Source organism: Brachypodium distachyon, chromosome 1 (assembly GCF_000005505.3).
Source record: "Brachypodium distachyon strain Bd21 chromosome 1, Brachypodium_distachyon_v3.0, whole genome shotgun sequence".
NCBI classification, from domain to species: Eukaryota; Viridiplantae; Streptophyta; class Magnoliopsida; order Poales; family Poaceae; genus Brachypodium; species Brachypodium distachyon.
In genome coordinates, this window is record NC_016131.3 from 28,432,131 (window position 1) to 28,490,489 (window position 58,359).

General features: G+C 50.0%; 2 protein-coding genes and 1 long non-coding RNA gene across 3 annotated transcripts; all 3 read left to right on the plus strand.

Moving 5' to 3' along the window:
* Positions 1–29,149: 29,149 nt before the first annotated feature.
* On the plus strand, positions 29,150–31,957 carry LOC100826294 (peroxidase 3). The gene is made up of 3 exons (XM_010228897.3): positions 29,150–29,712; positions 29,817–30,177; positions 31,390–31,957. The coding sequence occupies exons 1-3, from the start codon at positions 29,482–29,484 to the stop codon at positions 31,812–31,814; spliced, it is 1,017 nt and encodes a 338-aa protein (XP_010227199.1). The 5' UTR covers positions 29,150–29,481; the 3' UTR covers positions 31,815–31,957.
* Positions 31,958–36,837: 4,880 nt separating this feature from the next.
* LOC106865752 lies at positions 36,838–37,688 on the plus strand. The gene is made up of 2 exons (XR_001405089.2): positions 36,838–37,366; positions 37,451–37,688. It is a non-coding gene; the product is annotated as an uncharacterized LOC106865752 (long non-coding RNA).
* A 2,837-nt stretch (positions 37,689–40,525) lies between these two features.
* On the plus strand, positions 40,526–41,128 carry LOC104582115 (ATP synthase subunit a). Its single transcript, XM_010231450.1, is given in 3 exon segments — positions 40,526–40,626; positions 40,628–40,847; positions 40,850–41,128. Coding segments are annotated over 3 exon segments (600 nt in total).
* The last annotated feature ends 17,231 nt before the right edge of the window (positions 41,129–58,359 follow it).

A 58,359-nucleotide genomic window follows, 5' to 3' on the forward strand; every position in this document is an offset into this window, starting at 1 on the left:
TATTTTCGTTCGTTCGACTGGGTTTCGGTTTAACCGAAAACTGATCGTTTTCATCGAAGTCAAACGGTTACACAATTTTAAAACCGAAACCGGGAAAACAGAAGGGAGACGCCAGGCGTAGCACGAAGCTTGGCCGGGCTGGCCCAGGCCCGTTAAGGCCTCGTGGGTCCACCGAAGCCCCCCTCAAAACATGGGCCAAATCAGTAAAAAAAGATAAAAATATTGGGGCCAAAACACAAAGAAATGATATGCTAAACATGAAAAACAATTGGAAATAAAACCATATAGTCGTCGCCGTCCTCCTTGAGGAAGAGGAAGCTTCAATCTCCATCGGTTCCCCCCCCTTCTCACGGACGAGGGGAACCACGGATCAACGTCTGTCATCAAGTTTTGCTACTTTTTTTTGTTAGTTTTTTGTGTGCTTCTTGGTGGCGTCTTGGCGATGGAGGCGCCGTCGTCTAGAAGATTGGTGTCCTGACTCCTTCATCGTTCTGGTATAGGCATTACAACCTATGCCATGGAGTCAGTGGTTCTCATGGCACGTCTTTTCGTGTTTTTGGTTTTTTTCCTCGTTGATTCATCGACGAAGAAGCAATTTTACGGCTTGTTTTGCAAGGGGTATGACCCCGGCCATGGTGCGTGCAATGATCCTAGGTTCTCGCCATTTGAAGTGTGCGGCTTATATGGCTTTTCAAAACCTGTAAGGTTAGTTCAGCTTGTGCAAGCATGATATTATGGAATTTTGTCAACGAATACATGGAAAAGCATCAAGATGTGAATGATGAATCAAGAGAAGCTCTACAATGAAGTTTTTAGTTTTGTTGAGTATCTTTGTTATCTGTGTTTTTTCATGGATCGATATTTCCTACTTTGTCTCTTGAATCAATAAATCCAGATTGTTGCTCTAAAAAAGAAAAAGAAAAAGAAAAAGAAAAAGAAAAAGAAAAAGAGAAACACGTGGACTGTCCCAGATTTGAGATAACCATTTTTCAAGCTGACATGCGCCAGCACTGGTGTCCTTTGGTGGTTTGATAGGGATCCGTTAGGATAGACGGTTGGCAGTTCTGTTGTAATGCCATGTTGACCTACGCCACTGCAGCAAGGGATCGCGCCCCGTTGGGATCCCATCGTCTGGGCATTTCCTCGAGCAGGTCGTCGTTGTCTTTGGACCGCTGGATCCACAGCCGCTCCAGCCACCGCCAGGTGCGCCGCGGATCAGCCTATAAAGCACACCGCGTTTTGTGCCATCTCTCACTCTCAAACTCCCTCAAACGCACCTAGAACGACGCTGGAGCTCGCCGCCGCTCGGGTTTGCCGTTGCCGTTTTGGCGCTGCGACTTGTCGTCATCGTCCAATTCTCCAGATGGCGACGGATGGATACCGAGGCACAGTCTCGTGCGCGGCGTCTAAATCGGCCCTCCAGTCACAGCCCAGTTCCAATTCTCCAACCATCCCCGCCAGCCCAGCCTGCATCCCGTTCTCTTTCCGTGCCGCGCAGCCCACCGCTCCGACCAGTAGCCACCGCGGGCCGTTTCCTTATTTTTACATATTTATTTTCCCGCACGCCCCCGGCGCCGCCGTGGGCTGATAGTCGTGCCTGCTGGAGTAAGGAGATTCTTGTTACAGTATATTCTAAAAAAAAGAGATTCTTGTTAATTCTCAAAAAAAGGAGATTGATGTTAAGGAGCTGTGTAATTCGTCGGTTGCAGTAACTCCTGCGCCAAATAAAAGCCGGCGCCAGAATATGTCGATATCTTCAACCATCACCCAGGTGCACATCATCGTTTACAACCACCATCTCTTTATTGACATCTTTGTATCTCTAGAAATGCATAATATTACCATGTTATAAATCCATTGTTTTGTATTCTCTTCATTGTTTATAACAACCACTCTTTAATTATTGACATCGTTGCGTCGCAAGAAGTGCATTTACCATATCTAGACACATGCTTGTAATCAGTTTTGAAGATATAGTGCTTCAGCTCAGACACAAATATATACCTCAACCCGTCGTCGAGCGTATTGCTGTTGTAGCCCCCGAACAATAAACCTCCACGATCGATGAGGCGACCGAGCTTTTGTTTTGCCAGCTCGTTGCCAAGATAAACTCAACTCGGCATGAGAGGCATCGGGACAAGAAAAGTCGGGACAACTAAATAATAAGATCCCATTTCACTTGCTGCTGTATGCCCAGCACAGGATCAACCACGCGCACGACTGCATACGCCAGCGTCTCGTGTCGTTGGTGCTGGATAGGGGTTTCGTGATCGTTTGCCGTTTGTAATTCTCCGCTGACCTGCGCCTGAAGCAACGGATTGGCAGCAGGGTGCAAACGAGTCGAGTTTAAGCGACCTGGACTGAGCTCGGCTCAGCTCAGCTTATAAAACGATCGAGCTCAATTTTACTTGAGTCAAAGGTCGAGCCGCACAGTTAGCTCGTACTCGGCTATTGTGTTTGTCTTGAGTCGATCTCGAGCCACTTTCGAGTTAGTTGAAAATTTGAAACATTCATGGTTCACTTCGTTCGTAACATAAATATTAAGCGACCATTTAGGCTACAAAACAATTCAACAACCACACAAAAAATCGTCGTACACTGTACTATGGGTTGTGGCTGGACGACACAGTAAACCGTAGGATAATATGTGGGTAAGTTAGGCAGTGACCGTGTGATTGCATAAATTGTGCCAGTATGTTTGCCTTTTCCGAACTTTTGTGTTTCCAGGTAAAACACTAACAAAATCTCAAGTCACGTGTAGCCTATTAAAGGCAACAAATTCATATCATTCCAAAGAAGTTGTAACATATATATTATTGTAATTTTCACACTACTGTAAAATCAACATCCCTATTATGTTACTGTAATTTGAGCTATGTAGAGTCAAATTCGAGCGAGCTAGTTTCGGTTAAGACTCGACTCGTTTACCAACCGAGCTACAAAATGAGCTCATACTAAGCTCATTTATTTTCGAACCGGTTGTCGGGGGGATGACTCCGGGTAGGGTTATGGCGACACAACTCTAGCCGAGATGACGGAGGTAAAGCCGGCATAGTTACGCATGCCGGCATCGTAAAGTTAAACTAACGCTAAGCCGGCATCCCAGGCGTATGCCGGCATGGCTATCTTGTCTTATGAATTTGCAGGATAAGGACGAGCACTTTGATATCGGCGATAGCCGAGATCCCTCAACGATCTTATCCTGACCACGTGGTGCAAAGTAAAACAACGCCATCATCATCTCAGAAAAGCAGTCAGCGCCTGCGTACCGGTGTCAGGTGGCCACACTATAGAAGCACCGAAAGAGAATATGACGGAAGCCGGCAGAGGATAGCTGTACCTGTTGCAGGCTGGCAGGGAAAAGTAAAGTTGTCTTGTCCCCTGCGGTACTGCCTGGAGGGAACCAAGCCGCGTGCCCGGCGGGGCCCAAGGAAGTTCGGTCAGTAAGACATGGGTGGCCTATAAATAGAATCTCAAGGAGCTTGCTATTCGGCTAATACAACAAAGCAGGAGTAGGAGTCTTACCTCAACAAGAGGGCTCCGAACCTAGGTAAATCTGTGTGTTCTTGTGTGAATCGTGCGTGTTTCCCTTCACGTCCTCCCTCCTCCGGTTCCTCCTTCGTCCATCGGCCCCAAGTTAAGGCATCCTATGGCATCTGTCGTGACACCACCACGACAATTGGTGCCCACCGTGGGGCTAGCAGCGGCACTGGCTGGAGTTTTCATCCGGACGGGAAGCTTCCTCGTCATCGGAGAGCGCGTGGTCTCCGGTTTGTTCCAGAGATTCGGCTCTCTGGGCTTCATCGACAACAACGCGGGCTGCTTCAACGGCGCACCGCTCCCCTGTGCAGGCCGCTTCATCAATTTCGGCATGCACGAGGTTTAAGTTGCTACTGACAGCCCTTGCAGGTTCCCAAAGCAGGTGGTGATGGCCGAAGATCCCCCCGCCATCTGCACGGTTCGCGGCCGGCACGCCTACTGCCCCGCTGACCGTGTGGAGGTTATGGTAACGGCTCATGGCGCGGATACGGGAAGGGACGTTGCAGGAAGTGGCGCGGTCCCAGCCAAGTCCGGCAGAACGGCGAAGCTCCCCTTGGAGAAGCCGGAGAACATCGCTGCTCAAGCCGGCACGTCGGCCTTGCCGCTGAAGCCAACTCAGATCCAGGCCTCCATCGAGCGGCTGACCACGCCGGTAGCGTCGAACGTTAACCCAGCCCAGCTGCAGGCAGAGTTGGAGTTGGAGAGACAGAAGCTGCTGAAGGAAACAGTTGACGTCGCCAACGCTCGACAACAGCTCGACATCTCGCTCCGTGAGTATAACAAAGCTCATGTTCTCAGTTCTACTGCGTTTACTAAGCCTAGCAGAGTTGGGGAAGTGCGTAACCGTGGCAAGAACCTGAACGCCGAGATAGCTAGAGATGGTAGAGGTGCGCCAGCAGTCTCGGCAAGTTTTGCTTCGGCACTGAAGCCGAAGTACAATATCCCTGTCAAGAATCTCAGGGCTGCCGAGGCTACGGCTGAGGAGTTGCCGAATCTTACGGGAGAGGCACTTCGGCAACAACAACTGCGTGTGAAAGAACTGTTCCAAACAGCTAACGAGCAGAATGAGGCATACATGAGAATGCACGGAAAACCCGGTGCATCGCAGGTCATTCACACGGCTGCAGATGCTGGTGGCCGGGTTGACAAGCAAGCGTCATCGCCTGGTGGTAAACGGGACAAAAGCGTTAACTCTGGCCGGGATAAGCAGCTGGAACGTTATGACCCAGCCTTGGCCGAGAAGAAAATAGTCAGGAGGGTTGATGACAGCCAAAGTGGTCTGCGTCCTGGCGGTAATCGCCGAGATCAGCAGGAGCGTTACTCGTTTGATCATGGACATCGACCTCGGGGTCCGGCATCCAATACTGCTGCAGGACAGCAGGGTGTCGGGCGCAACCCCCTGTATCAAGGTGAAGATCACCGGTATGACCGTTACGATAACGGATACTCGGCCATGGCTAAGGAGGGCTATATCAGGCGAGAGCGTGACAATCTCGGCCCGCTCGGAGGCCGAATTGGCAACAGGCAAGTATCACCCCTGGATGCTCGACATCGGCTTGACAGAATATATCTGTCCGAACTTTTGGAGGAGCAAGGCCCTCTGGGACCGCGTTGCTTTGTGCATCGGATCATGAGGGAGAGACCAGCCCCGGGTTTCCAGCTGCCCAGGGGTACGAGAACGTATGACGACAGTACTAAACCGGAAGATTGCCTGGAAGACTATGTCACAACAGTAAGTGTGGCAGGCGACAACCGTAGATGGGCGGTGCGTTACGTACCTCAGATGCTTCTAGGGCCGTCAAGGATATGGCTGAACAATTTGCCAGAGAGCAGCATCAATTGCTGGATAGATTTTGAGGAAGCTTTTGTCAGCAATTTCATCAGCACTTACAAGAGGCCGAATCTTCCTCAACAGTTGTCCATGTGCAAGCAAAGAGACAACGAGACTGACCGGGATTACCTGACAAGGTGGAACAATCTCCACAATTCCTGTGAAGGGATAGTGGAATCGCAAGCCATAGCGTGGTTTGCCCAGGGATGTCGGCACGGCAGCATGCTGTGGCAGAAGTTGCAAAGAGAGATGCCGGCCACTCTATCTGAAATGATCAGGATCGCCGACATGTACGCGCTTGGCGATCCGACTCAGCCATCGCTAATGCTGGCAAAACCACAAAGAGAGCAGCCGACATACAATCCTGCCGGGGCATTTCGGAGGAACGATCATCAAGATCATCGCAACAAGAGAAATGATGATAGGTCGGATTACTGGTACGGGCCAGCCCATGTCGCCGCAATTCAGGACCAGCCTGATACCGGCTCTAGCCAGCGTCAGAAAATAGGAAATCAACAGTGGGTCAAGAAGGGAGAACAAAAGAAGCCCCGGCAAGATAAGCCGAAGTATACTTTCGAGGTGATGTTGGATCAGTCTTGTCGTTTTCACACGACTAACCCCAACAAGCCGGCGAACCACACGACGCGGCAGTGCAGCTGGATGCAGCGGGCCGAGAAGGGCGAGGCAAGTCGGTTACCCCCCCCCCCTCCACCGCTCACAGGTGCAAATGCACAGATCCAGGGACCCCCTCAGGCAAACAATACTGTCAAACAGGTGGAAGAACAAGAAATTCCGGGGTATGCCGGATGGAATGAGTACAAGGAGCATCACCAAAGCTACATGATCTTCATCACTGAGCCGACTGATAAACAAAGTCAGCGCAGGCGAGAGATGGAGGTCAATGCTGTGATGCCGGCCGTTCCGAAGTTCCTGTATTGGTCGGAGCAGGAGATCAACTGGAACCGGGCAGACAATCCTAAGGTTATGCCTAATCCCGGTGGGTATGCTCAGATGGTTGATCTGACACTCATCGGGCCCGACATTAACGTCAAGTTCACTCGGGTCCTCATTGACAACGGGAGCTGTATAAATATCCTGTATCGGGATACAATGCTTAAGATCGGCATTACCGACAACATGCTTGAGCCAATCCAGACTACCTTTCATGGTATTGTGCCGGGAGTATCTTGTGCCCCAGTAGGCAAGATTCGAGTCGACGTCTTATTCGGCACCCGGGAGAACTGTCGTACTGAGAACCTAATGTTCGAGGTGGTGGACCTTAGTAGTCCGTACCATGCGCTGCTCGGCAGACCGGCACTCGCCAAGTTCATGTCAACTACTCACATTGGCTATCTGAAGATGAAGATGCCGGGACCAAATGGTACCATAACCATCACTGGCAACTACAAGCGTTCAATCGAATGCGCGGCGGCAGGGTCAGCTTTGGCAGAGTCACTAGTCATTGCCGGCGAGAAAAAGAAGTTACAGGAGGCTGTCGCAATGGCCCAGGCGGCACAGATTGGTTTGCCGGCTATGACAAATCCTCATGGAAGTGTGGCTTTCCAAGCAGCGAAGGAGACGAAGAAGATTCAGATTGACAGCGAGTTCCCAGACCGCACTGTTATCATTGGTGCCGGTCTGAGTGAGAAATAGGAAGGTGAGGTCACCAGCTTCCTCCGTGAGCATCGGGACATCTTCGCATGGTCGAATCAGGACCTGCCGGGTGTGCCGAGGGAGCTGGCTGAGGATTCATTACATGTCAGACCATACGCGAGACCGGTGAAGCAGCCCCTTCGATGCTTCGCCGACGACAGAAGGAAAGTCATCTCGGAGGAAATATCCTGGCTTCTAGCTGCCGGCTTCATCATGAAAGTGTTGCATCCCGACTGGCTGGCAAACCCGGTCATGGTCGAGAAGAAGAAAGGCGACCCAACTGCTGCCAAAGTATGGCGCATGTGTATCGACTACACCAACCTCAACAAGGCATGTCACAAAGATCCTTTTCCGTTACCTCAGATCGATCAAGTGATCGACTCCACTGCCGGGTGTGAGTTGTTGTCTTTTGTGGATGCGTACTCTGGTTTTCATCAGATACCACTGAACCCTAATGATCACATAAAAACATCATTTATCACCCCGTTCGTGGCTTATTGCTATCGCACTATGCTGTTTGGTTTGAGAAATGCAGGGGCTACCTATCAAAGGTGCATGCAGAAGTGCTTATACGATCAACTCGGCAAAAATGTGCAGGTATATGTCGACGATGTCGTCATAAAAACCAAGGAAAGCGCTATGCTCCTGGATGATATCCGTGAAACATTCGCGAATCTAAGGAGATTCCGGATGAAACTAAACCCGGCCAAATGCACATTCGGTGTGCCAGCAGGAAAATTGCTTGGGTTCCTAGTGTCAAGCTGAGGTATAGAAACGAACCATGTGAAGATTGCCGCCATAGAAAAAATGAATTTGCCGAAATGCCTCAAAGATGTGCAAAAATTCACTGGATGCCTAGCATCGCTAAGTCGTTTCGTTAGTCGGCTAGGTGAAAAGGCTATGCCCTTGTACCAGTTGATGAAGAAAACCGACAAATTTGTGTGGACGCCACAAGCAGACCTAGCTTTTCAAGAGTTGAAGAAGATGATTTCTACGGCACCGATACCTGCCTTGCCAATGGAGAAGGAGCCAATGCTATTATACATAGCAGCAACCAACCGAGTTGTTAGTGTTGTCATTGTGGTGGAAAGAGACGAAGATGGCAAATCGGTGCAAAGGCCGGTACATTACTTGAGCGAGGTGTTGTCGTCGTCCAAGCAGAATTATCCCCACTATCAGAAAATGGCGTACAACGTTTATATGGCGGCAAAGAAGCTGAAGCATTACTTTGATGCGCATCAGATCCGGGTTATATGTGAGGCGCCCGTCTCGGAAATCATGAATAACAAAGACGCGAGTGGCCAGGTAGCAAAATGGGCTGTTGAGCTAGCACCCTATACACTGCAGTACGACAGACGAGATGCCGTAAAATCCCAAGCTCTGGCGGATTTTTTGATGGATTGGGCCGAGATGGAATATGAACCACCACCCCCGGAAACTAACTACTGGAAGATGCATTTTGATGGCTCTAAGATGAAAAGTGGGTTGGGCGCCGGCATAGTTCTGACCTCGCCAAAGCGCGATCAGCTTAAGTACGTATTGCAAATTCACTTTGCAGCATCCATCAATGTTGCCGAGTATGAAGCGCTGGTGCACGGACTGAAAATGGCAAAGGAAATTGGAATTCGCCGGATCAAATGCTTTGGTGATTCCGATCTGGTCGTCCAGCAAGCTTCCGGTAACTGGGATGCATTGGACGCCAACATGGCGCTATATCGGTTTCATGTTCAGAAGATCAGTGGCCATTTCGAAGGGTGTGAATTTCACCATGTACCTCGGACGGAAAATGAGGCAGTCAACACATTGTCGAAACTCGGCTCAACTCGATAGGCCATTCCAGCCGGGGTGGCATTAGAGCATTTACGAAGCCGTCCATCAAACCCTCGCCAGAATCGGAGTCAATATTTATCCTGGCGAGCTCAGAAGCCGACATCACCCCCATGGACATTGATAGCGGCAACGGTTCCAGTAACCCGGGGACTGAGCGCCTTAACCCGGCAGAAGCAATGGCGGTTGAACCAATGGAGATAGACGAACCATATGAGCCGATCTTCACTACTCGTCCTGTGCCGGCTTGGGTGCAACCAATAATGTCTTACCTCAAAGATGGGAATCTCCCGGAAGATGAAGTGTCGGCAAGGCAAGTTCAGAGAAGGGCGTAGGCGTACATCATCATTAATGGTGAGCTTTACAAGAGGAGCGTCACTAACGTCCTACAGCGATGCGTCGAGCCGGAAGAAGCGCAAGAAATACTCCGAGATATTCATCAGGGAGAGTGTGGCCATCACGCGTCTTCAAGAACGCTAGTGGGCAAAGCTTTGCGACATGGTTTCTACTGGCCGAGTGCACTACAGGAAGCAGAAGACATAGTCAGGAAGTGCAACGGTTGCCAGAGATATGCCAGCAAGATTCATATGCCGACATCTGAACTCAAAACTATTCCAATTACTTGGCCGTTTGCTGTTTGGTGTTTGGATATGGTACGACCGTTCAAGCGGGCACGAGGAGGGATGACGCATATCCTGGTCATGGTCGACAAGTTCACCAAATGGATTGAGGTCAAGCCGATAAAGAAGTGTGACGGCAAAACCGCAGTGTCATTTCTGAAGGATATCATCTTGAGATATGGGTAGCCGCACAGTATCATCACGGATAATGGAACGAACTTCGTGGAGGGACCTTTTGCGCGATTCTGTGCTGAAAAGAAAATCCGGCTGGATGTCGCTTCCGTAGCACACCCTCAATCCAATGGGCAAGTGGAAAGAGCAAACGGCATGGTTTTAGTTGGGATAAAACCTCGGCTAATTGAACCATTGGAGCGTACTCTGGGATGCTAGCTGGATGAAGTCCCGGCTGTGCTATGGAGTCTCAGGATAACTCCCAATCGCTCTACAGGCTACACGCCATTCTTCCTCGTGTACGGGGCGGAAGCTGTCCTACCAGCCGACATTGAACATGACTCTCCACGAGTAACCATGTATACGGAGGCCGAGGTAAAAGAGGCCTGAGAAAATGATGTCGACCTGCTCGAGGAAGCACGAGAATTGGCTCTATCTCGGTCGGCCATCTATCAACAGCACCTAAGGTGTTATCACAACCGAAAGGTCAGCCCGCGAGTATTCCGGGAAGGAGATCTTGTCCTCCGACTTGTGCAGCACACAGCCGGCATGCACAAACTATCACCTCCGTGGGAAGGACCCTTCATTGTGAGCAAAGCGCTCCACAATGATTCCTACTGTCTTATAGACGCACAAGATCCCAAGGCGAACATGATGGACCGGTCAGGCGAGAAGACCAAGATGCCATGGAACGTAGCTTTGCTCCGTCCGTTCTATACTTGAGAGCTGAGTATTTGTATCGTTTTTTCCTTATGTCGAATGTCTTTTAAGACATTGAAATTATCCACCGGGTTCTTAAAAGAAACTCGGGGACTTCCATATCATTTAAGTGCTATGTTGCAATTCTCTTTTGTATGTCGGCATAACTTAGTTGTGTAATCTTATGTTGATCTAGTAGTGTGTCGGTATTGATAAAACCCCTCTATGACTTCGCTGCTATCTGCAACCCGGCTTCATCGCAAACTAGAGATGGGTATAAAATAACTGAGCACATGAAAAATGACTGAGGAAACAAGCAAGGAGGCGATCCGAGATACACGTTATTTTAACTCGGCATTTCATTTTAACTCGGTTATTGCCGAGCGAATTCTTCGAGTTACTTTTTTCGAAAGAGTGGTTTTATTGCTTTGCGATTCATACGTCCAACGCCGGCAAGGTAGACAAAAGAACCGAAATCATAAAATTTCACTAAGAGAAAAATGAACTCGGGGACTCGGTCAGGAATTCGATAAGCATAAAACTTAATTGAATTAAAAACAAGTTATCTTACAAGCAAAAGTATTCCGGATTACATATGCACCCGGCATTCCGGGGATTTGATATCTCTAAAGTTTTTGGTGACTAAGCTAAGAAGAGACGGATGGGTTGGCGCCGGAACTCGGTGTCGGGACCCCGCGAATTTAATTTGTACATGATAAAATTAACCACATTGGGGCAGGTCAAGGCAGCAGCTCATGCCCATAACTTTGGATGTTATGAGTCAAATGACGCCCGGGTGATCAATCTTATCCATGCACAAATAAAATTTCCAGCGCCCGCATACACATCCGACCACCCCAGGATCACATACACGCAGATTATACATGGTGGAAGGATGTGTATGGAAAACAACATTGGATATCACAACACAAGCTTTCTACAAGATAGAGAAAATAAAGGTACATATTACATCTGTCATGCATAGAGCAAACAGTAGGTTACAACCCAAAAGACCTAAAAGTCTCAAGTAGTAACTTAGTACATAAAAGTTCAGTAGCAGAAGGTAGATAAGAAACCAGGATGGCAGCCACAAGCCATCTCACAAAAGCCCACAAAATAACCCACAAGATTCAGCCAACTGCAATAAGCCACTAAACGTCGTTATCATAAAAGTCTGCAATGCTTGGGTCACCTGCAAATCTAGGAAAAATCCTAGGTGAGTACAATTGTACTCGTAAGACTTAATCGTGCTTGATTGAGAACAGAGCATGTAATAAAATTCTGAAGCATAAACATTGTATCAAGGTGGCAGCAATACTATTGACCATGAGTATTGAAAATATGCAGATAATTAATGATACCTCGACCAATTTTTCTAACAAATGACCTCAGGTCCAGCATGACAACATTACTAAGAACATTTACAAGCAATCAAGTTAACAATTTACAATTTTCACAAAGAAGGAGCCGGTCGTTTACAAGCACCAGCGGGTGTTCCGGAGGTTTTTCCCAAATGAGGGTAGCAAGTTCTCAAGAGGGAAAAACTGATCCGGAGGCACTCCTAGTGTGCTCACGACAGGTCCCTAGGGTTATTGGTAGCATCTCGGTGATCAACCCGGTGGCCTCCAAAAATGTTAGATACTCGACGTATGGTTCGAGGCACCAAGTTAGATACCTGACGTATGGCTCGAGGAACCAGCAACTTGCCACCGTTTGTCACGACATGCTACCACGCCACTCTTACTTGTCAAATTTAAGTTGATTAGAGCATCCATTTAATGCCAGCTACTGCTAGTCCAGAATCGAACAACTCCTAACATACTAGTTACCAAACTCTGTACAGAAAAATACACACAACAGCTTCTAAGAGCAAAAGTAATTAATTGCTTGAATAGAATTGGTAAATGAATGCAACAAGCTCTGCTTGCCTTTTTCAGTAAACTCCTGCTCCTGTTGAAGATCAAAAGAAGCGGTCCCTTCCTCTCCGAAATCTACCAAAATCATCGAATAACACCGGAAAAGAAAGGAATAAGGAAAAAATAAATACCAGCAAATGTGCATGATGAAAGATGTATGAAATGCAACATAGATGATGATAAGATGGAATGTAATATTACTGCAGTTTGTTTCACCAAGTTTTGATTTGTAGAACAAAAGATGTACTGCCTGGAATAGAACATTAAATCAAATAGGGGTTGATCTGGTACCCTTTGTTAAAATTAACTTTCTGGTAATAATGTAGTGCATGAAAATGCTAATAACAGGTTCTGCACTAACTCTGAACATTTGCATATTGATTTTATATTACTTGGTGCCAGGATACAAACGGGTTATGCACTAACTCAGAAAATTCACAAGTTTAAGCAAGTTAACTTGAGTTTCTTTCAAAATTCCTGATTTATTTCGAAAATAGCAACAGGCATATATATATATTTTTGTAAAGAGAGAGAGATAGAGAACCTAAGTACAACATGTGTGCCCAAAATGTAGGGATCTTTACATGTTAACCATTTTTCTGAAGACCAATTAGATAGTTGCATGCACACACATTAAATCAGTTTTACTGTCAAGCATTGATAGACCTGGGCATGATTTTTAGTTTAACAGCAAACAAAACTATTATACAAGGGTACAATCAGATTTTTCCATAGGAGAAACATTCAAAAGGATAAAGAAAAGAGAGCAGGAAAAGAAATACACACTGAAACATGCACACACACTACAGATCTAAGCTAGAAAGGAGCAGCACTATACATGCATGTGTGTGTACATGCATGCAGCAATGTTGGCAACTTTCCCCATCATCAGCTCGATGCATGCATACATGCTTACTAACAGCTTGCAGAGAGAAAATGGTGGGGGCTGGAGATAAACATTCAGAGGTACTGGACAGAACCAAAGCAGGGAGAGATTTGATTGTTTCAGTGTCTCACCTAGCTTATAAGGAGAAAGCCAGCAGAGCTGCAGGTAAGGAAACAAGTCGGGAGAGAAATTGCAGCTTGTGGTTCCTGAACTTGGAGAAATGGAGCTCGATCTACTCAGTTACTGCTCAGAACTCTGCTGCCGATCCGTACGGCAAGCGACGATGCAGCCGCTGCACTGCCTGAAAGCTTCGTCTCCCGGAGGACCTAGTCGACAGCCAGCAGGGAAAAACATCCATGGGAACAGGTTCAAGGAGAGAGATCGAAAGAAAACTTGAAATCAATCCCTTACCAAGGGGAAGAAGCTAGGCTTTCTCTGCCCCTTTGCTTCCAGGACGAGGAGGGCACAGAGGTGGCTCTTCTGCTGCCTTGGTTGTGAAGGGGACTGGCGGCCAGACTGAGAGAGCTATTGGGGGAAGATGCGGGTGTGAAGGTTCTTGTATTGGCCAGCTTGGGTGGCGGGTGCACCTCACACAGCCGGGACTCCGCTTCATGCAGGCGCCTCGCCAGATCCGAGATCTCCGTCGGAACTTCTTCGCCGGGCCATAGCGCGCGAAAGGTCTGAAGGCCGGCATCCAACATGTCGACGCCGAATGACTTGAGTGGCTTGACCCGGCTCGCAATGCTCACCAGGTAGTCCACCAGGTCGTACTCCCACGGCTCCCCCGCTGCTGCTGCCGGATCCCTCTTCTAGCAGGCATCCCTCACGGTCTCTTGAGCATGCTCAAGGGATGAGGGGAAGAACTCTGGCAGAGACAGAGGAATAGTAGTGAGTCTCGGCACATTAGTGTTACTACTCAAACAAGTGATTGAATGAAGAAATTTGAGACAAGACAACTTACTCGTCAGCATGGTGTCAATCTTGATGACTTCACGCCGGACGACCTTAAACAGTGCGGTCTTCTTGGCATCCTCCAACTCGACGGAAGTAGCGCGAGTCTCGAGTTGGGCAACGAGGTCCTTGCACTTCTTCACCTCGTCTTCCAGGCGGATTTTCTCATCGGCCTGGGAAGAGAGGGCCGAGGTGAGTTGGTTCACCTCGGTTTGGTGCGCCTCGGCCTGCGCCGCAATCTGCGCCTACAGCCGGGTAATTTCTTCCCGGTGCTGCTCGGCCAGCTGAGTCTTCTCATCTGTTTAAACAAACATATATTACAGAGGCTGACATCTAATATGAATGGAACCCTGACTAAGGGTGAAGTGTTACCTTGAACCTCGGCGACGCGCTTCAGCAGCTCCGATACTTGAGCGTTGTCCCCAGCTGTGAACAAGAACAAGTGTTAGTTTGTGCAGAATATTGATACTCGGACAAAGATCTTATCTCGGTAGAATATACTTACTCTGGTTCTCGTGCTCAGCCTTCGGAGCCTTGTGCGTCGCCGCCAACTTGTTGTACTTGCCCAGCAGCCCCTGGAAGGTTGCGGTGCATTTGTTCATGCAGAGTTGCAAAATAGTGGTTCACAAATAAGTTCACTACAACAAGAAATCAACGAGGAATAAGAGTTTGAAGTTTCTAAGCTTCAGGCCGACTATTCTAATCTCGACCTGAATCTCGGGGAATAAGAGTTTGAAGTTTCTAAGCTTCAGGCCGACTATTCTAAAACCCGACCTAAATCTCGGAGAATAAGAGTTTGAAGTTTCTAAGCTTCAGGCCGACTATTCTAAAACCCGACCTGAATCTTAGGGAATAAGTGTTTGAAGTTCTATGAGATAAGCTTCAGGTCGACTAATTCTTACTCGCCCTAAACCTCGGGGACTAGGAGTATGGATACTATACTGGAATTAGAAGTTAAAGTTTTTTAGGGAATTCTTCGTACCTCGGTAGCTCGGCTGGTCTCGAACAAAGCCACCCGGGCTTGGTACATCCGAGCCGACACCGACTCTGGAGTTGCAGCTGGTGGAGGTCCCACCAAGGGGCTCTGCCGCGCCGACTGCAAGGTGCTGGAAGTCACCTCGTAGTGGTCGGCATTGTTCCAGTCCATGACAAACTGGCCCAACGACCCCCAGCGGTGCCCGCTGGTCGTCCGGAGGGGAACCTCCTGCTGCCGGCCGGAAGGACGCAGGCCCGCGGAACCCGGGGCTGCCGACCATGCTGCAGCAGCGGGGCTTTTAGCCTTCTTGGCCCGTGCGGCAGCAACTTGGGCGTCCTCCGGCCACGACGGAGACGGAGTTGGCTGCGGCTCTTGGGGTTCCTGAGGACCCATCGCTGGCTGTTGCGGCATCTCTGAGGCTGGCGGCTCCGTCGACGTCTCGACCGCGGCCGAGGAAGGGGCGGCCTCGGTGGCAGCTTCGGTTGCCGAGGCTCCGGCCGCGGGAGTCTCGGTCTGGCCGACAACCGTGGCATCGGCACTTGGGCCGACATCTCGGGTGGGGGATGTCAGATCCGCAGCAGTCTCAGTCTCGCCCATGGCCGGGTTTGAAGCCTCGGCACGGGAGGAGGGAGCCGCCGGGATCTCAGACGTGATACACGTCTGAGATTGCGTGGCCGTCAAAGCCTCCCTGCAGAAGTAAAACTTAATTGTTTGCTTGACAACAAAAGAAGAAGACAGACATTAGCGGTTGAGGTGAAATTGGCCTTACTCGATGACCAAGGGTTTAGGCTTGGGGCCACGAGCTGCAGCCCTCTTCCGCTTCACGTTCTACAAAAGATCCTTCTTGGCGGCGCGCTTCTTCGAGACGGCGCGTCTCTCCCGGGTCGGCACGGCAGCGGCAGCTGCGTCCGATGCCTCAGCGGCAGGCTCGCCCGAGTCAGCTGCTTCCGGGTTAAAGTAAGTGTGAGTACTTTGTTAACAGATATTGAAAAGATTACCGAAGAATGTCAGAGATCCTTACATTCGGTACGGCGAGGGCCGGCATGGGGGATCGGCATGAAATCTTCCGAATCTGGGTCCTCTGCGTCAGCGGACCTGCGCGGGGCCGTGAAGCGCTTGTCGGGAGAACCCCCGTCTTCCCTTCGCTGAAGAGAGAACTTCTGCACAAAGAAGTCGGTTTGAGCCGAGATAAGCATACATTGGACAAGTACCAGCATAACTATATGTCGGATATAAACATGAGATAAGTAAGAGTTAAGGATTAACGGAGGAGCGCGACGATCCCAGGCGTATGCCGGCATATCCCAGTCCATTTTTCCGACATGCTTGTCTTGGTGATCGCCTTGACCCGGCGCCGAACATCAGCTTGAGAAAGCTTGACGGTCGACACCCTATCCGAGTCAAATTGGCCGCCGTAGAAACACATCTTGTGGATCCGGCGCTGGAGCGGGCACAGGCGCCGGTAGACGAAGGTGGCCAGCAGATCATCAGCAGACATCCCCTTCTCCTTGAGCTCGAGGATCCTGGCGTGGATCTCGGTAACCTCCGGGAAGGCATCCTTCGGGTTGTAGGACCAGTTTCTCTTCTCTTCCGGGGGGCCGACTTTGAATCTCGGCAGATTGATGTAGTCGGCCTCAGCGGAGTTTTTGATATAGAAAAAGGTCTTGAGCCATTTTTTACATGACTCAAGACCCTGAATCCTGGGGAAAGCCGAGTTGCGGCGAGGAACGATGGTGGCTGCGCCGCATTGAGTCATCGGTTTTGCGGCGCCGGGATTGTCCTTGTCCGGAAGAACCTGTGGCCGGAACATGTAGTACCGGGACCACAGGTCGATGGAGGGCCAAAGGCCGAGGTAGCCCTCGCAATAGGTGACGAATGCCGAAAGGGTGAGGATGGCATTCGTCGGAAGGTGGTGCGGCTGGAGGCCAAAGAAATCTAAGAGAGTCCTAAAGAAATCACTGGCAGGAAGAGCAAACCCGCGTTCAAAGTGCGAGAGGAAGACAACACGCTCACCAGCTTCTGGGGTTGGCACGATTTCTCCGCCGGGAACCCGGCACTCGACCTCCTCCGGGATCCGCCGGGAGCGGCGGAGCCACTGGATGTCCTCCGCAGTCACATCAGAGCCCTCCCAGGCGGCGCGCTCGGAGCTGGTCCTGTCCTCCGTCTGAGCAGCAGGGTCGACGATGGGGTTGCGGGAGGAAGACGCCATGGAGGAGAACTAGATCTAGGGTTTGGAGATTGCTATGAGGGAGTGCTTGCGCGAAGGCCCGAGCTCGCAGGCGAATACGTCGGAGGCCCAGTCGGGTGCGAGCAAGTCGGCGGTGGCGAGCTTGGAGGCGAGAAACCACGGCGGCGGGCGAGCTTGGTGCTAGAAGTGGCGGCAAAGTGCGCGAGGAGCGAGAAAGCAGAGGAGAACGAAGAGGCGAAGACTGCGAGGAGTGCGAAGGGTTTTCTGCCCACGCCCTCCTCCTCTTTTTATACCCGTGGCGCAATAATGGGGTGCGGGTTCCCCGTGCCCACCACCTTAGTGGCTAACGGGAAGATCGCGCACGATTTGGGCAGTTATTCTCATCAAAGCACACGCTCGGTTACTGCGCGGCATGCCGCCGAGAATTCCGCGAGATCCGAAGGATAAGTGTCTGCGTGGGAACCAAAATTCCATCCTTAATGGCTCTGTCGGCTTTACTGTCCGACGGGACGGCATGCTCGCCTCAAAAAGCGCAACGGCAGTAACTCAAGCCTTATCTTCCCATTGGTTTAAAGAAGTGCAGAGTCCAAATCACAGGTGGCGTTTATGTCGACAGAAGTGAGTTTTCAACTGTCAGTCATGGAGAAGAAAAAATCTCGACTAAGGGCTGGATAAGCGCGCCAACCCGGAGTCTCGGAATGAATTGATCTCGGCTAGGAGAACCTGGAGTTGTCTCGTCATCCTGCTCGGCTGAACCTATGGGAAACTGTCGCGGCCTGACATTCTTCTCTGCCGGACCACCACAGCTTCGGGAACTAGTGTCGGGGGGATGACTCCGGGTAGGGTCATGGCGACACAACTCTAACCGAGATGACGGAGGCAAAGCTGACATAGTTACGCATGCCGGCATCATAAAGTTAAACTAACGCTAAGCCGGCATCCCAGGCGTATGCCGGCATGGTTATCTTGTCTTATGAGTTTGCAGGATAAGGACGAGCACTTTGATATCAGTGATAGCCGAGATCCCTCAACGGTCTTATCCTGACCACACGGTGCAAAGTAAAGCAGCGTCATCATCATCTCAGAAAAGCAGTCAGCGCTTGCGTACCGGTGTCAGGTGGTCACGCTAGAGAAGCACCGAAAGAGAATTTATGACGGAAGCCGGCAGAGGATAGCTGTACCCGTTGCAGGCTAGCAGGAAAAAGTAAAGTTGTCTTGTCCCCTACGGTACTGCCTAGAGAGAACCAAACCGCGTGTCCGGCAGGGCCCAAGGAAGGTGACGACAGACTCGGCCCACATGTCAGTAAGACATGGGTGGCCTATAAATAGAATATTACCCCTCTGTAGAGAGGGACGGAGCACTTCAGGCATCTAGGGTTTCCCTTCTTCTTCTTTTTTCTTCCTCAAAAATACAGTTCAAGGAGCACCATTGTAGAGCTTGCCTATTCGGCTAATCAACAAAACAGGAGTAGGAGTCTTAACTCAACAAGAGAGCTCCGAATCTGGATAAATCCGTGTGTTCTTGTGTGAATCGTGCGTGTTTCCCTTCACATCCTCCCTCTTCCGGTTTCTCGTTCGTTCATCGGCCAGGTCGCAGAAAACGGCGTCCAACACCTCCGCTCATCAGCGTCCAGAGCGCGCGCCGGCATGCCCAGGCAGGCGCAGCCCAGCTCCGACTTCCCATGCCAGCCCAGCTCGCATCCAGTTTCCTTTCGGTGCCGCGCAGCGCAGCCCACCGCTGGGCCCAGTAGCCACCGTGGGCCTTTTCCTTTTGTGCATATTTCTTTCTTTTCACACACGCCCGACGGCCCGAGGCCCTCGCCGTGCCTGCAGCCTGCTGGATTTAGGGGCTGTTTGCTTGGCGTCCTGACGCGAAGTCGCCTGGCCGGAGCCATGCCAGGGTTGCATGCGAATCTTGTTTTGCTGCCTGTGAAGTCTTCCTGCTAGCCTGGCCTGGAAATCCATTACGTAATTAGCCAGAGCTCAGGTCTCCAAAATCGATGGCCTCACTCAGGCTAAGCAAACAAGCACAGCAATAAATCAAAACTGCTGCAGATTAGTCACCACGGTAGCTTTTTTATGCACTTTAAGGCTCAGGCTCCAACCAAACAAGATTATCTAGGCAAGCCTGGCCAGGCATATAACTCTAGATTTTTGGGTTCCACTCAGGCAAGTAATTTTCTCAGGCATATGTCCCAGGTCACCAACCAAACAGCCCCGTAAGGCGATTCTTGTAAAGGAGCTGAGTAATGCGTCGGGGTTGCAATAACTCGTGCGCCAAATGAACGAAAGGCCGGCGCCAGAACATCAATATGTCGATTTCTTCAAGTCTTCAACCATCACCGAACTGAGATCCCCTAAAAAAGATAAAAAAAATCACCGAACTGAGAGGAATTAAGACCGCGTTCAGTGCTCTCCCAGACTTAATTTCGTCCGTCGCATTCAGTGAATATTGTTGCGTGGAACAGCAACTGATGCCACGGGTTTATTGGATCTGCAATACACATGGCACTTTTCCCTGCTCCCTTCTCCGGTTCTCCCTTCTCTCTATGCTTGCCATGAGCCCGTGATGGTGTTCTGAACCTGAAGAATTGAAACGTCTTGTGGAGACGGGTTGTCTGAAGTCTGAACCTGGTGAATCTCTGGAGAACAAGAAGTGCGCATCGGGCATCTTGCCTATTCTGATGCAGATTGAAGAGCTAAGCAAGGTTTTCTTGTCCTTTGATATTGTGTTCGTGACGAAGAGGGATGTTAATATGGGCTCACCTGCTGGTTAACCATGCATCTCCTTCTTATGAATGATGAAGAACACGAGGAGGAACGAAGGGAATATGGACGAGCTTATGAAGAGCACGATTCACATTTGAATGTTGCTGATCATTTTGCTCTCATACATTGTCTGAATTTCTATCAAGGATAATTCTTCATGCCAGTGTATCATTGCGAGTTCGTTGCCTAGATCTCCTCGATTTGGCATGAGAGAAGCATAGGGACAAGCAACGTGCTTCTTCGTGCTATCAAGGATATATAATTCTTCTATGCGAGTGTATCATTGCCCAGTACAGGATCAACCATGCACACGATGGCATGAGCCAATGTCTTTCTTATGTTTATTTAGGGGTAAAGATCGACGCTTTATTGATTAAAAACAAGTTCCTATCTCACCAAGAATCGCTTGGATAAAATCCTAAAGCCTATAGGGGATTTGTTAGGGTTGATTGTTGGTAGTTTGATTAGTGTTTTGTAGACTGCTAGCTAAGCAACATTTTTCTCTACTCCATGCCATGTTGTTGACTTTACCCCCTCGTGCTCTAATTAATTCAACCCGATTATTTGGTACGCTCTTCACTGTTTACAACCATCACCTCTTTATTGAAATCTTTGCACCGCCACAAGAAGTGCGTAGTACTATACCGTGTGTTATAAATTCAAGTTCAAGGATACTACCCGTAGACACATGCTTGTAATCAGTTAACAGATATAGTGTTTCATCTTGGACATAAATATATACCTGAACTATACTCAACCCATCGAGCGTATTTTCACAGTAAAGCCGTGAACAATAAACCTCCACGATGAGATGACCGAGCTTTTGAATTTTTGCGAGCTCGTTGCACTGATCTTCTCAACTCGGCATGAGAAGCATCGGGACAAGCAAAATTGCTTCGTAATGTTGTTTGGGCTAACTAAATGATACTTCCTCCGATCCTAAATTGTTATCGTTGTTTTAGTTTAAATTTGTACTAAAACATCGATAAGAATTTAGAATCGGAGAGAGTATCTCATTTCGGCCATTGGTCTTTGTTCGGTGTATTGTTGCCCATCTTGGGATCAACCATGCATGTGGGTCTTGCGTCTTTAGTGTTGGATGGGGATTCGTTAGGGATTTAAGGTGGATGGCTTCAGTTTTGTTGTAATTCCTCGTTAACGTGCGCCCCGCGACAATGGATTGGCCGCTCCCGCCCGCACGAGATCTTCCCGCCACGTCCATCACCTCGGGCAGGCCGACTTCGGACCGCCGGATCCACGGTGCTTCTGGCCACCGCCGGGCCACACCCGAAGCGCCACGCACCGGCCTACAGAAGACACCCATTTTTGTGTTTTATCCCTTTGTGAAACTCTCTCAACGATTATCGAACACCTTTGTGTCCAGTCGCAGCCAGCTAGCCCAGCTCCAATCAGCCCCGCCAGCCCACCGGTCGGCCCAGTTTTCACGCGCCCGCTGCGCTGCGGGTCGGTCCACGAGGCAGTCGCCGTGCGTGCTGGATTTTTTCCAATTTCCCCGCACCCTGACAGGACGGCCCCTCATCCTTGTTTTGGAGACCATGTATAGACGCTGAAACGAGATTTTGTAAAGACGCTGAAGTGCTGAACAATGCGTCGGTTAAAGTAACTCGTCCGCCGGACAAAGGCCGGCGCCAGGACATGTCGATATCTTCAAGACTTCAACCACCAACCATCACACAACTGAGAAGAATTAAGTTCCTTAAAACAAAAAACTGAGAAGAATTAAGACCGTGTCCAGCGTTCTCCCCGACTTTTCTGACCATCGCATTCAGTGAACATCGTTGCATGGAACAGTGCCTTGCCCCACGAAAGCGATGAACACAACCGACTGAAACCTCTAAAAAATTTCATGTCTCATCAGAGGCTACATCACGGAAGAGACTGTCTTGTTTTACTTAGACGTATATATGCAGTACAGGCAAATACCTGCTCCAAGGTCTTACGTGATAACGTGAACGTCACTTGGACGACCGATGCACTTAGAATGGAACCTTTTCTCGATTACGAAAGTAATACATGCCCATGTAACTCACTCCCGGCTGTGTTTATCGCTCGACGGAGAGGTCTGATGTTTTTCCCCTTTCCCAAAAATAATACTCCCTGATCTGTCGCACAATTTTTGTCTCGAATTTGCCCAAAAATTAATGGATGTATTTATTCATAAAAGCGTTTAGATACATGTAATATTTTGACAAAAATCATGGGACAGATGGAGTACTCTGTAATTTACCCATTTCTCTGTATTTTTCTTTTAGATGGGATGCTGGATACTACAGTTGGCTGTACTGCTAGAGTTCAGAATCATCATCATGGCCTAACAGTTACCAGGAAACGGCTTTCCTTTTTGCACTCATGTTGTAGTGTTGGATGGGCGCGCGAGGTCTCTTCAAGAAATCACTTCAACATTTCTTCAAATTCCAAGGATCTGTTCATAATATTTTTTTTGAGAGATCTCTGTTCATAATATGAAATGTCCTACTACTGATCTTTGCAGGAACAGCCACTCTGAACAAGCTGTGACCGACCTTGATTTTTCTTCATCTCTTCCTCTTTGCCTTTACATCATTCATGCAAATGTGACTAATTCCTCACGGGCACTATATGCCGGGTAACAACTAACAACATATGTCAATTACAAGTCGCAAGAGAACAAGAGATCCACAGGCTTCGTGCCATCAGTTAACTAGAGTTTTTCCTATAGGCTTCATTTTGAGTGTTTAGTTCCTTAAAAGTTGTTTAGTACTACATTGCTTAGTGTTTAGTGGTTTTCTAACTATCTAAAGCAATATTTCTCTCTACTTCACGCCATGTTGTGGTCTTTGCTTCCTCTGCTCTAATTAATTCAACCGGATTATTTTGTATTCCCTTCATTGTTTACAGCCACCACCTCTTTATTGACATCTTTGCATTGCCAGAAGTGAATTTACCATGTTATAAATTCAAGTTGAAGGATGCTACCCGTGGATACATCCTTGTAATCTGTTTTTTTTTCTTGCGAGAAGACACATGCATCCTTGTAATCAGTTGCTAGGATATGGTGTTTCAGTTCATACACAAATATATACCTCAACGACTCAACCCGTTGAGCATGTACTGTTGTAGTAACCTCTGAACAATATATAAACCTCCATGATGAGGCAATCAAGCTTTTGTTTCGCGAGCTGGCCTGGTTGGCCAGGTCTCCTCAACTCGGCATAAGAAGCATCGGGACAAGCAATGGTGCAGATTTGTATCGCAAGGAATGATTCTTCTATAGTTCTACGCCAGTGTATCATTGCATAGTACAAGATCAACCATGCATATGACGATGGCATGCACCAATGCCTTGCGCGCTTTGATTTATTTAGGGCCGAGGGGATGCTTTATTGATTAACAACAAGTTTCTATATAACCACTCGCTCGTATAAAATCCTAAACCCTAAGGGCTAATTTGGTTGCAAGGGATAAAAAATCCAGTGAAACTGCACACGGGAGCCCCCTCCCACCGTGGGAGAATTTCCCCTATTTGCAAGGAGCAATTTGGCAGCAAGGCGATGAATTCTTCAAAGGAGAGAAAGGAAAATTCCATGGAAATCGGGACGCAAAAATTGAGAAGGAACAACGGGAGAGAAAGAGGGTCAAGCAGCAGCAGGAGAAGCTTACCTAGGCCGCCTTGGACTTAGTGGAGCTCAAGGGAGGATAGCAAAGGCGGATCTCAGGGCGGGACGCGCAGAAGGTTGTGGAAGAAAAGACCTTGCCATGGCAAGGGGCGACGAGGAGAGGAACGGCCGCTGTTTCGCGGGGAGGGAGGTGGCGGCGCCAGAGGGAAGGGAGGCGCAGATGCAGGCGGAAGGAGGCGGCGCCACAGGGAAGGGAGGGAGATGATGGAGGCGGCGTGGAATCACGAGCAAGGCGGAGGCTTAGGCTTCGCCAACGAGACGTGGAATTCTTCCCGACGTCGTGAGGCGTGGAACTTATCCCAGAGAAACGACGAGGATTGGGCCGGGAAAGCCCCGTGGATTGAGACATCCAAATGGCCAAGAGACCGGGCCGGGGGAGCTTTCCCGCGTGGGCTTTTTACCCAGGGAAAAGGCCAGGATCCTGGTGGGAATCGAGACAACCAAACGAGCCCTAAGGGATTCCTAGGGTTGATGGTCGGTAATTTTGTTTAGTGTTTAATGGATTGCTAGTTGGTTAAAACAGCATTTCTCTCAGCTCCACGTTATGTTATCGTCTTTGTCTTTGCCTTCGTGCTCTAATCGATTTAACTTGATTATTTGGTACTCTTTTTATTTGTTTACAACCCCCATCTTTTGATTGACATCTTTGCATCACCAGAAGTGCATATATACTACCGTGTTATGAATTCAAGTTGAAGGATGCAATCTTTAGATGCATGCTAGCTTGTAACCAATTGCTAGGTTTTGCGAGTTCGTTGTTACCCAGATCTCCTCAACTCGGCATGAGAGGCATCGGGACAAGCAAAGTCGGGATAACTAAATGAGAGGCCGGGGGCATTCCTCCTTTTCGAAAAAAAAAATGAGATCTCATTTCCCCTGTTGTTCTATGCCCAGTGGTATTATTGTCATGTTGTGTCGTTGGTGCTGGATATGATTTCGCTAGGGTAGATGGTTTGCCGTTTTACATGTTGGGCCTCCAGTCGCAGCCCAGCTAGCTCCAACAACCCAAGCCAGCCATGATCACATCCCGTTTCCTTTATGCGCCGGGCAGCCCAGCCCACCGCTCGGCCCAGTCTCCATCGCGGGCCTTTTCCTTTTTTTTTACATATTCTCTTTCCCACAGGACCGAGGCCATCGCCGTGCCTGCCGAGGCGATTCTTGTGAAGGAGCTGAGTAATGCATCAGGTTGCAATAACTGGTGCGCCAAATAGATTGATATCATGGAGAAGATGTCTTTAAGAGATCTCATTGTAATTCTTAGTTATTTAGGGTTTATGATCCAAAGCATTGTACCTTTAACGATTATAAAGTTACATGTTATTTAAAAAAAAAACCGAAAGGCTGGCGCCAGAATATGTCGATTTCTTCAAATCTTCAACCAGCACCGAACTGAGAGGAATTAAGACCGCGTTTAGTGTTCTCCCGGACTTCAATTTTCCTCCGTCGCATTCAGTGAATATTGTTGCATGGAACGGCAACAGCTGCTCGGTTTTATTGGATCTGCAATACACATGGCACTCCCTGCTCCGCGAAAGCGACGGGCGGAAGGGAAGCCGGAAGCCTATGCTTGCCGTGAGCCCGTGATGGTGTTCCGAACCTGAAGAATTGAAAGTTTGAAACGCTGATAATGGTTCTGTGGAAACGGGTTGTCTGAACCTGGTGAATCTCTGGAGAACAAGAAGTGAACATCGGGCATATATCTTCTTCCCTATTCTGATGCAAATTGAAGAGCTAAGCAAGGTTTTCTTGTCCTTTGATATTGTGTTCGTGAAGAGGGATGCTAATATGGCAGCTCACCTGCTGGCTAAGCATGCATCTCCTTCTAACCCCTGTTTCTAATGGGTCAAATGTTGTCCCAAATTTTCTGACATCATGCATTCAGCATGATTGTAACTCTGTCTCTTAAAGAATGAGAAAGCTCTTTGATCTAAGAAAAAAAGTCTATGGAAGGGCGGCAACGTCGCAACCGGCCGAAAGCTGTAAAAAAATCAGGTGCCATCACCCTCTACATGATTCACACAACTGTCTTGTTTTGCTTCGATGTATGTACGTATCACAGGCAAATAACTGCTCCATGGTCTTATTTATGTATATGAACGTCACTTAGACAACCGATACACTTAGAATGGTACTATCTTTTCTCGATCAGGAAAGTAATGCATGCGCAAATAGATCACTTCTTGTGTTTATCAATTGACCCAGAGGCCTGATGTCTCTCTTCTCTACTTTCCGATTTTTTTTACCCATTTTCTATGTATTTTTCTTTTAGATGGGATGCTGGACACGACAGCTGTATGTCTTAATAGAGTTCAGTTCAGAATGACCATCATGGGCTAAAAGTTGCCACGAAAACGGCTTTCCTTTTTGCACTCATGTTGTAGTTGCATGGGCCAGGAGGGAGGTCTCTTCAGCAATCACTTCAACATTTCTTCCTTTCCGAAGTGCATTATTTTTTTCTTTTTCTTTTTGAGGTCACAAGCATGCTCGATGCATCCAAATTCTACGTTGTCTTGAAGCTAAAACCCCAAAGAATCATTGGATTAACTAGTCGACCCCAGCTACGTACTGATCAATCCATGCATGCTTAGCACAATTCTGGTAGTGGAGCATGACTATCTCTGTTAGTACGGAGATCTATCTTTAGCCATTAGGTGCGTCCCTAAACCTGAAAGTGGGAGGTGCAATAATTAAGTGGCAGCGTACCTCTGAAAGGGACGTAAAGTTTTCGAAAAGCCTCATCTCATTCTACTGCACGAAGGTAAATTCCAAGGATTTGTCCATAATGTGACATGTTATGACCAGGATCTTTGCAGTAACAGCCACTCTGAACAGGCTTATCGCTCTACTTATAATAAGTACTGTATCAGAAAGGGATAAGCCTCTTTATGAAGTGTCAAATCTAGTTGTCAAAACACTGCATTCATGTGTGTGTAACTTTGCTTCTATTAACGAAACGAGCAGCTCGCCTGCCGGCCTTAAAAAAATATAGTTGTCAACAGTTTTTTATTCATAAAACATCACAGTACTACCATTTACTCACTGCAAAGTACACATATTATTGGTCCATGGCCCTGCCCATTGGCATGGTATCCCTGATGAACAGATAGAGAAAAAGAAAGTCTAATTAGTGCACATTCCTTAGGTATGAGTCTATACAAATCATTTAGCCTCTTAATTATGCCTTCCTTGACAGCCCAGCTGCATATATGGTGACATGGTTGCATCAGTCATTAGCAAAAAACTATTCCACTAATGTGGGTGATGGGCCTGCACGTTGCTTCTTCGTGGTCCAAATGGACTATCAGTACTAATTACTAATTGCACTGATCTGATGCCATGGTTGTAACAGTCCTTAGTTAAGCTTTCTGTTTTCTTCTGTACAGGAAGAAACTAAAGGGGATAGAATATCTAGACTAGAATGGCCCTGAACTGGATCAGAGTAAAGATGAGAGCAAACTGTAACCTGTAGGATGTTCATCAGGTTAAGAAGAGAAATAACAAAATATGCAGTAGCTCATTGGTAGGCATTGCGTGTAATCCATGGCAATGTCACACTGTCATAATTGATTTTTTTTCCCTGGTCACAAGTTATTCCAAAAGCTCTCTTCTGAATTGAAGTTCATTAAGGTAGTGTTTGGATGTGAGAGTGAGATGGAATGTAATGGAATGGGTTCAATAATTTAGATGATTCTTATGTTTGGTTCATAAAATATTGAAAACTGGAATGGAACCACTTGGTTCCTCAAAAGGAAATATTCTTGTAATATGCATAACCATCTCATTCATCAAAAAAGTAGGAATCACTTGGTTCCAAATGGAACCAGTGGTTGTAGGTGTTTGGTTTCTAGAATATATGGAAATAGAACCATTTCATTACATTCCATTCATGTTGGAATAGAACCATTCCATTACGTTCTACCTCGTTCTCCAACCAAACACACCCTAAAGAAACATCTGACTTCCTCTCGAAGTTTTCATGGGGTTCGGTTCAGCCCACCGTTCTCTTTTCCCTCTCTAAAGCCTTCCGTACGCACCTTCTCATCCCTCACAGAGCTTGATCAGCTCGTGAAAACGGTAAATGTGGCATCAAATAAGACGAGAATTTTACGGTTTACCTAACCAACGGAACAGATCGGCCTCTTGAAAAAGCAACGGAGGCGCTCGATCAGCTGGCCTAGTGGCCTAGGGTGTCGGTGAGTGAGACGACGAGAGGCAACAACCAAAGGCCAAGGACACAGCGATGTGGTGAGCAATGACATGGCCTAACGACCCTTTCCATGAGTTCAGCCAGTGGATGCTGACACTGTGCTAAGTGGCAACAGGAACTGATTAAAAGAGAAGGGAATTTAGCTCCATGCATGATGAACATGCAGAACAGGGAGCGGCGTCACCTTCACCTAGAGCTGGATAGCCGGAGGTTTCATGATCAGACCCCAATGCAACTAATTAGAGAAACTCAACTACTACAACTAGGCCTTCCATAGTTCCATGGGCCGGCTACCATCGTGGTACACAACTACACACAATGTGAGTCGTGCATCCAATAAATTTCGTTCTCTTTTTCCTTAGTCCAGGCTCATTTTAAATGGTCACATGTAGTGTAATTAAGCACAACTCTACCAAAAATATGTGTTGTTGTGCATCTTGCTAGGCTGCTAGCTAGCCGTTCCTTCATTTGTGCAGATTTACATGTAAAATCCGTGCAGTGCAAGTACAGTGTGAGGGGGTTCTCGACGGAGAACAGAGGAAGGGAAAGTGCAGCCAGGCATGGGGATGTTTCCCTGCGAGTACTCGCTCCGTCCCATAAGATAGACATGCACACATCCCTAAATTCTCAACTTGATTAATTAAATATATATGTTTCTTAACAAAAAAAATACATCATTAGATACGTTATCGAAAGAACTTTCTAATGATATAATTATTTAATTATTTAGTTAGCTAAATTAACAATCTAAAGATGCGTGCATGCCTTGTATTATGGGACGGAGAGAGTAATACTTTGGGCTGCAGTTTAATGCTCGCGCTTGTACTGGTCTGGATTGATGGGAAACTGTGGCCATCATCCATGCTGACAAAGGAAAGAAGGAGCTAGAAAAGCGTAAAGAGCATTGGCTGGTAGCCGTGTGATGTGCGTAGTACATGACCGCGTGCTTGAGTTTTTGAAAAGTTGAACAGTAGAATGATTTTTCAAAATGCTACTTTGATCATCATTTGCCACGTCTAGCAAAAAAAGAAGTACGGCCACAGCATTTTTCGAGCTACGCGGAGTAAAACGTCTAGCAAGTGTAGCCAACCTTTTATGCTGAGGAAATCTTATAGAGAGTTATCAGAGTGAGTAGTATTTTATCAAGGTTTCATCAAAGAAGGAAAACTCAAAATATAGAGTCTGCCGTGGGCCGTGGCAGCAAGCGAAGAAGATCCAAATGGAGCAACGCACGGTCGTTAGTCGTAACCGTACGTAGGCCAGTCACCCGGTCTTGGCAATTGGCACTTGGATCGCTGATTTGCACCTTAATTTGATCCAGCTCGTACGCATAGCTAGTGCTGACTAACCAACGAGTTTAATTAGCTGAATGAACACTTTCGGATGACGCAAATGCGTGCCCATTCTACACATCCCCCATTTGATTAACTGGCCCGTCCCCTTCCATCGAACATCTACACTCCGTCCTTCCGTCCGTGTGTATAAAAAGCCCCCGGTCGATCAGAAACCAGAAAAACCTCGTGGAGTGTGTGTGCCACTCAACAGAGCCCGAGCTAGCCGAAGACTAGAAATGGCGGCACGATCTGCGATGCTGACGCTCCTGTTATCCGCAATTTTGGCCGTCGGCGGCGCTGCAGCGGCGAAGGCGGAGAGTTCAGGCAAGCTGCGGCAGGGGTTCTACTCCCACAGCTGCCCGCGGGCCGAGCAGCTCGTGGCGCGCTACGCCCGCCGCCACGTCCCCCGCTCCCCTTCCCTCGCTGCCACCCTCCTCCGCACCCACTTCCACGACTGCTTCGTTAGGGTAAGCAAAGAAAGCAAACATCTTCCATGGCTCCGGCCATGACGATCGCCATGAATTCCCACAATGCAATGCTAAACCCGGCTCTGTTTACTCTGTTTTTTCAGGGGTGCGACGCGTCGGTGCTGCTGAACGGGAGGAAGAAGAATAATGGGGAAGCGGAGAAGGAGGCGGCGCCGAACCTGACGCTGCGCGGGTTCGCGTTCCTGGACGGGGCCAAGGCGCTGGTGGAGGAGGAGTGCCCGGGGGTCGTGTCCTGCGCCGACGTGCTGGCACTCGCCGCGCGCGACGCCGTGGCCGCCATCGGTGGGCCGTTCTGGAAGGTGCCGACGGGGAGGAGGGACGGGAGGGTGTCGCGGAAGCAGGAGGCGCTCGACCAGATCCCGGCCCCCACCATGAACTTCACCGCGCTCCTCGCGTCGTTCCGGAGCAAAGGGCTCGAGCTCCCCGACCTCGTCTGGCTGTCAGGTGACACAACAAAATTAACAGTTTTTCACAACGCAAGAGTAGTGATTAGTACCAAATACCGATGCGAAGAGTAAGTTGATTAGTTAGTTAGTGTACGTGGCAGAAATGCAGCCTCAAATCGTTGTTTTTTCCTTGTCGAGTTCATTGGCACCGACACTCAGTTGAGTGAGTGAGACCACTAGATGACTAGATAGCTCTCGTGAGCTGCTCCTTTTTTTTTTCTGTCGAGCTAGCGGCAACTAAGCCGGCAGCTACCACGCGATCCTACTACTACCCACTCCACTCAGAGTCACATGACTATATACTCTGTATTGCTCTGTTGCTGAAATGATGGCTCCGAGATAAAAAGAGGTATGACAGAGAAGAAAAGGGAGCTTAAAGCTTGCCATGCGTGTGTCAAACAAAGGTCTCGGTAGAATTCTAGAACTGAATGCACGCGGACGTTCTCCCTCCACTCTCTAGAAATCCAGAACAGTTACTCCAACCAACAAGGAGGCTTTTTAATTGGACAATCATGAGTCTGTTCAGTGTTCACTTCAATGCCATCGTAGCACAGAGGCACCGCTGCACAGATTTTATGTTCTGCTCTTTGGAAAAAATAGTATCACCGCATAGATGTAGATACAGACACGCTAACCAGTGTCTTTAACTTGTCGAATAACCGCAACAAAATGGGTCCAAAAAGAGCAGGGAGTTAACGACAGACAAACTAATTAAGGGCGGAAGTACAGAGTATATATGAACTGTCAAGGACTTCTTGAACTGCTTGTCAAGTTCTCGATCCTACCAGCTTAGGTCACGAGAGATTCACATGTTTTAATATGAGTACAGGGCAATCAGTTGTGATGTAGACCTGCATGCTACTGCTGTCTGCTAACCACACTGGTCTATTAATTCCTACCTGTTTAGATTGATGGTACCAGAAAAAAAGACACAAATGTCATGCATACTCTGAAGCAGGATAATGTTAGTATGTTGCTCCACAATCTAAGCCTCCTTGCTAATGGGGCAATTCTACACGTACACCATTGCATAGTAGTATTACTGAACTTACTGCATTTACATGGTTCAGATTTCAGCAACCAACCGCTGACTCGCACAATCGCAGATCAGAAGCGCTGAAAATACATTTGAACTACTGAACTGGAATGTTTTACTGAACTTTCTGAATTTTGCATCTGTGACCTGGCAACCTGATCATCAACTCACCAGGCGCGCACACGATCGGCATCGCGCACTGCGACTCCTTCGGCGAGCGGCTCTACAACTTCACGGGCCGCGGCGGCGCCGGCGACGCGGACCCGTCGCTGGACACCGCCTACGCCGCGACCCTCCGCCGCACAAAGTGCGCGACGCCGACGGACAACACGACGATCGTGGAGATGGACCCGGGAAGCTTCCTGACCTTCGACCTGGGCTACTACCGGGGCCTCCTCAAGCGCCGGGGCCTGTTCCAGTCGGACGCGGCCCTGATCACGGACGCCGCGGCAAGGGCCGACGTCGAGAGCGTGGCCAAAGGGCCCCCCGAGGTGTTCTTCCAGGTGTTCGCGAGGTCCATGGTGAGGCTGGGCATGGTGGGCGTCAAGACCGGCGCCCAGGGGGAGATCCGGCGCCACTGCGCCGTCGTCAACGGCTAGTCTGTAAACTCTGTATATATATGTATGTATGGCCACGATGATCCGTGGGTTTTTGTGGGTGGTTTTATGTTTCTATTGGTCCAACTGTAACTAGGAAAATGGTGCAATAAACTTCAGTGGGAAAAGGCTTGGCAGAGCTACTACTTGCCGTGCGTGTGTCCCAACTGAACAAACAAACAAAGATCTCGGTAGAAATCTAGTAGAACTGAGTGCACGCGCACGTTCTCCCCTTCTCTCTGGAAATCAAGAACAGTTAATGATCAAACCAAGGAGGAGGCTTTTTAATTGGACAATCATTAGTTTGTTCAGTGCAATACATCATAGCACAGATATGATACAAACACGCTAACCAGTGTCTTTGGCTTGGAAATCTGTCAAATAACCGGTACTAGTTAGGGGAAATTTGCATCACGGGAGACAAGGATGACCATTGGACTGACCACCCTAGGTATGGGAGCTATGGCTGAAGAGGAATAGGCGGATTTTCCACAACAAAGATCTCCCCCAGGACCGTTGCGTTGAGAAGATTTTTGATTCTATGACTCTGTCCAGCTTTGGGGAATGGCTTATTTTTAGAAAAGCTTTGGGGAATGGTTTTTTTTTTGAGCACTTTGGTGAATGGCTAGGCGAAGCATTCTGATGCCGCGAGAGTAGGTTTTGGGTGCTGGGCCCTGGGCCGCTGGCGTTTTTTTTTTTTGTTGCTGTTTCCCGTATTTCTCTTTCTTTTCTTTTTTCTCCTCTCTTGTAAGAGTGTTGTGCTCTTACTTTGTAAAATAGTTCCGCACGTGTACAGTTTCCCAACAGTTTTTCTGAAGTGTGCAATCTACTTAATTTTTGCATCATGTACTCAGGACGATAGATAGATTCAGATACTCAGCATGATCCGTTTGAAGGCAATCTACGGAGAACGAGCTCGATTTCAGAGTATGATTGTTTATTACCGGTTCCCATGCATGCTCGAAGTTTCGAGTGCACTTAGTTCTGCCGAAGCACGTAATGAGCAACTCACACACCTTCCACGAAACCCCAACCTATAATCACTTTTTGGCAGGAATATTAAAAGTATGCTTAAAAGTAAAGATGAATACAAGTGTGCACTTTTCCAACACATACACACGGCACTAGCAATCTCATAAATATAAAGCTCCGTCTTACGGAAACTGATTACATGACTTTATCTCTCTCTTTTTGGTCGAGTGTTCCCTGCACAAGTCTTTTTGGCTGCGGCAAAGGAGCATCTCAATCTGAAGTTGCCGCGACTTCATTTGAGATCCTGGGATTTGGACATTGATCTTTGTGAATCATTTTTCGATGGAGGGGATAGAGAGTTGATAATCTCCATCATGGCGTCCATTTGGCAATCTTGGAATGAATGGAGTCATGGAGATCAAGGCTACGATCCGGCGAAAGCGATAGAGTTTGTCTTTGAATCTCTTTGTGCGCTAAACACTCTGAAGAAGAAGAAGGCCAAGGTTTCTCGCCCACCTTGTATGTGGCATGGTACGGATCCTAGAGTAACCAAGCTTATTGTTGATGGTGCAATTCGGGCGGAGGAAGGTTCTGCATCTACCGGTGGAGTTGCAAGTGACTCCGTGGGCTCTCGTGGGGCGTGGTGTTGCTTGTATCAAGGCATCATGGATCCTCTCATCATTGAAATGCTGGCCATGCTGGATGCAGTTCTTTTCGCGAGGGACCAACACTTCGACAATCGGACTGCTCGGTGCTGGTTATCTTTGGCAGGAGAGAAGGAATCATAGAGACGTGGTGGCTCCTATCTTTAGGTGAAGTTAGTGAGCTTAGTGTTTTGTTTTCTAGTTTTTCTATTTCGTTTGCTCGGCGTTTAGCTAATGAAGTCGCTCACGAATGCGCGTGTTTCACGTGGGCTGAATGAGGATTGGACTGTATGGATGGACGCGAGTCCTCTGTTTCTGATTCACAGCCTTCAGGCTGATTGTACTCTTTCTGGTGTGACTCAATAAAGCTCACGTGTTCCCCAAAAAAAACTCTTCGAAGCATTGCATTTCCTACACTTCTCCGACTAATCTTGTCATCTTGTGTTCCTTTGCATTTCTTCCAAAACCAACAGTGCTAACCTCACCGTGCACCCAACCTGCCAACCATATCTTCCATAGCCTTCACCTGGTCCTATAAAACCCCGAGTAGATCGATCATCGCTAGCATCGATCCCATCCGTTACCACATACATTTACAAGCAATCCACAGACATGGCTAATAAGTTGGTCGTCTTCGAGGTGGTCGTCGCGGCCCTGGTGGCCGCGATGTCCACCGCCCAAGACGTGCAGTGCCAGCGTGAGCTCAGAGAGAGGCCGCCGCTCGAGGCGTGCCTGGAGGTCGTGGGCAGCTTGCTGGCAGGCGGGATGCCGGACTTCTCCCAGCGGCCGTTGATGCAGTGGATCTCAGAGGCGCCACAGCTGGAGAATGAAGAGGAGTCACACTTTTCACCGGGGGACCTGGAAGGGCAGCCTGGGCAGTAAAAGGCTGACACATCGTTCAATACGAGCACGCAAAATTTCATTTGCAGAACACATGGATATGCATGGAAAAGATAAATTATTATAAAGCACCATCCAGTTACAACATAATTTAAATAGACCACATCCATGGGCGCGTCGTCCATTAGCGAATACTGTTTTCTGATACTAGTACCTAAGCTGTAGCTAGGAGATAAAAGGTAACCATTTAGAAATTGGAGCCAGAAGCTAAGCAGCTCAGAGTGAAACAAATAGTTTGGAGCTAGGAGCCAAAAGTGAAGCAATATGGAGCTAGGCCTAGGACTGAAAAGCTAAGCATTATAGCGGACTGACATTGCATGAGAATTAATCAGGTGATAAGAATGCACCCCTGAAATATAAATATTCAGCTGAAGTACGTTGGGGGTGTTGAATAAGTAAGTGGCTGTCTAGTTTGGTCACTTTGGCACCATTCCTAGCTCGCCATGGGATCCATTCATAGCTGAAGTTGGGGGTGTTGGATAAGTAAGTGGCTGTCTAGTTTGGCACAATTCCTAGTTCGCCATGTGATCCATTCGTAGCACCTAGGGTCGTCTCATTGATCACAGCTTGTCCGAGCTCCTTTTTCTCATCAGCTCGAAACCTTCCAATGACCACCTGAACATCGGTGCAACAAAGTATAAACCATTAAGAGAAAGCACAAGGTTTTCCGTATACTAATACATGTCTATTTCGTCAAGCGATGCAAACTTCCCAAATAAGATAAGCATGGCATAATGTCCACGTGGAAAACTAAAACTACCGACACCGGAACTTATCTCTAATTTTACACCGGTACAATAATCCACATGTAGTATGTGTAATTTCATGTGGTAAAACACTCTTTTTCTTGGCTTTCTTATTACTCTGATAAGGAAAGCAAGATCTGGAAATATGGAAGTTATCAACATTTCTGATAGACAAAGTATATTTTTCGTCACTCAACTTGTCAAAAAGTACACAAATGGTCACTTAATTTTTTACGTATACTTTTCATCCCTCGATTTTTGAAACCGGACAACAATGGTCCCTACCCTCATGTAATGTGGTATTAGTGCTGATTTATCATTAATTTGGCCTCGAAATACCACACTGGCTTAGTTTTTTTTGGCGAAAACAAATTGACTCGAGGGATAAAACAAAACGTGATGCCAATATGGTAGGCTAACAATTCAATGCCAGGGCCAAAACCATGATACGATGGCTTTAATACCGCTTTGTAATGGGCAAGGGACAATATGGTGTCCGGTTTAGGGGATGAAACATATATGAAAAAAGTTGAGGGATGGAAAATATACTTTTATCTATTGATATAATTAAAGATCTTAGCTGGACTAGAAGCATGATCATCAAGTAAAAGAGGGTAACCTGGACTGGTGAAGCTGCAGTGAGAGGTCCTGCGACTCCACCGCCTAAAACACGGCCATCCGGACAAGCAAGCAAAATACTGAGTCCTCTTGTATGAGTGCTCAGTCCATCTCTTTCTATTGGCAGATATGAGCCAGACAAAGAAAGAATGTCAAAAAAAACCCTGTACATCGAATGGAAATAATTAGGACATATCACTACTACAAAACAGTGCATATGTGACAACAATCATCAGTGACGGGCGCACAACATCCGTCACTGATGACCCCCTCATCATCAGTGGCGGGCGCACAACACCCGTCACTAATAATTCATCATCATTGGCGGGACTGATGAACCCTCATTAGTGACGGGCACGGAAAGCCCGCCACTAATGGCCAAATATGAAAATCACAAAAATCACAAAAACACACATCAGTGGCGGGCTTTACATCTATGCCCGCCACTGATTACCCCTGAAGACCTTTGAAGATTGAAAAAATCATAACTAATTCATAGAAAATCAGAAAAATGTGATTCTTTTTGATAAAGTCTTATTTTTTCTTTCTTAACATAGTGTAATAATAATATCATATGGTAATATTTGAAAAATGACATATGTAGTACAATCTTGATATTTTCCATAGTTGAACTTTAGGTTTTAAACCAAATGACAAAAGTTTTGTCCATTTCTATGCCACATTTCATGATAATATGGTTCCAAATTTCATTTATCCAATTTTCACACAAATGACCAAAGTTACGCCCATTTATATGTCATAGTTCATGATAATCGATCCTTTTTTGCACATGGCCGGGTGCATCTTCTAACTTTGGGTTTTAACATCATAGTTTGATACATCAAACAAAGTTTTGTATGAATTTCGCCACTATTTAAGTTTGCTTTTTATTAGCCCTTCTTTAAAATTCATAATGAGTGATGTAAATTGTACAAGACAAGAACCAAATTGAGTAAAAGATAAAAATAAGATGGAAATAATATATGTGTCAGCCACTAGTGTCGGTCTTCTATTCTTGCCCGTCACTGATGGCATGAAAACACTATTCGTGTCCTAGGCTCTGACTGGTGGAAGTGTGGAGGTGTGGATTGATGAGGTGGCGTCTTCCGAACTGGTGGATCTTCTCTTTATCCACCGACGGATCCCTCCCATGATCCCACCTACCCATTGATCTCTCCCTCCCTCTTCTCTCTATCCACCGTGACTGCAGCGCCCATCGGTCTCTCCTTCTTCTGCTTCATCCTCTTTCTCTCCCACCCTCTCTTCTCCCACTGCAGCCGCCTACAACCTCGTTCTCCACCGCGCTTCCGGTCCCGGCCGCCGCCGCCGCGCAGGAGGGCGCCGACTCCTTCTCTCCCGCCAACCCCGCCCCCCTTCTCTCCCTCCTCTCCTCTCTCTCCGCCGGCCACGGCCTGCTGCTCCCCATCGGCTTCCGTGCGCCGGCCTGCTGCTCCCCGCCGACCGACCTCCTCCGACGACGCCGCTCCTCCGAAGATGGTCCCTGACGCCACCGACCACCCGACCACGCGCAGATCCGCCCCCCATCGGCCTCCCCGCCGGTGGATCCACAATCCCCGAGCACGTCCACCACCGGATCCACGTCCAAAACCCCGCGCGGCGCTGGATCCGCCGCCCCCGAGCACACCTGCCGCCAGATCCGCCTCCGTCGATCTTGGTAAGTACTCTTTATCTCTCTTGCTCCTTTCCCTCTCTCTTCCTCTTTCGGTTTTTGATAAAGCTCTCTCTCTCTCTCTCTCAGATTTCTCTGTGGCCGGCTCTCGAGAAGCAATTTTGGCAAGCGTGGCGAGCAGATTTAATTCGGTGATTTGTTTGGGTATAAATTTGTATATAGGATCTGTATGCATCTCTACTGCTGGATTTACTGATTGTTGTGGTGTCCAAAATACGCTTATATACATATTTGCTTTGATTTGTGATTTGGTGAACCGATGAACTCGCGGGCCGTGTGGCGTGCCTTTTTTTAAAAAATGTAAAAAACGATATCAGTGTCGGTCCCTACAGTGCCCGCCACTGATGGGTATCATCAGTACCACGAAGTTAGTAACGGCGGCCCCGACCGTTACTGATGTTGTTTTTCGACCGTTACTGATAAGCTTTTCTGTAGTAGTGTATATTCAGAATAGGAAGCAAATCTTGAGGCGAAACTGCAACAATTTATTTGAAGAACTACAAAAAAAATATGTGTTTTCTTATAATGCCATGCTCTAATTGCTGCTCGCATTTCATTTTTCTTGCTAATTATGCATGTTCGATTGGAGTTGAGGTGAAATTTGAAAAGCATATCAGAATTTTTTTTGAGGCGGAAGAGAAGCTCATATATAATGCCATGCTGTAATTACTGCTCGCATTTCATTTCAAGTGTATATATTTCAATCTGAAACAATCGAGCGAACCTCATATGTAATTGTTTGAGGCGAAAGAGAAGCTGATCCCCGAACTGTCACATTGGATACGGCACCTATGGCAGACATGATACAAACTGCCCATCCATTCCCAGAAAAGGACATGATTTTCTGTGCTACATCCTGAAATCAGGGGTGCCTAGCTGTTAGCATTTTGAGACACAAAGTCTGGTTGAACATAGAACTTATTTTAGATAGCTAGGGTGAGAAGCATGGAAAGCCAATCAACAAGAGGTTTTAAATAGAAGTTAACCATAACCATGAATATATAGTACTCAGGGAATAAAGTGAAAGAAAAAAGAATTATCTGTTGCAGAGAGACAGGCAACAAAGCAACAGGATCATACTAGAATAAAAACAGAAATGTGGCCAGACCAAGATTAACTTAGTTTAAAAGTTTATAAAAATTCAAATAAAGAGATCATGGCAAAAATATAAGTAAATACCTGCTCACATGTGACACTTATGGACATATTTGCTCATCAAACAAAATGAAGGAACACTTATCATGCATGTACACATAAAAGGAGGGTACGTTAATTCTCAATAGGATATTCCATATCGATCAGAATTCTATAACTCTTAAAGAGTGAATACTATTTTTTACCCCTAGTTTGATATTTTTGACACAAATTACCCCATTTAGCAGGAATTCTCTGATTTTACCCCATTTAGTGAAACATGTGCCTATTTTTACCTCATTTAATTTTTTGGTTAACTATTGACTGACTGGGTGGTCGTCCTCGTCCGCTCGGATAGTTGTTTATCGCGCAGCAGCTTCCCGGCTAGGCGGACAATGATATCACATCAGCTGTTAATTAATTCCGTCTGTGCGCGCACATCGCAGCAACATTAGCGGAGCACATTTGCCTTTGCTACGACCTCGCCATGCGCAACGGCCGAGAGGCCTCCATGCCACTGGAGGAGGGCCAGTATAGCGCAGCAGGAAAATATGTATGCCGTCTTGAACGGTGAAAAAAATCTAAGTGGGGTAAAAAATGGCGCAAGTTTCACTTGTATCAGGTCTTAGTAAGGCAGATTCGGCACGTCTTCTCTATGACGTTAGGGTAAGGCTACCTCGCCAGCAATGGTTAGTGCGGTAAGGATAATCGGATGTGAACTCTAGCTTGCTCTGCTTGCGAAGAAAAACCAACCAAGAGGCGATGGAACCCTCGGAAAACTTCTAATATTGCCCCGGGCAGTACTGGCCATAGACTTGAGCGCAAAGGACAAGAAGGCAGGAGCTGGTAGACAATTCTGCACAAATGCTAGGTGCACGAATGGTAGCTATCGAGTACAGTGGGAAGGTAATCACGCTAAACCGACAGTGACGCTGGCTCCATACCTGATATAATTTGTATGGTAATATGACTGCGGTCCACTGGAGATGAAATATTATTCAGTGGTTATGAATCCATTCCTTTCTAAGGAAGGTCTATAAGAACAGTTTCTTTCCGAGGTTTCCCCGAGGAAGGCTGAACCAAACTGGGCTAACTTGAATCTGTTTACTTTACTTCTATTTGAAACTACTCCTCTCCTCGGTGCATATTATCATGTGGAAAGAAACGTTGCGATTCCATTGCATCTTAGACATTCATTGATGTGGGGCGGGGAATCGAGTCTATTCAAGAGGGCATTTCCCTAGCGGACGAGGGCACTGACTGATTGATGCACGATCTTGTCAAATTGTTTAGCTGGCGATGAAAATGAATGAAAAAGAGCACGAAATGCAATTTGAAAATGCATATGAAAAGTTCCATAGTTGATGTGATGGATATGCCTGGTATGATCAAACTCAAAATCAAAGTTTTCTCTCTCGAAATGACGTAGGTTATAGACTCCGTCCTTCTTCCCATCTGCAATTGAGAAATCGTCTGGCCAAAAAAGATGGCAATCAAAGTCTAGCTGTGTCAAATCAAGATTATGTCGGCGTGAAGTTGAAGATAGGAATAAGTCAAGGCTGTTTCTTTCTCTTTAGTTGTATGCAGGTTCACCTATTTATTTCCGTTGTTGCTCTTCAGAAAACGCGTAGAATAGTATCATTGGCCCTCGTCGATGGGACCTCCAGTGGATGAAACTAGTATTTTGTCATGGAAGTTCGTGAAAGAATGTGTTTGTTTTTCGTTCGAAAAACCAACGCCAAAAACACAAAAGTCTTTCTTTCGTTTTTTGGGAGCAGAGCTTAAAAGGATGGACAGTATCATGTATATTCCAAAGAGGTTATTTGCCGACCCCGAAGTCGACTACAGAGTCCAAGTCTGGGTTAGGATAAGAATGTATTTAAATGATATTCTAAGAGCTCCAGAGTCCGAGGACGCTCTTAAGGAGTTCCGACTTCCGAGCCCAGTTAATAAGAAATCAGTTCGACAATGGCGAAACCTGGGTCAGCCTGTACCAAGAGGTTATGCTAAATGGTCTGGGAGGCAGATTGGCTCTCTATCCACGAGCAGCTCGCTTTGATTGGGGGAGCGGGTGAAAACCCACTGGATGAATTTTGCATTCCTCTGGATATATAGGCAACTTTTTTTCCCATTCACAAATCCATCCTTGTCTATGCTGCTCACTCTCGGTTTCGTCCTACTTGTGTTTTTTGTTGTTACGAAAAAGGGAGGTGGAAAGTCAGTTCCAAATGCATGGCAATCCTTGGTAGAACTAATTTATGATTTTGTGTTGAACCTTGTAAACGAACAAATAGGTGGTCTTTCCGGAAATGTGAAACAAAAGTTTTTCCCTCGCAACTCTCGGTCACTTTTACTTTTTCGTTATTTCGTAATCCCCAGGGTATGATACCCTTTAGCTTCACATTGACAAGCCATTTTCTCATTACCGCTTGGCTCTTTCGATCCTTTTCCATTTTTATAGGCATTGCGATCGTTGGATTTCAAAGACATGGGCTTCATTTTCTTAGCTTCTTATTACCTGCGGGAGTCCCATGGCCACTGCCGTTAGCACCTTTTTTAGACATGGGCTTCATTTTCTTAGCTTCTAATCTCAATTTGCATTTACTTGAATGATGCTATAAATCTCCATTAAAATGAGTCATTTCATAATTGAATAAAAACGAGGAACCAAATGCTCCTACTTTTCCAGCAGCGAGGAAACAACGTATGCATTTTTTTGTTTTGTCTACTTCCATCTCTGATGGTAGGTGTAGGGGAGACTGGTAACGTGAGCCACCTAATCTTATACTGCTTCAATAGCACATGCAAGTTCCTAGGGGTCTATATCGCTAGTCAAGGGGAAAGGGCGAAGCCCATCATCGAACAATTAGCAAATCATCAGTGGGAACCTTAACTTGCTATAGCGGGGAAGAGATTCACAAGATCAGCAAACTAGCAATCTAATGAATAAGGAACAGTACGATCGATTACAGATGGACTGGATCTGCTGATACCCAGTAAATAACCTTGCTCAGGTAGACAGTTGTCGTAGCCCGGGGCTTAGACATCGGGGATGCTAGGCACCCCCTTTTAGATTCGGCAGTGGGTGTTGGGGATCGCTCCGGCAATCGCCGGCGAGGCCAATGACGGGCGTTGCAACGCACAAGTCGGTTTACCCAGGTTCGGACCACCCGGAGGTGTAAAACCCTACGTCCTGCTTCTGAGTGTTTATTAGCCAATGAACAAGTGTTTAGAAATTGCCGGGGGAGTACTCGAGCGCTCTCTTCCCTTTCTGCTAAGTGGCTACTTGCTACTTCTGGACTAAATCTCTTGGATTGCAATCTACGCTCCAGCCTAACCTTAGGAAATCGGAACCGAACCCCTTGACCGGTGGCAGTGGTCCTCCTTTTATACTCAAAGGGATACCACAGGGGCCACGGTCTGCATGGAGGACGCGCTTTGGACACGCGCCGAACGAGGACCCAAGGCAGCTTGCCTTTGCTGTGCTGGCGTGCATGCACGGTAGGACGCACTGTAGCTAGGACCATACGTGCGCTATGTCCACTATGGGCTACTCACTGTATGCTGACTAGACAGGAAACCACCTCCCTGTCGGAGCATTTAATGCTCGGCTTGTGCCACACTCCACGCTCTGACCAGCCCTGTACAAAAGGAGCCTGCCGGGCAGCCACGTGGCGTCGATACTCTGCTTGCTGGGCATCGGCCCCATTATTAACGCCTACGCCAGGGAACACCCTCCCTGGCAAGCGGGCTTCCCGGGGGGCGTCGTGACGGGGATCTTCACGCTGTCATCCGGGGTAACCCCCGCAGCCCGGCTAGTCCTGCCGGGCTGGTGGCTTCCCGGGCAGCTCGCACTGTGCTGCCCAGGGTGCTGTCCTTGCGGGAAGCAAGCTAGGCGACCCATGCGTTGAGCAACGGTGGTACCCCGGGTGCCATTGGTGCGACAGTAGCCCCCGGGCGTGGGCCGACAACATCTGTTCCCGGGCGAAATCATCCTTGGTCGGTTGCCGGGCTACGCCCTAATCTGACGCGTGGGTCCCGAGTCGTTTCGGGCTCCTGACCATGCGCTGCTCCAGGGACTCCACCGTTACGGGCGGAGCGGTGGGGGCGAGATTTCCGCCCTAACCTCCCCCTTTTATTTACGAGTTTGTGCTTGCTTTGATTCCTTCGCTCCTTTGTTGACGCCTTGCAGGGACAGCGCTCCGGCGGGAGCCGGCAAGAGGGAGAGAACCGACACTGCACCCACCGTGCCCAGTAAGAAACCATGCACCCGGGCTAATGTCGGTGCCAGTCAGACCGGCACGAGGACCAGCGGTGCCGCCACTACGCCCGCCGCCGACCCGGTCCTAGAGGAGGAGGAGCCCGCACCAGGTACAACCCCCTCCCCTGACTCCACTACAGATGCTCCTTCTGCACGTTGGCCCTTAATCGTGTGTTTGCCTTGGCTTGCAGGCGAAACCCAGCCTGCGGGGGACAGTCCGACAGCAGAAGCCGGGACAGAGGGGGACAAGCCTCCCCCCGCAAGCGCGGCGACCCCGCAAGGTACTCATCCAGAACTCCCTTGCGCTCATCGCCGGGTACTCCATCTTGGCTTGAGGTACTTTGACCTTGTCGCAGGTCCCGATGCGCCCACCACGGGGGCGGACGATACAGTGATCGACCTCACCTCTGACGTCGAGGACGCAGAGTTGAGGGATGAGCCGAAGCTAGGTGGCTCCCGTGCCAAGCCCAGCCGCCCCAGACACGACGGTGGTGGCACCCACCGCCGCTACCGAAGTGGAGCTCCGCGGCGCGTCCCCGGCCTTGCAGGCCGGAGGCACAGGCCCCGCAACCACTCAGCAGGAGGCGAGGCCCCTCCACCAGACCCGCACCCCACGGGCGCTGGTGTGGAGGAAGACGTGGTCGGGGAGCAGCAGCCGGCTCCCCTGCAAAGGGACGATGCTCCTCCCGGCCAGACCATGGCGGCGGGGGTCTCGTCGTCGTCCACCGCTACCTCCAGCCTAGACCTCGGCATTCTTGCCGGGGCGACTTGAGACCCAATCACCTGGGACCCAAGTATCTATGACCAGGGGCACCAATTCCTCGACGCCATCAAGGAGCAGCAGCTGGCGTTCGTCACCTCATTCAACAAGGTGAGGGAGCACCACGAGCTCGCGAAGCTCCAGTTGGGTGAGGTGCGGTAGGATGTCGAGAGGGAGCGGCAGGAGCTCTCCCGGCTAAGGGAGGAGACCCGGCTAGCATGGCGGGCTAGGGACGAGGCCACAACGCCAGTCGTCCCTGAGGCCGAGCTCCACCGGCAGCTGGAGGCCCAACACGCCGAACACCAGCATTTACTGGACTCGTTGGCCGCGGCACGGGAGAAGGCCAACAAGGAGCACGAGGACGTGCTGGCAACAGCCCAAGCTCGCCTCAACGAGAAGAGGGAGCTGGTCAGCAGCTACTCCTCCTAACTCCAGGCGCTGCGCACGAAGCTGGAGGAGCAGGCCAAGGCCGCGGAGGACGCGGCAGTGGCGTCAGCACAGCGAGAGAAGGAGCTGTGGGAGCAGTTCCGGACCCGGGAGCGCGAACTCGAGGGGGAGCTCAATTCCGCCAAGGAAAGGAGTGCCCATCTCGAGTCCGAACTGACCACCGCCCATGGCGAGCTCGTCAAGACTGGCGAGGACAATGTGGGCAAGGCCAAGGAGATCGTGCGGCTCACCGAACTCCTCTGGAAGGCCAAGCATGCGGTGGTGTTGTCGCGCAGCAACCACGACAAGCTGGCGGAGCAGCGGCGGAGGGAGACCGTGAAGCTGCATGAGATCGCCTAGGCCGTACGCGAGGTGCTGCCAAGGTTCGAGCTGCAGGCGGCGAAAGTGGACGGCACGGACTTCAGCACCTTGATCCCATTCTTCTCCGACATGGTGGGGAAGCTCGAGGCGCTGGACGTGTGGATCTCCAAGTTCTGCGATGGGGAGATAGCGTCGTGCGCCAGGGAGATCGCCGAGACGATCCCCCCCCGGGTGCACTAGACGCATTGTTGGACAGCGAGGACGGTCCCTCCCACACCAGGGCAGTAGGAAAGTTCATCGACGAAGTGGTGGAGCGGATGCAGAGGAAGCCGGAGCCGGAGCCCCCAGCAGGAGCCCCCGACAACCAGTCGTCGTCGTCCCCTGCTAGCTTTTGTTTTCATTTTGTTTCCTACAAGTGGCGCTTGGCGCCCTTGAACAATTTTGGTTTTATTATCCCATGTAATCATTCGCTACTTTTTAGCAATTTCGTTTTCTGGTTCTACTTGGTACTTGTTCCCGAAATTGGCTCGCGGGGTGGACCTTCCTGTCCTCGTGTGTTATGCTTTGTGTTGCCGAGGACTCGCATGTCACTCACTTAACCAGACCAGGGACCCGGGACAGACCCGCAGTGCCAACCTGGGGCCAAGCAGCAGCGGCGAGCCACTCCACTTGCGGGTTAGCTACTCCCAAGCACGCGCCTACCATTACTACAGAATACCCCTTCCATGAACCCCCACCAGTGGCGGTGATTTTCATTCAAAAAATCACCGCCACGGTGCTCAAGCACCAGTGGCGGTCATTGTGCACAGCCACTGGTGACCTCTTAGAACAGCCACCGGTGACCCCCCACCTACCAGTGGCTGTCCTTAGCGCGAACCCGCCACTGGTGACCCTCCGGAGACCGCTAAAATTTGCAAAAATCATAACTAATTCAAAACAAATCCAAACGATCTGATTCTTTTTGCCGAAGTCTTCATTTCTGTTCCTTAACACGTTGAGCACCTATACAATATCACATGGTATTTCTGATAAAATATGATTTTCCATTTTTTTAATGCAAAAAAGGAAGTATTTTGTGAAGGAAGTACAATTTTTATGGTTCAAAATGGAACCTATACAATTTTCACACAAACTAGACCATAATTATTTGGTTGTGTCCAAAGGTTTTGAATCTTATAGCTTTATTTATGCTTTTATCCATTTAAATGAATTTCTAGCGATTTCCCAAAAGTAATTCAAATTTGAACTACAAGTGTGTGATAGTTTGTTCCTAAAAATTTGAAAAAATCATTTTAAGGTACCCAAGTAATAATTATGTAAGATTCTTATAGGATGTTGAAATATTCAACACCTTTCTATGGAAAGTTGTGCCGACAATTTTCACCCCATCTTGCAAAAATTCTAATAATATGAAGCAAGTGTAAAAAAAAAGTCAATTCTTTGGCATGGAATCCTTTTATGTGTACTAGTTGGCAAGAAAAATGATAAACTTGAATTTTGAAAAATGTTTAGAATTTTTTTCACAAAATGGACTATCAAGTATGAATGTTTATGAGTTTCAAGTCAAATGACTTAAGGCACGGCTATACCATAGTTCGTGATAATAAAAACAATTTTTGCACAAAGATGCGTCTTTGCATGCCCAACAATATTGTCAAAGAATTTAGAAATTTGTAGTTATAAAAAAAAAGTTTTTCATTTTCTAAACACAAAGATGAGGTATTTTGTGAAGCAAACTCTATTAATATGGGTCAAAATCGATCCCAATTTTCACACAAAATAGACTATCTATATAAAGTTATAAACCAATTCAATATAATCCAAAATACAAGTATATTGTACTAAAAAGGAAAAAAGAAAAATGAATTTTAGACCCTCCAATGGCGGTTTTGCAATAAAACCCGCCACTTGAGGTTGATTTTGTTCAGGTTGAAACTGTGATCCGTGTGCTGTAACCCGATTGGTCGAAGTGGGAGGACCCGGATCCGTGACGTGTGACAATCGCGTCCGCTTATTCTCACAATCGTGGGCGCCTCCTCTTTCTCCCGAGACTTCTTTCTCTCCCCCTACCCAGACTTCTCCGTTCCTTCTATCTTTCCTCCCCCCGTGAGCTCTCTACTCCCTCCCTCTCCTCTTCCTTCTCTCTTTCCTCCTCCCATCCGGCCTCCCTCTCCAGATCCGCGCCGCCCCTCCTCTTCTCTCCGGCCAGGTGCCAGCCACCTCTCCTCTTCTCTCCTCTCCGGTCACGCGCCCGCCCCCCTCTGTCTTCTCTCAGGCCTGCCTCCCTCCTCCTGCGGATCCCGCCTGCCCCGGCCAAGACGTGTCCGGATCCGGCCTCCCCTGGCCTAGACGCGGTCGGATCCGTGCTCCACCGACCTCGACGCCCCAGCCCCACCGCTGCCCAAGCGCCCCTGACCCCGCCTTCGCCGGATCCGGGCCTGCCCCGCCACCGGGTAAGTTATCTCTCCCCCTCGTCTCTATCTCTCTCTCTCTCTCTCTCTCTCAGTCACACTCTCCATCTCTGACGCAGATGACCGAGGAGGATGCCGCCGCACCACCACCGAGGAGACGAAGAGGGCGCTTGCCAGAGGGTTGCCACGGCAGCCGCGATGGGGGCCTGCGCCATGATTTGTTTTCCAGTTTGTTTATGTACAGATGTGTGATTTGATTTCTTGATTCATCTCGGTCTGTTCTATCGAGTTCATTAACCGATTTCAATTTGTAAATCCCCATGGGAGCCGGCCGGTGGCCTGCTTTTTTTTTAAATCATGCAAATGTTATCAGTGGCGGTGAATTTGCACCGCCATTAGAGATCACAGCACCAGTGGCGGTGCAAGGACCCGTCATTGCTGCTCACAGCACCAGTGACGTGTGGATGGTGGCGGGCGACATACCCGCCACCAACCCATTTTTTTGACCGCCACTGGTAGCATATTCTGTAGTAGTGTACGGGACGGACCCATGAGCCGCATGAGGAGCGCACTCCCCCCGCAAGCGTCCTTCTAACACTCCAGCCACACGCGAGACCCGATCCACACCAACAAGCTAGCGTTGAGATTAGAAAGCTAGGCGCGTAGGATAATGCACTTAGCTGTCTGTTCTCATGTCAAACGTGTCGGTTCTGCACTTGGAACGCCTGCTGGAGGGATGCGGCAAGGGCGCTGTGGCCGTGCACCCATCGGCGTTGAGCACATATGGCATGCACCACCATAGCGTCTCTGTGGCAAACCTCACCTTGGAAACGCCTGCTGGGGGGATGTGGCAAGGCCGCGATGGCATGCACCCATCGGCATTGAGCACTGATGGCATGCACTGCCATCGCGTCTCTGCGGCAGCCCCCGCCTTGGAGACGCCCGGTGGAGTGATGCGGCAAGGAGGCGATGGCAGGTACACCCTCGGCGCTTGTGCGCGGAGAAATGCACCACCACCGCTTCTCTACCGCACCACTCGCCATCTTCTTAGCTTTGCTCTGAGTTGCTCCGTGGCCACCATGCCCTTTTATAGACACGGTGGAGAATCCTACTGCCACGCGTGCCGAGCTACCGCGGCGCACATGGCGACACCCTCCTGTGGTAAGAGCCTCGAAGCGGTCGCCACGCACTAGTGGCTGCCTGCTAGACGACACGGCCCGTGAGTACTCCACAAGTATCACCGTGTGTCTGATCCCTATCCTTATCCTGCATGTCAGATTCTTACCAAGCCCGAGATGGCGCAGAAATTTTTCGAAATGCACGAAAAAAGGTACAACACAGATTACCCTCCTGCCTCCCAGCCTGCGGGCACAGAAGGGTCGATACCAAACTTGGGTGTGAGCACTCTTCTTTTCCCATGACGCAGCTGCTGCGTGGTGCGCATTGTGGGAGACCCGGCAACGGCACGACCCCGTGCCAGAGTGATCCGGCAACGGGATTTTTGTTTTTGAGGCTCCGGCAGCCCCCTGCTCACAGCCAAGGATGAAAAGAGACTTATGTGCACCTAGAGAAGGAGACAGAAGAAAAAATGTGCAATAACGAGACAACTTGAAATTAAGAGGAAATCACGTAACTTTATTCATAGAAACTAGCAGATTACAATCAGGGGTTGCCCGGCTAAACTAGTTTGAGAGGCATGCTGCAGCAGCATCACCCGCGGGTCAGGCTCCGCCGCTTCACGGGTAGAACTTGCGCAAGTGCTCAAGATTCCAATTGTTTTGCACCGGCAAGCCTTCTTCGATTTCCAGCCGGACAGCCCTCGGCCTGGTCACCTGCACTACCCAGAAGGGCCCCTCCCATTTCGGAGCCAACGTGTTCCTGGCCTTCGTTCCTTGTATCCAGCGCAGGACAAGGTCTCCGACCTCGAGCTCCCGGGTACGGACCCGCTTGTCATGATAACGGCGGAGTCCCTGCTGATAGCGTGCAGCTCGTACAGCAGCCCGGCATCGAAGTTCTTCGATGAAGTTAAGATCATCAACCCTCTGCTCGTGTTGGCTATGCTTGCCGTACGCACGTACCCGAGGGGATCCATGCTTGAGCTCGAGGGGCAGCACCGCTTCTACCCCCTAGACAAGGGCGAAAGGAGTTTCATCCGTTGCCCGGCTAGGTGTGGTCCTGATCGACCATAGCACGGGCTAGAGTTCTTCAATCCAGTGCTTCCCGTGGCCTTTGACCTTGTCAAAGGTTCTCGTCTTGACCCGCAGCACCTCTGCGTTGGCTCTCTCCGCCTGTCCATTGCTCCTCGGGTGAACAACAGAGGCGAAGTGGATCTTGGTGCCCATTATCGGTAAGCTTGGAACACAGCGCTCATAAATTGTGTGCCATTATCGATGATGATGCCGTTAGGCACACCAAACCGGCACACAATGCCCTTGAAGAACTTGATGGCCGCCTGAGCGGTCACCTTCCGCACTGGCTCTACTTCCGCCCACTTGGAGAACTTGTCGATGGCCATGAGCAAATACTCGTAGCCGCCCACCGCTCTCAGCAACTTGCCGACGATGTCCTGCCCCCAGACTGCGAACGGCCAGGAGGATGGAATGACTTGCAGGGCTTGTGCTGGCTGATTACTCTTCTTTGCATGGAACTAGCATGCCTCGCATGTCTTGACTAGTTGCTCGGCATCGGCTAGGGCTGTAGGCTAGTAGAAGCCGTGCCAAAGATCCTTGCCGGCCAGAGCCCGGGAGGGCACATGGTGCGAGCATGTGCCTCGGTGTATATCTTCTAGAAGTGGCGTCCTTCGTATTGGGGTATGCAGAGGAGATTTACTCCATTTGCACGCCTCCGGTATAGGTTCCCGTCTACCAGAGCGTACATCTTGGCTTGCCGGGCTACGCGCTCTATGGCAACGTCATCTTTAGGGAGGGCTCCCTCCTTGAGGTAGCGAGCGATTTTCACCGCCCAAGGCGGGGTTTCCCTATGTTGGGGAACGCGGTATGCTACGCTAGCACAAAATAAAATTTTCTACCGCTTCCGCCCGGATCAATGCTGTAGATAATGGATCACGAGATTACCACTAGACGCACAGACCCGTAGCGGAAGTAGAGTCGATGTAGCGCGTCGATGCCGAGTAGTCGAACAGCCTGCTCCTCCTCGCCGATCCCACGAACAGTTCGTCCAAGCGCCGCAGGTGCAGCGCCTCCGAGGTATCCACACGTACAGGGAGGAACTCCGTGCGGCGGACTGCTAGATCCGATCGCAAGGCTTTGGGCGTGGAGGTGCGACGGCCGAGTCTAACTCGCGTCTGAACTGGAGTTCACCCTAGACGGGTTGGTCTCCTCCACTTATATAGACGTCCCTAGTGGGCTCAACACTTGAGGCCCATTAGGAGTCCAAGCCCGATACGAGTTGGATCCGATCCAACTCGGTTCCCACCCCTTAAGCGTGTGACCCTTCAGGTTCGCGGTCAGTCGGCCACGACTACGAGCTCGGACTGCGGGCCCGAGTAACACCTTGCTCGTCCACTGGCACCGACTCAAGTCGATAGTTGGTAGCGGCGCCTAGCAGCACGTGCCAACTCCTGAGTAACCACAAGGTATATTGACGAACCATACAATGTGTCATATGCAACATTCCTTTTGCCTCGCGATATGTGTGTCGAGCTCAAGGCGAGTGCGTGCCATCCTTGTGGATAGCTCGAGTCTCTTCTCGTTCCTGTGATACAGATTCCCGAACGGGTTAACACTTAACCCAAGTCGCATGGCCATGCTTTCCGAATCTGATCACTCGAGAGGGCCCAGAGATATCTCTCCGAACAGGAGGGGCAAATCCCATCTTGATCAACCATGACTCGCAGCATGCTTCTCAGCAAACCCGAAAGCTACCTTTATAACCACCCAGTTACGGAGTAGCGTTTGGCAACCCCTAAGTAGGCCGATTCACATCCCAAGCTCATACGATGACCTCAGGTCTAGGACTGGCATATACATCGTACTTGAGACTAACAAATGACAATCATCTCGTTGTGTCTCAGTGCGGGTCTGTCCGACTCAACAATCTCATTGTCGAGTCCATGCTATCAGTCGGCAACACCTTGCCCTATGACTTGTGAAACATAGTCATCACACTGATTCACATTGCTAGTCTAGGTTATGTGTCCGCATAACCTCAATGACCAGGGACCATTAGAACAACATCATAGAATACATAGTTTCACAAACAAATCACGTATTTATTAATACATATCAGTGATGATGTTCAAGGACAAATAACTCATGAATACATAGGAAATAACATCATCACATGATTGCCTCTAGGGCATATCTCCAACACCCTACTCATGCATGCTGCCACATCGGCGGCATGGACCTCCGCTGTTGCGAGGTTTCCTTCGGTTGCCGGGGGGGGGGGGGGGGCTTCCCCGGCAGCCGGCTTGGGAGTGACTGAAGGCGTAGTCTGCCTGTGCCAGAACACTCCCGCCGGGACTTTCCGGCGCTCGGCTGCCCACTTGGACAGTTCATCAGCCGCGAAGTTATCCTTGCGCTTGATGTGCTTGAATCGCAGACCCTTGAACTTGCGTTCTAGCTTGCAGACTTCATCCACGTACGCTGCCATTTGCGGGTAGTCGTATTCCTTGTTAACCTGGTTGATCACGAGTTGGGAATGCCCGCGAACAACCAGGCGCTTAATATCGAGGGCGATCGCCGCCCGCAACCCGGCGAGCAACCCCTCGTACTCAGCCGTGTTGTTGGTGGAGTTGGGAAGTCGAGTTGGATGGCGAATCTTAGTTGGTCTCCCGTGGGCGACTCAATGATGACTCCAGCGCCAGCCCCTTGCAGACTGAACGCGCCGTCGAAATACATGATCCAGTGGCCTTCGTCCAGCTTGCCGGGCAGGCTGGTCTCCGGCTCCTCTTCTTCTATGCCTGTCGAGGTCCACTCTGCAACGAAATCAGCCAGAGCAGCACTCTTGATACTCTTGGTGTTCGTGAAGTGTAGATCAAACTCCGAGAACTCCACCCTCCACTCGGCCACCCTCCCGGTGGCTTCACGGTTGGTGAGGGCCCGCTCGAGGCAGAACCCTGACACCACCGTGATGCGGTGCGCCTAGAAGTATGGCGCAGCTTGCGTGATGCAAGCAGAATTCCCAACAAGAGCTTCTACACTTGCGGGTACCGGACGCGGGCGTCGCGCAACACCGTGCTGACGAAGTACACAGGGTGCTGCACGAGCTGCTTGAGTGGTATCGGTGCCGCTGGCTTAATGGTGGTTCCCGGGTCCGAGGCGGTTGCCGGGGCTGGCTTAGCTCCCTGCCCCGCAAGCTCAGCCCCCCGGGAGATCTTCTTCTCTCTCGGCAACAAGCACCGAGCTGACCACTTGGTCAGTCGCCGCTAGGTAGAGCAGCAGCGGCTCGCCCGGCTTGGGGGCGACGAGGATTGGCGGTGACTTCAGGTACTGCTTCAGGTCCTGGAACGCCACCTCAGCCTCGAGGGTCCAATCAATTGGGCCCTTCTTCTTCATTACCTTAAAGAAAGGTAAGGCGGGTTCGCCCCGCCTTGAAATGAAATGCCCCAACGCAGCCACACAGCCATTGAGGCATTGGACGTCCTTCACCCTGTGGGGAGCCTCCATCTTCGCGATAGCTTCCATGTTCTTTGGGTTGGTCTAAATTCCCCTGTGTGAAACCAAGAAGCCTAGAAGCTGTCCCGAGTCTACACCCAAAGTGCATTTCTCAGGGTTCAACTTGAGCTTGATCCTGCGGAGGTTATCGAACGTCTCCCGCAAGTCATCAATAAGCGAGTCCCCGCGCTTTGACTTGATGATGATATCATCCATGTAGGCCTCGATGTTTTGGCCTAGCTGGGGTCCCAAACACTCGCGTAGGGCACGCTGGAATGTTGAGCCCGCGTTCTTCAACCCGAAAGGCATGCACGTGTAACAGTAGCAGCCAACCGGGGTGATGAACGCCGTTTTCTCCCCGTCCTCGACTGGCATCTTGATTTGATGGTAGCCGGAAAAAGCATCCAAAAAACACAACAAATCGCAACCGGCAGTGGAATCTATTATTTGATCAATGCAGGGTACAGGGAAAGGGTCTTTGGGACATGCACGATTAAGATCAGTAAAGTCTACACACATGCGCAATTTGTTTTCCCCCTTGGGTACTACAACATTCGCTAACCAAGTGGGGTACAGTACTTCCCTGATAGCCCCCGCAGCCTCTAGCTTGTCCACTTCTTGCTTGATGAAGTCTTTGCACTCCTGTGCTTGCTGGCAGACCTTCTGCTTGACGGGGCGGGTGTCTGGACGCACCGCAAGTCGTTGCTCAATCACCTCCCTAGGGACTCCGGGAAGATCCGATGGTTCCCAAGCGAACACGTCGGCGTTCTCTCGGAGGAAAGTGATGAGGGCGCTTTCTTATTTGGCATCAACGTTCGCACCGATGGTGACGGTGCGCTCCTCGTTGCCGCCTTGGAGGGGCAGCTTCTTCACCTTGGCGGCCTCCTCCTTGGGCTTTTGGCCCTTGCCGGGGCGTGAGCTCGAGCTCGAGCTTGCCCCGGCAAGTTGCGGCGGGGGAACACGAGCCTTCTTCGCTGCAGGGCGATCGCCCGGCAGCGAGCCTTCACTTCCGGCGATGCCTTCGTCACCGAAATCGGCTGCGGCGGCAGCCTTGACGACCTCGCCAACGCAACAAGCCGCGTCCTTGAGATCGCACTTGCTGGAGAGGACTCCGTACGTGGACGGCATCTTCATCACGCCATAGGCGCCATGGGTTGCCGCCATGAACTTGATCAGCGCCGGCTGACCAAGGATCCCATTGTACGGCAACGGGGTGTGAGCCACATCAAACACGAGGTGCTCAGTTCTAAACGCTTCCCGGGACCCGAAGGTAACCGGCAGCGTGATGCGCCCTAGGGGGCGCACAATCCTGGGGTTCACCCCCTGGAACGGGTCGGTGGGCTTCATCTGCTCCAGCGGCAGCCGAAACTTCTCCACAAACCTGGTGGACAGGAGGTTTAACCCCGCTCCGTTGTCCACCAGCACCTTGGTCACCGTCATGTTGTTGATGATCGGTGAGACCACGAAGGGGAGAACCCCTGACCCCAGCTGTCGGGCTGGGTGATCGTCAGAGTTGAAAGTGATCGGCACGTGCGACCACTTCAACGGCTGCTGCGCCTCCATGTCCGGCAACAACGCACACACCTCCCGGGTGAGGCGCTTTACCGCGCTATAGGATGGCAGAGCGTAAGCTCCCCCATGGATGCAGGCGACGCCGCGGGGCTCCTGGAAGCCAGGCTTGTCGCCTTGGCTGTAATCAGACCCACGCTGCTCCTCAGCGCGCGTCTTGTCTCATCCCCGGGGAGGCCGGTCCCTGCCGGCGCGGGCTTGGCCTCGACCCCCTGGGCTTCTTCTCTGCCGGCATCTCCACTGACAGGCTTCGCTCCAGCTCTGGAGTCATTCGGGCAATCGTGGGAGAGATGCCCGATATCCCCACAGTTGAAGCAGGCGCCGGCTGCCCGCGCTCCTCGTGGCGCTGCTCGCGCCTCTGCTTGATACCCTGCAGGATTCAGCAATTCTGCGCGTCATGGGTGGCGTTGGCATGGATGGGGCAGCGGGGCGCGTCGCCCGGTTTGCCACCAGACCCGCCAGCGGACGAGGCCTTTTTCGCAGGCCTCGAGGTAGCCCCCGGTTCTGCGGCAAGCACTTGCTTCCTGCTGCGCTTCCGGGAGCCCTTCTTCTGTGAGCCCTCAGCGGGACTCGCGGCAGCCTTAGCTGCAAGTTCGGGCGCCAAACGCCCTTCCTCGGCCATGGCACACTTGTGCGCCAAGGCGTAGAGCTCATGCGTCGTCCGGATCCGGTGCGTGCTCAGCTTCTCACGCATCTTGGGGTCACGGACGTTGATGGCGAAGGTGTTAATGATGGCAGCAGCCTCCACCTCAGGAATGGAGTAGGAGAGATTGGAGAAGCGGTTGATGAAGCTCCGCAACATCTCCCCCCGTTTCTGCATGACCGCATGCAGCTCCGCCATGGTTCCCGGGCGCTTGTAGCCGCCCTGGAATGCGTTCACAAACTGCTTGCGCAAGTCAGCCTAGGAGGCTATGGACCCGGTGGGCAGGTTGAGCAACCAGGTCCTCGCTGATCCTTTGAGGACCATCGGGAACCAGTTGGCTCCGATCTTGTCGTCGGCACCGATGGCGTGCATCCCCAACGTGTCGGTCAGGAGAATGTCCTTGGGGTTCACGGTCCCGTCGTATGTCCCGAGCGCCGGAGCTCGGAACTTGCGGGGCCATGTCACCTGGCGCAGCTCACGAGTAAACGCGGCACAGCCGTCCTCGGCGCCCATGGGAGCATCCTCCTGCTCCTCCGGGCGTTGGCGTTCTGCCTCACGCGGCGTCGGCGCTCCAAGCGCGGGCGGCGGTCTTCCTGCTGGCGGGCGTTCAGGACACCCCGCGCGTCACCCCGTGTAACGGTCGGTGACGAATCCGAGGACTCCACGGGATCCTCGCCTCCTTGCCCTCCCTGCGGGAGAGGGTGCTCTCCATGCCCCGATACGCGGAGCACGTCTCCGCGTCCTGGGTTCTGCGCCCAGCCCGAACCGGCCGGGGCGCCCTCGCCTTGCGTCTGCTGGGCGGCGAGTGTGAGGAGCGCGTCCAGCTCCGCACTCCATGTTTCATGCACTGACGTGCCTTGCTGTGGCTCGTAGCGCACCATGAGACGCGCGGCTATGATGGCTTCCGCCGGGGTTTGGGCGGGAGGCTGCTGATTCTCTAACCGGCTGCCCTCCGCCCTGTCTCCTGGTGCCCTCGGGTGAGTGGGGCGGGTTTCCATCGGCATCGCACGCGACGCGCTGTGCTCGTGGCACAGCTGCCGCTGCACGTCTTCGGCCCGCGAGTGGACTCGCTGGCCGACGCGGGCGGCGTCGTGGCCGCTCGCGCGACTGGCTCTGACGCTAGGAGCCGCTGGCCCCCTCAGCCGGTTGTCTGCCGACGGCCGAGGAGGTGGAGGTGGCAACTGTGACTGCTGCTGACCCGGGAGGGCTCAGGGTTCTCCTGATCCTGTGACGTGGGCTGAATGTCGTGTGACCGCGTGTATGCCGATGGGGCACCACGTGGGTCGATCCAAGAGTCGCCAGCCCGCTTGGGAGGCATAGCGACGAGTTCTGTCGTCGGAGAAGACGAAGCTGATGTAGCTGCAGACGACGGCGCCGGCGGTCACCGGCGAGCTCTCCGCACGAGCCCCCTACCTGGCGCGCCAGATGTCGTAGCCCGGGGCTTAGACACCAGGGATGCTAGGCAACCCCTTTTAGGTTCGGCAGTGGGCGTTGGGGATAACTCCGACGATCGCCGGCGAGGCCAATGACGGACGTTGCAATGCACAAGTCGGTTTCCCCAGGTTCGGGCCACCCGGAGGTGTAAAACCCTACGTCCTGCTTCTGAGTGTTTATTAGCCAATGAACAAGTGTTTACAAGTTGCCAGGGGAGTACCTGGGCGCTCTCTTCCCTTTCTGCTAAGTGGCTACTTGCTACTTCTGGACTAAATCTCTTGGGATTGCAATCTACGCTCCAGCCTAACCTTAGGAAATCGGAACCGAACCCCTTGACCGGTGGCACTGGTCCTCCTTTTATACTCAAGGGGATACCATAGGGGCCATGGTCTGCATGGGGGACGCGCTTTGGACATGCGCCGAACGAGGACCCAAGGCAGCTTGCCTTTGCTGTGCTGGGGTGCATGCACGGTAGGACGCACTGTAGGTAGGACCATACGTGCGTTATGTCCACTGTGGGCTACTCACTGTATGCTGACTAGACAGGAAACCACCTCCCTGTCGGAGTATTTAATGCTCGGCTTGTGCCACACTCCACGCTCTGACCAGCCCTGTACAAAAGGAGCCTGCCGGGCAGCCACGTGGCGTCGATACTCTGTTTGCTGGACATCGGCCCCGTTGTTAATGCCTGCACCAGGAAACACCCTCCCCGGCAAGCGGGCTTCCCGGGGGGCGTCCTGACGGGGATCTTCACGCTGTCATCCGGGGTAACCCCCGCAGCCCTGCTAGTCCTGCCGGGCTGGTGGCTTCCCGGGCAGCTCGCACTGTGCTGCCCAGGGTGCTGTCCTTGCGGGGAGCGAGCGAGGCGACCCACGCGTTGAGCAACAGTGGTACTCCGGGTGCCACTGGTGCGACAACAGTAAATAACCTTGCTCAGGTAGACAGCCTCAATCATGCACTAAATGGGTAAAATAAAAGAATTTCTGCTAAACGGGGGTAATTTGTGTCAAAAAGATCAAACTAGTGGGTAAAGAAATGAAATTCACTCATAATTAAATATTTATAATGCATGCACATCATCATAAGTGACAATATTACCTCACCAACTTGGACTATGAAAACCTGAGGATTTAATCCAGTCACACCAGATCCTGCCCAAAAAGAAAAGAAAAATGCATTTCAAACGAAGCATATTTGAAAAATGTGTCATAACTCTGGCAAACTGACGAACTAACGCGCACTAGCTGAGCCTATATGATCTGAACTAAACAAACAGCACTACTATCGAATGCAATGGAATATTTGAGCATTTCAGGAATTGAATATGATTTCAACACTACTCCATCCCCCAAATCTGAACCAAACAAACATCATAGAATTGTCAGGGCATAAAGGTCATTACCCAAAACATGCCATGCCCTACGACAAACTCACTGCTAAACAAGCAAGAAAGAACTACTACCTGTCGCTGGCACCTTCGGCCACTTCCTGCTGGTGGAGCTCGGTGGCCGGCCCCTCTTCTTGACCCGCTGCCTTGAATTCCCTGAAGGTGCTGGATGCAGCGGGGATGGCAGCGCTGGGGCACCTGGGGATTCGCCAGGCCTAACTGGCTGGCTGGCTGCGGTGGCTCCGGCGGCTGCGCGGGGGTGTGGTTGTAGGAAGCGGTGCTGTCGGCCGGGTCGCCGACGGTGGTTTGCAATTGCAGCTCATGCTTGGGAGGGCTCTTGTTCAAGTCTAGACCTAGACCTAAACCGACGCCATATGTTGCTTCCGCCGACATGCTTCCTCCTTGCATCGGCCGACTAGACACAAAGAACCAAGAATTTATCTCTCCTGGACAAGATCCGGATTTCTTTTGACAGGATCCGGATCTCACCAAAAAAGGAATAGAAATTCCAAACGGGAACCGTTCTCTCTCTGACCGATTCACGGCCCAAAACTATAACCTAAAAAAGTTGAATAGAATGGAGATATACGGTGGAAATTAGGGATTAACACGGCAACCCATCAAATTCCGCTCTTTTTCCAGACTCCTCTCCAATTCAAACGAGTTCTTTGCAAATTTCTTGATTCGAAAGCTTAAAGACTCTGAGATCCAGGGTGAAATAAAAGAGAGATAGGACTAGCAACAAAATGGAGAATGAAGAAAGCCAAAACATGGATATCTATTACTACATGCTAAAAGTACACAACGGGCAAGATATGCTTGTCGGGCTAGCACTAAACATCAAATTGTTAATTTTTAGACCCACCTAGGCCCATTATGCTACATTTAGGACCGAGATATATTTGTTGGGTTTGGGCTAGCATTAAAAATCAAATTGGTCTAAGGCTCACCTAGGTCTAATATGGTGCGGTTAGTGTTAAGTCTTATGAACTCTCCAGCTAGAGAAACAAGAGG

Bases quoted from the DNA above. Each gene is read 5' to 3' on its own strand.
- LOC100826294 (XM_010228897.3), top strand. From the start codon at position 29,482: ATGGCGGCACGATCTGCGATGCTGACGCTCCTGTTATCCGCAATTTTG. The intron at 29,713-29,816 runs GTAAGCAAAGAA...CTGTTTTTTCAG, and splicing joins TCCACGACTGCTTCGTTAGG to GGGTGCGACGCGTCGGTGCT. The intron at 30,178-31,389 runs GTGACACAACAA...TCAACTCACCAG, and splicing joins CGACCTCGTCTGGCTGTCAG to GCGCGCACACGATCGGCATC.